Below are 72,089 nucleotides of genomic sequence, written 5' to 3'. Positions count from 1 at the left end.
TATTATTATTATTATTATTATTATTATTATTATTATTATTATTATTATAAGCTTATTAATGTCTAATATTATCATTAAAATTATTTTAAAGTCTAATATCATCATTATTGTTAAGTTCGGTAGTATTCAGTTAAATTCAGTAGCATTCAGTTAAGTTAAGTTCAGTATTCAGTAGCATTCAGTTTAGTAGCATTCAATTCAGTTCAGTTTTTTTTTCAGCGATAAAAAATAGAGACTAAATCATTTATTAGGCCACATCTTTTTACCTAACACATTATTTATCCTCCTAAAAATATATTATGAGGTCTTAACTGTGTATTTATTTTAGATTTTTAACTGTTATATTTGGCATAAACAAACAGATAGAAAATAACATAGTAACATGACCATTTTGTATCGTACTATGGCTATCCTGAAAACTGAGATATATTCAGTTAAAAATTTTAAAAAAATAGACAAAATGATCAATATTGATAAACTTATAATGTGTTTTTCAAAATATGATGATTAAACAGTTTGTCACCTAAACACATGTGGACTAATAAATACCCATTATGTTTACAGTTAGGAGCAATTTTACCCCTAACGTCTAAAATTGTGCATTTTTACTCTTAAAGTTGGCAGCAAGAGCAATTTTACCAATAACGTTGACAAATTGGATCAATTTGAGAAATAATTCATCTAACTGTCTTCTCGATCATGAATTTTCTCATCTATATTTCACAATTTGCGTCATTTTTTTACTCATTAGTAACAGATAACAAACATATGATTAGACATTACAAAATAAAATTAAAAAATATAGTCTTTTGTACGAGTTGGATAAAAAATTAATATATTTCACCGAATTATAAATATTAATCTCCAATTATATTATTAAATTATAAAAAATATGAAATCTTTTTTAGAACCAACGAATATGTAATTGTTGCATAATAAAGAACAAAATGTATGTGTTTTATAATAATGTCTGAAATTAACCCAATTTGTTAATATTAGAGGTAAAATTGCATAATTTTAAACGATAAAGATATTTTTACATATTATCCCTTTCTTTCTGCTGGTGCTGTTGTTGTTTTTCGGCATATTTTGATCTTTCCTGTATACACAGGAAAAAATATCACTTAAAGTATTAAGAAGTTAGAATGATAAATAGATGGACAATGACTATTTTCAATGCAATTGCAATCAAATATAATGTTATTTTCAAGGGTAATTAATTTATTTGTCTCTCACTTTTTACCTAACACATTGTTTAGTTATTTATTTTGAAAAACATATTATAAGATCTTTTGTTTTTTTATCAGTATTAATCATTTGGTATTTCTGTCTGTTTTTTTTTTTTAACCGTTAGATTTGATATAAATAGACAGATATAAAATAATAGAGTAACATAATACTATAGCTGTCTTGAAAGCGAAAATATGTTTGGTTAAAAATCTAAAAGGAAATAGATAAAAGGACTAAAATATTAATATTGATAAAAGATAGGAACCTTATAACGTGTTTTTTAAAATATAGAGACTAAACAAAAAGAATGGAGACTAATAAATTATTTAAAATATTTTCAATATACTGTTTAGTCCCCATATTTTGAAAAACACATTTTAAGGTCACTATCTTTTGTCAATATTAATCTTGTGGTCCTTTTATCTATTTTTTAGATTTTTAACCGAACATATCTTAGCTTTTAGGACAACCACTGTACAATACAAGTTGACCATGTTACGCTATTATTTTATATATATCTGTTTATGTTAAAATATAACGATTACAAGTCTAAAAAAACTAGACAAAAATACCAAAGGGTTAATATTGACAAAAGTTAGAGATCTTATAATGTGTTTTTCAAAATAGGGGGACTAAATAGTGTGTTAGGTAAAAACTAGGGGATTAATAAATTATTTACCCTTTCAACAATAATAAACAAAATCAAATTTGTAAATTCAAATATATATATATATATATATATATATATATATATATATATATATGAGAGGGCTCTTGTGAGAACCCTTTCCTAGGTGAGAACTCACCTTAGGTGAGAACTACCCAAAACTACGTCGTTTTGGGTAGAAAATTAAAAAAAAAACGCTGAAAAACATTGCTGCTTGGTGGGGGGGGGGGGGGTCGAACCTTGGCCTCCTCCCTTACACTCCACACTCCTTACCATTAAGCCATTTGCTTTTCTTGCATATTATGTTGTGCACTGCTTAATAAACCAATGCCCTTTTAGCTTCTATTATTTAATATTTGATGCATTCACTTATTAATATTGATTAAATTTGCATAATAATAAATTATTAATAGAAAAAAAAGAAATTTGCATAATAATGAATTATTAATAGAAAGAAAATGTCCATAATAATGAATTATTAATAGAAAAAAAATTCAAAAACATACTCCAATTTCTTATTTATATTTTTGTAATTTATGTTATATAAGAAAATATATTTTTTAAAACATACGTTAGAACATATATTTTAAACTTTTAAAACACGAACTATGAAGTTTAGAACGTACAACATATTTTTTAGAACATACGTTATGTTTTTTAGAACATGTGTTATGTTTTTTCGAACATGAGTTATAAATTATATTATAGAACAAATGAAAAAACGATCCAGATATCTAATGATTTTTTAGAACATTATACTTAATTTTTACAACACAAACTATATATTTTTTAAAACATACGTTATAACATATATTTTAACTTTTAAAACACGAACTATGAAATTAGAACGTACGACATATTTTTTAGAACATACGTTATGTTTTTTTAGAACACGTGTTATGTTTTTTCGAACATGAGTTATAAATTATATTATAGAACAAGTGAAAAAACGATCCAGATATCTACTGCTTTTTTTAGAAAATTATACTTAATTTTTGGAACACAAACTATAAACTTTAGAACATGTGTTATATTTTTTAGAACATACGTTATATTATTTAGAATGTGAGTTTTTTTTTTTTTTTTAACAAAAAAATGGCCCATATAATTACTATTTTTTTAAGACATTATCTTAATTTTTAAAACACAAATTATAAAGTTTAGAACATATGTAACAATATTTAGAACATCGTCTTTAACAATTTAAAACATAAATTACAAAAATACAGAGGAATTAAATAAATAAGAAATTAGAGCATGTTCTTGGTTTTTTTCTTTTAATAATTAATTATTATGCACATTTGTTTTTTCTATTAATAATTATTATACGAATTTAATCAATATTAATAAGTGTATGCATCAAATATTAAACAATAGAAACTACAAGTGCATTGGTATATTAATTAGCGCGCGGTAAAATATAGAATGGAAAGTAAATGGCTTAGTGGTAAGCAGTGTGGAGTGGAAATCAAGAGACCAGGGTTCGACCCCCTCAAGCAGCAGCGATTTTTTATTAAATTTTACACCCAAAACTACGTAGTTTTGGGTGGTTCTCACCTAAGGTGAGTTCTCACCTAGGGGAGGGTTCTCACCTGATCCCTCCCCTATATATATATATATATATATATTATGGCAAACACCATAAATTCATGAACATGTTTAACAAGCTACTCGTAAACCAAATAAACGAGTTGCTTATGAATAAAAGAAGCGAGATGCACGCAAGCAATCTCATGAACAAAATAAACGAGCAGCTCACGAGCTAAACTCGTGAACAAGATAAACGAGTTGGATTCCTAGTTATAAAAATATATTATAAAGAGGTGTTAAAAATATACACGATCCAAAATCGGCACGTATTTTTAGTGTTTGAGTTAGTAGATAATGTGTCATTTTAGATTGACAAGAAATTAACACGTAAAATTTTAGGTTGAGTTAGGGTTGACATACTAATCCGAAAATGAAAGAAAATAACACAAATATTTAAAATTATTTTTATATTCTCTAATGTTTTTACTTCTCACTTTTATTTAACAAATAATAAAATTACAATTATTACTTGTAAACACGACGTCAACATGTTATATTATAAACACATTACATGACATCCCAACATGATATCAACTATTTTTTGAATGATTAATGTTAACATAATAATAAAAGAATAACATAAAATATTTAAAAATGGTATCGTATCATCTTATATTATACTAAAGTTACACGAGACCCAAAAACATGATACTAACCCGACTAGGTTAACACAATTATGACATGAAAGTTTGTGTTGGATTGGAGTTGATTCATTTTGTCAGTAACCCGAAATTGACATGGTACATGTGAGCACTACTGTTATTTATTTAAGGCTTAATACATCATTTGCCCTCTTAACTTGTCCAAAAAGTTTGATTAGCTCTCTGAACTTTCAAAATGTTATGATAGTCATCTAAACTTGCATAAAATATCCAGTTATCTCCCTGAACTTGCATAAAACATAAATCACTTGGTTGTAAAAAATTAAGTTAAATACGGAATATATGTTGCAAGTACCTTAGAATATTATTACATAATTCACAAAATAGATTAAAACCTATTAAAAAAGAAGTTCTTACTTGTTCAACTATAACTTTTTCTTCTCTAATATTAGAATCACATACTCTGACTTTGGTCGTTTTACTTTTTTAAGATGTGTGCATCATATTTTCCACATTAAACTTACTTTTTTACAATCGAGTGATTCATTGATTACATTTTATGCAAGTTCAAGGGGCTAACTAAACATTTTATATAAGTTTAAGGGGCCAATCAAGCTTTTTGAATAAATTCAGGACAAATAATATAGGCCTAATATATTACCAGCTCCCTGAACTTGTCCAAAATAGTAGATTGACTCCCTAAACTTTGCAAGTGTCTCACCAACTCCCTAAACTTGTCCATGGAAGTAGATTAGCTCCCTGAACTTTGCAAGTGTTTCACCAACTCCCTAAACTTGCTTATTCTGAAACAACCAAATACAAAAACTTATAAAACCTAAATTCTAAAAATACGTCTTCATCTATTTGAGAGGTAATTTTTTCGCTTCTCCTACCTTTCAACCTATTATAAGAGTTAGTGTTGTAGGTTTGAGTGATTGAATGGATAATGATCGAGAGTTAGTATTATGGTTTTTAGATTTAGTTACAGAATAAGCAAGTTTGGGGATGCGACAAACGGTATTTTAGAAAATACGGATCCTATGAAATACTGATTCGGATGCGGACACGGGTGCGGATGCGACAAACGGTATTTTAGAAAATATGAGACACATGTGTGATGGGACACAAATTTTATATAATTAATTATATATATTATATATAAAAATATATAAAAAACTTGATAAATCACAAATAAGCCATTTTATAAAGAGTAGATGAAAAGCAGATGACTTCGCAACAAGAAAAACGCAGAGAAGAGGAGGATTTCAACCGTCAGAAAAACGCACAGACAAACAAGCAGCAAATACAACAAGAAAAACGCACAGACAAACAGCAAATATATCGCACACGAGAAGGAAAAGTCGCGGAAGTTGAGAGAAAGTGACGGTTATATATTAGGTTTTTTATCAAAATTTTATAATTAAACCACCTCTTTTAATAAAATTAAGAAAAAGCCCTAAACTTTTACAATTTTTTCCCTGCACCCGTGTACATGCCGTGTCCCAATAGGTGGGGTCACAATACACGTATCCAAATGTGAATTGGGGGTCCTTCAAGTGATATGGAAGAACGAGTGCTTAATATAAAAACTCAAAGAACACATATCATCTATGACTTTCATATTAAACAATTAAATGACAAGATTTTTGTTGTGATGAAGGAACTTATAAAGCCACTTCAAGCAGTACATAAGATGCTCACAAATTAACGTTTTGCATTTTTTAATAATTTGACAATTTATGAACTAAATGTGATTTAGTGATTTTCACGCCCTAATTAACGTTTTTTTCTACGAATTAGTTCATTTTTTTACCTAATTAATGAATTTCAACCATTAATTTTAGTTTTTGACTTAATTCATGGTTGAAATGTAATGAGCTCACTTTTAGAGCACCCAAATTCACTTAATAATATCCAAAAACCGGAAAAAACTAAAATGTGTATATATTTGGGTACTGGTCAATTTATTCTTTATTGATTAATCCACTAGTAGGATCAATTCTCGAACCAATATCCTCAATTTCAAAAGGAAATCCATCCGGGTGTGGATATTATGTTCTGTTCAAGAACACATATCATCTGTGACTTTCAAATCAAACAATTTTCCATTGACTGGATCAAGATAAACACAAATTACGGTTGATTTCATGTTATGTTCAAGGATCATCGAAAACAAAGTCTCAAGAACTATGTTGTAGAACAAATGGAAACTAAAACTAAAACGGATACTGGAAACGTTATTTTTAAGAAAATTTAGATCAGAAATGGTAATGGAAACCAAAATGGACACGAAACGCGAAAACACTAACCAAGAAGAGTTTCCGTGCAACTCATATATCAATCAGTTTCATATCAATAAAATCCAAAAATCCACAAATTTCAATAGGATCTACAATTAGTAGAAAACGAGATGTCTCGGTAAGTAAAGATTGCAGTAACAACAAAATCCTTTCAATTAGCAAACCAGCAAAGTGACAATTAAAAGAAGCAAAAACCAATGCATTAGCATTTAGCATATATAGGAATTCAAATTCAAGCAGATATGAAGAACTGACACTAGAGGCTTTTTCGGACTTGTAATCGGGATCGATTATGCGAACTAGATCATAGTCCATGGCCATCGAGGATCGCAAAAATGGAAGATATTGACTGGCGTGACCACTCAACTTTAATAAACTCATCAAAATGACCCTTAACGACTTCAAAATGAAAATATTCAAGAATGGAAGTTAATGAAAATATTCGAAAATTAGAGTTGTTTTGGAGGACATTTACCATGAAACCACATTTTGGCCCTGTTTGGCAAATAGCTGTTAGATAGCTGATTATATTAGCAATAAAATAATTGAAAAGGCTCTTGAAACCAGTTTTTTCAAAATTAGCTATATTAACCAAAAAAACTGGCTCAACCCTCTAATCTTACCCCCAAAAACAGCCTCAAACCTCTAATTTCACTCTATCTCCTAACCAAATAACAATTAAAGGACGGCGAAACAAAAAATTTCAAAGAACTAAAGTTGGTTATAATATAAATAACTCTTGTAATTTGTTATTTTTAGACCATCGCGGGTGGCCGGCCGTTTTGAGGCTGTTTGATGTTCGCAAAGTTCAGTGGCCATGGGTATAACCTATATAATACATAAAATCTGTAAAATCCCTAAATTTCAATAGAATCTTCAATTAGCAAACCAGCAAAATGAACAATTAAAAGAAGCAAAAACCAAAGCATATATAGGAAATCGAATTCAAATTCAAGCAGATATGAAGAACTTACACTAGAGGCTTTCTGGGCCTTGTAAGTGGGATCAATTATGCGAACTATGTGACAGTCCATGGCAGTCGAGAATCGCGAAAACGGGAGAAATTGGCTGCCGATCAACTGGCGGTTTCCGACATTAGAGACAGCGGAAATTACTCCGGCTGCTGAGCCGATTTCCAGTGGCAATATGGAAGCAGAGGCTCTGCGAAGAAAGGAATTGAAATTGAAAGCCATTTTTTTTAATCTCCGCAGGGAAGAAGGGATTCACGCGGTAAGGGTTTTTCAGGGTTTGCTTCTTTTTATAGGAGGAGGACGGTGCTCAAAGTTTTGGCCAAAAGCTCATCTGAGTCCTTACACTGTTCCATTGAAGTTAAATTGAGTCCTTTTATATTTTTATGTATATCCAAATGAGTCCTTGTATCTTTACAATCTAGCAATTCAATCCCTATATTATAACTTGAATATTTTATTTTGGGGTTTTAAATTGGGATAAAAGAACAAAATTAGCCCTAACATGCTAAGGAAGCGCAAATTTAACTTTAACCTATGAAATTGTGCAAATTTAGAGCTTATTTGGTTTACTTGTTGTTTGCTGTTGAAAAAATCTGATTTTCAAAAAAGCGGGATTCCTGCTTTTGTAAAAAAACTACTTTCAGGTATAGAATGCAAATAGGAGATGTCTAACCAATCACCTAAAACTCTTCCTTTCAGAGTGAAAAGGAGGAGAAAATTAGGTAACCAAACACTTTATTAATTCTAACGTTTTCAAACAAGATCAATTTAAGCCCACGTTATCGAAAATTATAAAACTTTGACTGGTATTTAACTGTCACTTTAGACCTTCCAAATATGAATTATGTTCATTGCTACAAAAAAAAATTTGGTTAAAATGCTAAAAATTAAATATGCCACATATATTAATCACAATTTTTACTGTTAAACTGTCTAAAATATTTACTGTATTACTAATACAGTTACAAAAATCCAACCAAAAATATACGAAACTACTTCAATTTATCAATAAATTTATTTAGAATGTCTGATGTGACAGTTAAATAACAACAAGACCTTTTTTTCAACTTTTCTATGTCGTATGACTAAAATTAATCTTGTTTGGAAATATTAGGGTTAAATTGCATTTTCATATTCTAACGCCAAATATGCACTTCGCTTGACAATATTTGTATTAAATTATTGTTATTTCCATTTAGTCGATTGACAATATAATATATATGTATATATAATGCGTATATATTATTTGTTTCATATGCGCAAGGTTTTCTTAAACTATGTATAATTGGGACCTAAACCAACTTCTAAAAAAGGGTTGATATGGTTTGGTGCAAAGATACGTACCTACATATATTTATTTGGGGCTTAGAAGTAGTGAATACAATGGTTAACTTTGTAGTGAACTTTTGGTTAGTTGTATTTGTGAGCAAAATGGCTTTGATTTATTGTGGGATTATGAGAAAATGACTTTGATTAGTGTGGGTATATATGTAATTTGTGACTTTGCTCTTAGGAGTTCTTTTCCTATCCTACATGAATTGCTCCTCAGTGCTCAGTGTCATCGGCCAATAAGAACGTTGATTTTTCTACGTTGATCAGTGGTTGATGCTTTTGGTCAGTAAGCGTTAGGTTGTCTCTCCATTTATGGCAAAGTCTCATCGACAGCTTTCTGTTGCGTCTGAACTTTTCCTTAATTAGATTAGCTTTGTCTACAAGTTGGTTGAGTCAACTTCTCCCTGTCTTTTGTCCGTTCAACTCAGCAGCTTCATTGTGAAGCAGTTAGCAAGACTTCTGGATCATTCTTCTTACTTGGCTGAGTTGATCCATAAGCTTGGATCTGTTTGCTTGGGCTTTGACTTGTCTTCATGGACTTTGGGCCTTGGTCTTAATGTCTTTCAATATTTGTGAATTAAATACTCAACATTTGAACAAACACATTAGTAACAAATAAATCAAAGCATTTAAATTTAATATGTTGGAATATTTTATCAATGGGATTTAATAATTTTATCAAATCAAAATCATTGTGGAAATGTGTTTCAACAAACTCCCTCATTTTGATGTTGGCAAAAATATTAAATTAGGAACTTAGCATGAAGCTCCCCCGTGATTGTTGACCTTACTTTTGCTTCTGAATTCTCCCCATAAGGGTTGGCCTACTGACTTAGCTTTGCTTTAAACATTTCAAGGTTTAACTAAGCAAGGCTGAGTTCAAGGTCAGAAGCAGGTCAGGACTAAGAACATATTCATTTCACTCAATTCTGATACTTGTTGGAAATATTATATTAATCATGAGTGCTCAGATATCAGAGTTGAAAGTGATATTGAGTTATCAAGGTTACTGAGTTAGAAATACTCAGTGGCTTACACTTGAATAAATTTTATGTTCTTAAGTTGAGTTATTTGTTCAGTATCTTTTAAGTGTTAGACATTATAAGCAAGTCAAGATGACTTAGACATAGGCAATAAAATTTAAAGACTTAATCAATTGAAAGCATTATAGACAAAATATATAGTCAACACATGATGTAAGAAAGATATGTTTTATATAATTAACACAACAAGCAAGCAACACAGCAGTTTTATACTTAACAAACTAGAAGATCTAAGAAGCTAGACAAGCTAACTAAAGGGTCTATCTATTTTGTGTTGTATTGGACATGTTTAGATTTTCGCGGTTGCTGATGAGTTCCTTGTTGTTGTTGTTATTGTTGCGGTCTTTGGCCAGCGGAAGAGGAGTGAGTTTGTTGTTGAGTTCCTTTCTCAGTGGAATGACTCATTTGTTCTTCCTTAGCTTTTTCCTTGTCTTTCTCCCCCTTTTTACCAGCATCAGAACTAGGTTGGGAAGAGGAAGGGAGAGACTGGCCATGAGCAGCAGCACGAGAAAGTTTGGAGGAATACAATTGTAGTTCACTTGTACTGGCTTTGAGACTGTTAAAAACTGACAATCCAGCTTCCATATTAGATGCTGGCACACCACCAGTTGCACTCAAGTTACTGAGAAGGAATTGGAGTGCTTTTGCATGCCAGGACAAAGTGTCAGTGAGTTTAGCATATGATTGTTGATGAAGTCGCAGCATCATGCTGTTTTGAGTTTGGCGCTGCTGGGTTTGGTGTTTGACATACCCATATGATTCCTTCGTAAATTGAAAGGTGGCAGAGGTCTTCTTCTGTTCAGTCTCCATCGTTGCACGATTGATGTTGAGAAGCCAAATGGCCTTAACAACCTGCTCGATTGTGCATTCGGACGATGAAGTGATCAAATGCTGAGCTTTGGAGATCTCAATAGTCAGCTGCTGAAAGTGTGAGGTGATATCAGCAGAAGTGGAAGCAGTTGTGTTGACTGATGAGATAGCCTTAATATTGCCTTCAAAAGAGAGTCTATATGTTGGATCATCATTAATTGCAAGGCAGCCATTCGATTATTGGAGACTTTGTAACGCTGTTGGGAGACAAGTGCAGTGAGAGCGTTGAGTAAGGTTTTAATACTGTTGATTTCGTTCAACAGCTGCATCGTCTCACTAAGCTGAGTTGGCTCAACGATGGTGGTGGCAAAGTCAGTTGGCTGAGACTTGGCCATATCATTCACTAAGGCCAGGGAAGCTTGAACAAGCTTGTGCCCACTCTCAGTGGCATTGATTACTGATGGGGAATCATTGCCAAGAGTTGTCTCAACAGCTTGATCCTTGTCCTTCCCAGATGATGGATTTGGAGTTGAAGGGTTTTGGACAGGAGTTTGAGAGTCAGTGCAGGCTTGCTCAATGTTGGATGTATCAGTAGTAGTGGCAGTGGACTCAGGAAATGCGTGCTCAAAATTGGAAGTTGGGGGAGCAGCAGTTAAGTCAATCACTTGCTCAGTTGTGGAAGTGTTGGGAGCAGCGGTGTTGGATGTTTAGGGGCCCAGTTTGGGTTCAGATAAGGCTTGTTCCCGAGGTTCATAAACAGAGGCTTGCTTTTGCTGAGCTGAGGGCTCAGTAAGCAGAGTTTGAGGTGTGAAGATGGGAAAGGTGATTTCAATGTTATTGGGGTCAAGAGTTGTTATATCAACGGGCGAGTCGTCATCAATAAAATGAACTTTAGGCTTTTTGCTCGACTTCTTATACCTTTTTTCTTTGCTTGAGTGATGATGGTGTTTGTGTTTAGGAGAGACAATAGGAATAGGAGCTGGTGAGTGTGGAGGATGAGATTTGGGTTGCTGAGTTTGTTCCTCCTCAGAAGGTTGTATTCCTTCACCTTCACCTTCAATCCGCTCTCCAGCAGCCATGGGTTCCTCCTGCTGATCAGTGGTTGATGGAACAGTGAAGACAGCAGGGGTTGTTGGACCCGGAGTAGAGGTTGTAACTGGAGTGACCTCAACAACCATCCTTTGGGATTTGAGGAAGTGAGAATCCTCAGGTACAGCAACAACCAGCAACGGAGGTGTTAATCCCTTGACCCTGAAGGTCGTTTTCTTCTTAAGAGGCTGATCATCCTCATATGGTTCATTAGTGGAAGCTCTCTTCTTTGGATCCTCAGAAGTAGTTGGTGCAGAGTCGATTTTAGTGACTCTGACCTTTTTAGTTACGTCCTTGGGGGACTTGACCTGGGGAGGCTTTGGTTCATCAGCTTTGCGTTTCTTCCCCTTACTGGGCTTGGCAGCTTCAGTGCCCTCAGTAGCCTCAACTTTCTTGCCCTTAGGCACTTGCGGTTTGCTCTGAGCAAGTCCCTGGAGACACTTAGTGGTGATCTCTGTTCCAACCTCACAGTCTTCTTTCTCAAGGTTTATCTTATGGTCCTCAAGAATGGTTGTGAGCATTGAGCGCAGTCTTAGCTGTCCAGAACGGCGTTAAAGCGCTCCGATCAAGAAGATTGGCATGTTCAGTGCTTTCTTCTCCAGCATATGCCATATGAAACACTGCTCAAAGTTTGAGGCAGATGTTATGGAGTTGATTTTTGGAAAAAGAAAGTTGATCAGCATGTAGTGGGCTTGTCGTTGAGCTTGAGAGAGAGAAGTTGCTGAGACTTCATCAGTAAAGCCCTTAGGCTTACAGTATTCTTTATCGTAGTCAATATCTTTTTTGTCTCCCACTCTTCGGAGCTTAGTCCCCTCTTCTTTCAGTTTTAGCAGTCCAGCCAAGTAGGTTGGGGTAATTGTGAGCTCAGTTCCCTTCACCGAGCTGACCATGTAGTCATAGTCATCATTAGCAATCTTCAGGTTGCGGTAGAATTCTATTACAAGTGCTGGGTAGGTAAGTCCAGTTAGTCCAAATAGGGTTTCCCAGCCAAGGTCAGCAATCCACTTATAGAATGGTTGAGCTGACTTAATAAAGTCAGGGAGAAGAATCGAGAGATGTGGACTTTTGGATTCTCGGTTTTCTCCAGTGATTCATAAGCGGTGTAGTACGTCCGTTCTTTGGGTGCTTTTGCTTTCTTAGCGTTCTTTGGCTTAGGCTGTGATGACTCAGCAGGCTGCGCATCTTGGTGCTGAGTTTGATCAGTTTGAACTTGAGGCTCAATGTGCTCAAGTTGTTTTTCAGCCACATGTGGAACGTCAGTGGTGTGCTCAGTCTCAAGGTGTTTGAGGATATTGGCTTCAGTCATGTGTTGGTCGTTTTGTCCATGGATCGACTGATGTTCAGGGGTATCTTCGTAATCCAGTTGTTGTTCTTCGTCCCGAGAAGAAGGATTAATGTCGAAGGCTCTCTCCTCGTATGATTCAGTACCAATGGAAGAGGTTTGATCTGAATGAGAAGACATTGTGTTCTTCGTGTTCTTGCGTTTTTCCAGAAAGAAGATGAGATTTTAGAGAGAAAGAGATAGTGCAAATTTTCAAGCGTAAGGGAAATGGGGCAAATTTCTTCACTATTTATAGCCGAAAGGAGGTGATAGGTCAGAGTTAACGGTTAGATTTTGAACCACTCAAAGCAATTACTCTGACATTAAATGCTAATTATGGCGCACAGTTCCCTAATGATGATTAATGCGTTATCCTAGTCACTAGCTAGTACGCGTGCAAACCATAAAAGATATGTTATCAACTCAGTGTTACCACATAGCATGTAACTCAGTTTATCACTCACCATAGTTTACACTTATTATTGAAGAGGATTGAACATACCTATAGCTTCTCTCAGTACGCAGAATTGCTCACGAGCCAGTGGCTTCGTGAAGATATCAACGAGCTGCTCATCAGTTGGAACATAGGTCAGCTTGATCTCACCCCTGAATACATGATCTCTGATGAAGTGATGCCTTATGCTGACATGCTTCATCCTGTTGTACTGGATTGGATTCTTGGATAGGTCAATGACACTCTTATTGTCATATAAATAGATTTATCAATTGAGTCGGTTTTGTTTTTTTTTTTTTTTACAAGTAATGAATATTAGATAACTGCCTCAATTTTTTTTTTTTTTTGAAGAATTGCCTCATCTTTTTTACTGTTTTTTTAAATTTTCGCAACTTTTATTTATTTTACTTTTTGAATTTTTTCATAAACATATACTAAAAATTGCAAATAATTTTTGTTTTGCCTTTTTATATCTTATTCCATTTTGATTGTTTCATTTAAGTCAAATTGCAAATCTCTTGATTAGTTACCTTAAAAAAATAAAAACTAATTGAATTCAAATATGATACAAAATGAAGAAAAAAATAAAAATGAAGAAAATCAAATTTTCATTTTTACTAATTATTTTGTTACAAATTAAAGGGTCAACTATATGAATATCATAAAAATACAAAATTACAATTAAATCATATCACTAAACTTAATTTTTAATATGTCATTATTCTCTATATATTATGATTTTACACAATAATTTAAAAATTCTATACTCCAATTCATAAACCCTATAAAATATAGAGTAAATTTCAAATAAAACCCCTGTGATTTCACTAATTTTCAGATAAATAACCATGGTTTACTTTTTGTCAAAACGAGGATTCAAGTTTCGTACTTTTAAGAAAACAAAGACCTTTTCGATTAATGCTATTAAAACCATCTTTAACGACCTGAAAATAAAAATTTTCAAGAATTGAAATTGTTCAATGTCATATTTGGTATGGAACTACATTTTCGATTTCCGAAAATCATCTTTTTTGGAACTCTCTCTCTAAACATTAACTTTCTATCTCTTTACCAAACATCATCTAAATAATCTCAAAATAAAAAAGTTGAAGAATTAAAGTTGCTTAGAATATTAGTAGTTCTTAAAATATGTCATTTTTTAAGTCATCAAGGGTGATTTTAATAGTATCAATAAAAAAAAGTCTTTATTTTGCTAAAGTTGAAAAACTCAGTCCTTACTTTAAAAAAAGTAAATCACAGTCCTTTATCTGAAAATTAGTGAAACCATCGGGGTTTATTTGAAATTTACCCTAAAATACATTCTAGAATTCTAATTTATAAATTATAATTCTTAAAATATATTAAAAGTACTGATTTTACTAGTTTTTCAAAATCCAAAATTATGACTTCACATAGTTATAAATAGTTTTCATTAGCTTTTCATTTAAATTAAAATGGAATTTTATTGATAAAAGTCATATTTCAATCCTTGAGGATTCCAAGAATATCAAATCCGATAATCTTTCTATTGGAATATACTCTGACGGTACTTAGGTAATTGTCATAATCTTCTAAGATTTTTACCAGAATAAATGGTATTTCATCGGCAATTATCCCGTCTAATATCGTATTTCCGGAACGAAGTAACAAATGTACAAGGTTCTAGAATATTCTTCATGATACGAGTGTAATTATCTTAAATACTATGTCTTTTGGAATGATATTTCAAAAACTACGTCTTCAACACTTTTTATAAATATTTTACAAATAATTAAGATCATTTTCCCATTGGAGAGTTCTACACCATTTTCCTTATCATTTTATGGAAATATATTTTTAGGTAAATTATGAGTTGTAAATATAGTATATGTATGTCAATAGTCATATTCAACATTCTATAATCAATGGTAAATAGTCAAAGATGTAAATTTATTAGCTTTCCTTATTTAACATTTTACCTTTTTGTATAAATAGGTAGAGCTAATGAGTAATATGTTTAGATCGATCGAGTGATTGAGAATTCGAATCTTGGCAACCTAATTTGTCGATTAAATTCAATACACATCAAAATGCGTATGTTTTGTGGACTCTTTAAGTCTAAGAGGAATTATCGCAAGGAGGTATGTTGTTGATTAAGAATAAAAACTAATAAACTTACACGTATTGATTATTGAATGTGGTAACATTGTTTAGATCCCATCTAAATACTTTTTGACCCCTTTGATTTATTGCTTTGGTTTTTGGTACATGATTTAAGTTTCTCAGTATACAGTTCAGCTCATAGCCTTGATTTAAAATTTTCCCCATTTCAAATTGGCAGAGAACATTCAAGTGGTTCTCAATATAATTGTTCTTCTCCTTGTTCTAGATCAAACGCCTCATCCTTTGATCAGATTTTAGGCTCCCCTACTTTATCATCTTTGCATAATGTTGCCGGTTCATCTAAGGACCTTCTGGAAGGTGAACTAATCAAAATTGATGAACTTAGAGAAGAAGCTATGATGTGGGAACAAAATGCTCGAAAGCTGATGGCTGATGTGGAGCACCAGGCAAGCCTTGAAATGGAGTTCTTAGAATCACGAATTGAATATGAAGGCTTGAAACAGGAGATTGAACGACTAATCATCTTGTTTAGGGGAATCAAATAAGTCTAGAGAGAACCGTGCTAGAGAAATGGGGGATCTTCAGAAAGAACTGAAAAATGAAATAAAGAATTTCAGATAATGTTGCTTCCAAATTGATGATTTCTTCCTCTTTTACTGCTAATTTCATCCTCCATTGTTCTTCAGAATCCAATAAAATGTTTTGTGATTCTTACAACTCCAACGACTGCTGCTCTGTGATCCTGTTGTTTTCACCTTCCAGATCCTCATTGAGCTTCTCTGCATACTTGAAAAACTAGAACATGAAAGCAATGAGGATCTGGAAGGTGAAAACAACAGGATCACAGAGCAGCAGACGTTGGAGTTGTAAGAATCACAAAAGATTTTATTGGATTCTGAAGAACAATGGAGGATGAAATTAGTAGTAAAAGAGGAAGAAATCATCAATTTGGAAGCAACATTATCTGAAATTCTTTATTTCATTTTTCAGTTCTTTCTGAAGATCCTCCATTTCTCTAGCACGGTTCTCTCTAGACTTATTTGACTCCCCTAAACAAGATGATTAGTCGTTCAATCTCCGGTTTCAAGCCTTTATATTCAATTCATGATTCCAAGAGCTCCATTTCAAGGCTTGCCTGGTGCTCCACATCAGCCATTAGCTTTCGAGCATTTTGTTCCCACATCATAGCTTCTTCTCTAAGTTCATCAATTTTGACTAGTGGACCTTCTAGACGGTCCTTAGCTGAACCAGCAACATTCTGCAAAGATGATGAAGCAGGGGAGCCTAAAATCTAATCAAAGGACGAGGTGTTTGATCTAGAACAATGAGAAAAACAATTATATTGAAAACCACTTGAATCTTCTCTGCCAATTTGAATTGGGGGGAAATTTTAAATCAAGGCTATGAGCTGAACTGTATATTGAGAAACTTAAATCCTGTACCAAAAACCAAAACAATAAATCAAAGGGGTCAAAAATATTTAGATGGGAGCTAAACAATGTCACCACATTCAATAATCAATATGTGCAAGTTTATTAGTTTTTATTCTTAATCAACAATATACCTCCTCACGAGAATGCCTCTTAGACTTAAAGAGTCCACAAAACAGACGTATTTTGATGTGTATTGAATTTAATCGACAAATTGGGTTGCAAAGATTCGAATTCTCAATCACTCGATCGATCTAAACATATTACGTACTGATTAGCTTTACCGTTGATTATGGAATGTTGAATATGACTATTGACATACATACACTATATTTACAACTCATAATCTACCTAAAAATATATTTCCATATTCTTAATCAGAAAATGATAAGGAAAACGGTGTAGAACTTTCCAATGGGAAAATGATGTTCTTAATCATTTGTAAAATATTTACAAAAAGTGTTGGAAGACGTAGTTTTTTGGAAAATCATTCCAAAAGACATAGTATTTAAGATAATTACCTCCGTATTATGAAGAATATTTTGGAACCTTGTACATTTGTTACTTCATTACGAAAATGCGATAGTAGACGGGATAATTGTCGATGAAATACCATTTATTCTGGTAAAAATCTTAGAAGATTAAGACAATTACTTAAGTACCGTCAGAGTATATTCCAATAGAAAGATTATCGGATTTGATATTCTTGGAATCCTCAAGGATTGAAATATGACTTTTATTAATAAAATTCCATTTTAATTTAAATGAAAAGCCCCTAAATTTTGATTGTTTCATTTAAGTAAAATTGTATAATGTTTTTTTTTTCAACTTTTCAAGAAAATGGTAACACAAATCTCTTGATTACTTACCTTAAACAATAAAAACTAATTGAATTCAAATATGGAACAAAATTAACAAAGAAATAAAAATGAAGAAAATCAAATTTTCATTTTTACTAATTATTTTGTTACAAATTAAACTATGCCAAAGCCCATATTAGTCATATTCTTTTCAAATTGATTAGCAGAATCATACATTAATGAACCTCTGATTGGCAAACTAATTACTGGTTAATAATATTTAATACAAAGCCTACTGACGGGTGTCGAATCCACCAAAAATAATTATATCTTCACAACTCTCAATAACTACTTTGTAAAAGAGTAAGTAAAGGTCGAACCCAAAGGATTAATACTTTCAATTAGTCTTGATCAATGATAGAAAGGATTATTCTTCTAAATCACATATCAGATTAGTTTGGGTTATTCTTCTGAATTACTGAATTAGTTAAGTAAGACTATAACTAATCTTTATTAACGAATAACCTTATTCTTTTTCTTCTATATTCTTCTCTCTATTCTCCATGTTCTTATTCTTTTTTCTTCCTATTATAAAATTCTAGTTCATCAGAATCCTAGTTCTGACACCATCTCCTTAATTTTCTCTCTATAGTGAAATCTAATTGTTTGCAATTTTAGTTTCAGGTATTGTTTCTCCTATTATTATTTTCTTGGTTGTTGGTTAAATCCTAAATTTTTTGTACATATGACAATCAAAATAGATCAATTAATTTGGTAATGTTTGGCTTTAGTCAAATTTTGATTTCTGTTATTGAATTTTAACTGATTAGAATCTGGTCAAGTTTTTTCTGCTATTGTACTTTAATTTGTTAGTGTTTAGCTTAAGTTGTGCATTTCTTAATATTTGCGTGTGTTAAGAAATGTACAACTTCAGCTAAACACTAACAAATTAAAGTACAACAACGAAAAAAACTTGACCATATTCTATTAAGTTAAAATTCAATAGCATAAATCAAAATTTGACTAAAGCCAAACATTACCAAAATAATTGATCTATTTTGATTGTCATATGTACAAAAATTTTAGGATTTAACCAACAACAAAAAAAAAATAGTAGGAGAAACAGTACCTGAAACTGAAATTGCAAACAATTAGATTTCACTTTAGAGTGAAAATTGAGGAGATGATGTCAGAACTAAGATTCTAATGAACTAGAATTTTAGAATAGGAAGAAAAAAGAATGATAATAGAGAGAATAGAGAGAAGAATATAGAAGAAAGAAAAGGAAAGATTTTATTAATCAATTGCATAATCCATTAGTACAGGTTGATTCTCTTAAATAGAAAACGAGACAAGGAAAGTACAGTTTGACTAACAAATCATCGCCCTAATCATTCTAACATATCTTAATTAAGAATAGGAAATACAACCTACCTTAAATCACTCTAATAATTATAACCTACCTTAAATAAGAATATGAAATACAACCTACCTTAAATGAAAATGGGTTAGTTATATGAATATCATAATTAACTGCAAAATTACAACTAAATCAGATTATTTTCCATATACAACAAATAAAGTATGCTTTTATACCATAATTTAAAATTCATAAATCCTAAACCTTAGACAATATATCCTAGACCCATAATTTATAAACTCCAATTCTAAAAATAGATTAAAAAATAATGATTTTATTAGTTTGACACAAATCAAAATTAGAACTTGATATAATTGTAGATAGTTTCAAATGTGGATTTATATGTAAATTTTCCAAATAAATATAGGAAAACAACAATTCACTAAATAGAAAAAAACAAAACTTCATATATAAAATATAAATTTAATATGATACATCTTCAGTTCTTTCAATCTAGTCCAATCCAATCCAATTCGGTTATTGGTCTAGTTCCAGATAATTTCGATCCAGTTATTTGGAAAAAGTCAATAGTTCGGTCCAATTCTGGATCCTTTTTACCCTAACATCTAAAATGATGTAATTTTACCCCTAACAATTATAACTAAGAGCAATTTTACCCCTAACATTGATAATTTGAGTTAATTTCAAACACTATTAGAAAATATAGATATTTTTGTTCCTTATTTTGCACCAATTGCATATCAATTCGTTGTAAAAAAAGATTTCATTTTTTTGTAATTTAATAATAGAATTAAAGATTAATATTTATAAATTCGGTGAATTTTTTGAATTTTTTTTTGTCTAATTCGTACAAAAGACAGTATATTTTTTTTCACATCCCAACATATGTTTGTGATTTATTACTCATAAAATGACGCACGTGTGAAGTATAGATGACAAGATTCATGATCGAGCAGACAGTTTGATGAATTATTTCTCAAATTGATCCAAATTATCAATGTTAGGAATAAAATTGCTCTTGGCAACAAATGTTAGGGGTAAAATTGTGTCATTTTAGATGTTAGGGTAAAATTACTCATGATCCAGAATGTTAGGAGTATTTTTTGCACCTTAACCCAAAGTAAGAAGTAGGGTGTGAATATTTTTTTTCCCCATATCTGATTGAAAATCTCAATCTCTGTTTGAAAAAAGAAAATTACAGATACTAGTTTGACAAAAAGTGAAAGTACACTAATGTTTTTGTCCTGTTTGGCAATTAACTGTTAACTGATAGCTGATTACCTTTTTGGTTAGTTAATTTGATTAGCGGATTGTGTGAACTTATTTAGCTGATTGTTAATAGTTGTTTAAGGACATGATAAAGCATTTATTTGTGATTAAATAGTATTAATTGGGTGTAAAAATGTCCATAAAAAGAGATGGAACAATAAGCTAATTGAAAAAACTCATCAAATGAGTTTTTTCAAAATTGGGTTGTTGGACTTGTAAGCTCTTTCAAACATCTTTTCACCAAACACTACTATTAGAGGTTTGACTAGTTAAAACCTTTAAAGTGATTCAAACCTAGAGGTGACAAAATGACACACGATCCGATGACACGACACGAACAAGACACGGATTTTTAGTGTTAGTGTTGAGCTTAATAGGTAATGGATCATTTTTTGGTTAACACGAAACTGTCACGCTAATTTTTGGATTGGGTTAGTGTTGATATGTGAACCCGAAAACGACACGAAATGACACGGATATTGAAAATTATTGTTATATTCTCTCGTGTTTTTTTATGTCACTTTATTAATAAAGATAATAAAATTATAATTATTAATTGCAAATTTTGATTTGAATTTCCTAAATTGTTATAAACACATTACATTACCCTCTAACATGATATTATCGAACTTTTCGATACTTATTGTTAATATACTAATCTAAAAATGATATAAAATGTTTAAAAACAGTATCATATCTTCTTATATTTTTAAGAGTTATTATTAATATATATGCATAACAAAATTACATGTAACCCGAAAACACGATACGAAATCGACACTAACCCGAACAGGCTAACACGACTTTTACACAAAAGTTTTTGGGTAGGGTTTGGGTTTACTCTTTTTGACACGAACCCGAAATGACACGACACGAACACACGATAATTGCCATCTACTCAAACCTCTAATTTTATTCCAAAAAGCTCTTTATCAAATAGGTATTTGTTTTACTTTACCCAATATAAAAAAAAAAAAACTCAGCAATTTAAGTTTAAAAAAATAAAAACTCAGGACGAATTTAATAAAAAGTAAAAAGTAGGGTGTGAATATGTATTTTTCCCTATATTTGATACTAAAGTCCACGCTGGCAATCCGTATTTAGGATCTTCAATCAACAGTTAAATAAAACAAATCAAATTCAAGTGATGCGGATCGACACTCCACACCGTTGATGATATTAAATCCAATGGATACAATATACGGCGCCGGTTGATTCAATTCCAGCGCTCAAAAATTAATTTTTTCGAAAGTCGACTTCCGTATAAAAACTCCCCAAACCGGCGTAGATCTGAAGTTAAGTTGTTCTTCTGCTATTTTTTTAGATTGGTCGGACCTATCGGATTGTTAGGTAAAATTGTTCAGTCCAAGTAGGGTTGTTCAAAAATCAAATTGAACCAAAATAACCGACCGAATCAATGAATTTCGGTTTTTTCAGTTCGGTTTTCGGTCTATTAGGTTTGGTTTCGGTTTTAAATATTACAAAAATCGGTAATATCGATCGGTTCGGTTTTTATCATAAAATAACCGAATTAATTTAACCGACCGAAATAGAGATTAATTAGATTTATAATTTAGGTAGAGAGTTTATATGACTGAAACTTTGCATTTTCCTCCGACCATCCAAAGAACGTAACTATTTATAATTTTTTTTATCAATATTAAGTCTAATACATTAATATTGTTCTACTAAGAAAAATACATTAATACTATTCAAACCTTGCACGAATACTGATCAAATCAATAATATTAGTGTAAATTATGGTTGTAATGCGAATTGTGGTCATAGAAGATATTTATATCTTTAAAATTTGAATCACTTTGATTTAATAATTACATTTTAATAAAGTTTAATTTTTAATTTTCAAACTTTGCATAAATTTTATGTTGTATGCTACTCAACTTGCGTAACTATTTTTAAAATTTTGGATTAAACTAAATTAATTAAAACTTATAAAATTAATATTAATTTATTTTTTATTTTAACTAGTTAGTATGTGTTAAAACTGAAAACCGAACCGGCCGAATTAATGAGTTTGTTTCGATTCAGTTTACTAATATTATTCGGTTAGGTTCGGTTCTCACTTTAGATGTTATTCGGTTTTCAGTTATTTCGGTTCGGTTTGGTTTTCAGACCAACCCGATCGATGAACACCCCTAAGTCCAAGTCCAGTTAAGTCCGCTATTAATTTAGACGGACTCAGACCGGGCTCGATTCAGATTAAAAATCAAATCACAAGCCCAATTCATATAAACCCACCTAAATATATATATAATTTTTAATTATAAAAAATGAATATTTAATATATAAATTTATAGGTAAATAATTATAAGGTTCCTGTATTTTTACTTAACTCACTAGTTCCATCATGTTATTATAAGGTCCTTAGGTTTTACCTTAATCAATTCTTTAGTCTATTTGTTTATTTTTATACATGAAAGTAAAAAATTACCCCTAATTATATAAATAAAATAACTTATTTTCTAGTTTTCAAATTTAATCAAAATAGATTTAATAAAGTTTGTTTAGTATATATACATCGAAATTCTTATACTCTGTGTATATTAATTATAAAAAAATTATATTTGTTATTCTTTTAAAAAAATCACTTTTATAATTTTATATAATTTTATTCCTATTTTCATAATTTTTACTATATTTATCATTCATTTTTTTTAATAATGAATAAATTCTATATTACTAAATTAAAATTTATAATCATATGAAAATTAATAAAGCAATTAACTGATATTGGAGAGATTATTATTACCAAGGAAAAGAAACATAAAATAGAAAAAAAATTGATATTTTATTATTAAAACATATAGTAAAGGGTAATTTTGGTATTTTAAATTTTTTATAGCATAATTTGACCGTTCACTCAAATATAAAGACTAAAAAGCTAACGAAAATAAAAACTGGGGGATTATATAATCATTTTTAAAACCACGGGAACTAACTAGTGTATTACGTACAGTGGCGGAGCCAGGACTTATAGGTCGAGGGGGCTAGACCGTGAATAAAAAAATTTAAATACTACGTGTTGGGCTAGATGCTACGAGTCGGATTAGACCGACTCATGTTATTTTTATAAATCCCAAAAAATCTTAAATTATACCCTAAATTAATTATAGGGATAAGGTACCAATTTATGCTCCACGTACAAAATAGCATCAATATAAGCTTAATGTTTAAAAAGGGATACCAATTTAGGACTTGATAACGAAACGAGACATGTCATTGATATTACTCCTTTAAACTCTGTCAATTTTATGTGGAGACAGAAATTAGAACTTAATGAAATAATAGAAATAACATGTCTAATCCGTTCTCGATGCCTAAATTGATACTTTTTTTAAATGTTAAGTCTATATTTATACTATTTTGTACGTGGAACCTAAATTGATACTTCTCCAAAAATCATAAACCTATTTTGGTACCTTATCCCTTAATTATAATCACTAAAAAATCTTTAAGCAAACAATATATTGATAATCCCCAACATAATAAATAAACCATAATGGAAAATGATTGAACAATTGAAATTTTAAAAAAAACTTTGGACCAATTTAGGAAATTTATGAAAATTTGATTTGCTTTTGTGAGGAATAAATAAAAGAGAGATAATAGAAAGAATTTAAAGTTATCAAATTAAAAGATGGAAAGGGCAGGGGCAATTTCGCCCTTTCCATCTTTTAATTTTTTTTAACCTAAACAGCTAAATTACCCCTTATCAAATTGAGACTGTCAGGTTAAAAACAATTAAAAGATGGAAAGGGCGAAATTATCCCTGCCCTTTCCATCTTCTAATTTGAGAAGATGAAGAAGTTCAGCTGCCATGGTTGGACTCCAACCATGGCGGTCCCTGGTGGAGCCGGGGTTGAAACCCTCCTACCGGGGGGTTTCCGGCAGGGCCGGAGGGTCGGTTGACCCTCCCCGCCTCCTCTGGCTCCGCCCCTGATTACGTAAAAACATAGGGACTTTATAATTATTTATCCTAAATTTATTAATTAGTATTAATAGGTGGGCCGAACATAGCCAATCCGTGCTATTTTTATTAATCCCAAACTCGCCCAAAAAATAGACGGGCTTTTGCAGGTTTGGACCAGACTGGGCCTAAATTCAATTTTGGGCTATTTACATAAAATTCACAAATAGTGAAATAAATACAGATTAGTCTTATTTAAAAAAAATATCCACTATTTATCAAATATGATGAATTTATTATGTGAAATGTCAAGTGATCCCTGATTATTAGGAAACGTAATAGAAGGAATTACCATAGTAACTGTCAAGTTGAAAGGAATTATTCTTCATTGATATAATTGAAATAACTACATGACTTAAGTGTAAATAATTTTACAAATTTGAATTTCTGTGTAAATTCCCCTTCAATTTTTAATGTCCAAGTCTGGTCCAAAGGGCACGGGCCTGGGCAGATCGGACGGGTACCCAGATCTGTGGACATGTGTATATCTTTACCTAGTAAATTAAAGGCTCGAATTCTCTTTTTTTCCTGGTTCCTTTTTTATTTTTTTTTTTAAAATTTGCGCAATGCGCTTACATTAAAGAAGAAAGAAAAATCCCCACCAGACCCGGATGTGATTCGAACCTATGACCTCCCAATGCATAGGCAAGCTCTCAACCACTAGGCTCAGAGCTTCACCACCCGGTTTTTTATTTTGCTTTCTTCTCTTAAATTTCAAAGATGCAATCCTGACTTTTGTTCCTGGTTGAAAATAAAAGTCTCTAAAAACTTCTGATAAAGTTGTTCTTATTTCCATTTGAATTTCGGTAAACTGAAATTTTAATGGATGGTTAAATATATTATTAGTCATTGAATTTACATGGTTGTCTCAAAATAGTTATTCAACTTCAATTTGTCTTAATAAAATCATTCAACTTTGTGTTTGATCTCAATTAGGTCACTCTGTTGATTATAGTGGTTAAAGCGCATCGAAATAATGACATAGGTGACACGTTAAGATGAGTTAACTCAAATCTCTAACTGAAACAAAATGTGACAGCCACATGTCGGGTATTTTTGTGACAAAAACTAAATTTTAGTTTTTTTCATAAAAATAATCGACACGTGATAGTCAGGTGGCGCATATATGGATGTCATGTGTCATTTTGTTTAGAAATATGAGTTGTCTTATATTGACGTATCACTAATATCACCGTTCCCATGTTTTTTAATCACTGAAATCGTCACAGTGACCTAATTGAGACAAAACTCAAAGTTGAGTGATTTTATTAAGACTAATTGAAATTGAGTGGCCATGTTGAGATAACCATATAAATTCAGTGACCAATGATGTATTTAACCCGTAAAAAAAAAAAAAAAGTATAATATGCACAAAACTTAAAAACAACAATAGTGAATGTTTATAACAAATTATTATTAGGTCTATGCTTTTGGTTTAACACATACCGAACTACTTGAATTCGGTTATTTTATACTTCGATTCGGTATTGATTTTAATTAGGTGTATTTTGGTATTTGGTTTGGTTTTGTAAAAAATAAAAAACAACCAAACTACACCAAATTCTATATATTCTACATTTAAAAAAAATCTGATTTTTTTTGCTCGTTGAGAAAAAGTCATTAACTATTGTTTATAAAAATAATTAGGATAAATAATTATAAGGTCCCTAGGTTTTTACTTAATACACTAATCAGTCCATCTGTTTTTAGAAATAATTATATAGTCCTTCAGTTTTTGTTTTCATCAACTCCTTAATCTTTATGTTATACCAAATAAATTTTAAAATACCAAAATTACCCTTTACTCTATGTTTTAATAATAAAACATCTATTTTTACTATTTTATGTTTGTTTCTCCTTTTTTCCTACATAATCTCTGCAATATTGAGTAATTAATTTATTAAATTTTATATAATTATAGAAATTTAATTTAGTAGCCTAAATTTTATTAGACCAGTTACATGAAAATCGTAATAAGACTCAATATTTATGCTTGTCAAAAAAAATTCAATAATGTCAAATAGACAATTTTTTATATGGATATACACATCCTTTCAAAAAAAAAGGGGATAAACTAACTATTTGACAAAGTAATAATTAAAAATATGATTTTCTCGTACACTGTGATGATAAAAAAATATAGGATAGTTAATTGTTAAAAAAAAATTCAAACATGATTTTCTATGTAATTTCCTCAATTTTATTAATTAAAAAAATGAATGAAAAATATTTTAAAAATTATTAAAATAAGGAAAAACTATATAAATTATAAAAAGTAATCTTTATTTATCTCTAATAAATTTTATAAATGAAGAAAAAAATATGATTTAAAAAAATTATTAATATTTAATGTTACTTTAAAGATATTATATTAAAAAATAAAAATTTAAGAGAATAAAAATATATTTTTAATGATTAGTGTATACAATTATATAAATTTCGGTGTATATATACTTCATAAACTTTATTAAAACTATTTAGATTAAATTTGAAACTAAAAGATAAGTTTTTTTTTCTTCTTTTTCAAAAAAAGATAAGTTTTTTTTATGTAAATAACTAGGGGCAATTTGGACTTTCATCTACAAAAAAAAATATGGAAGGATTAAAGAATTGATTAAAATAAAACTTAAGGACCTTATAATAATATGATGAATCTACTAGTATGTTAAGCAAAAACATAAGGACTTTATAATTATTTATCCAAATAATTAATAACAACCTTTATATCACGTCCGTGACTATATTTTGATATTAGTATATATGATAATTATTGGGTATGTGAAATTAATTTCGCACTATAGGAAAAGTTTGGAGTTAATTTGATTGTTTTAGGTATAAATTAAAAGTTTAGGATAATTTTCAAAAATTATATAAAGATGGAGGATCAAACAGAATATTCGTCAAGTTTGAGATATATATCTCAATCAAATACAAGGCGGTGATCATTATCAATTTTTTTTCTTTTCCCTTTTCCTTTTCTTTTTAATTTCTATTTATTATCCGTTCTCTGAACCGTTTCTTCACCGTTTCTTTGATTTACGAAGATTCGACTGTCCGAATCACTCGAAATTAAAACCATAGTATCCTTATGCATAGATCTAAGTCCTAGCCGAAAAGTTTTTGAGTTTCGGCAGTGTTTGGACGGAAATGTCTTAGACAAAATTTAGCGGCGAATCGATCGGGTGTATTTTGTCCAATTAATAGCCAAGGTAAGTAACTATCAATTATATTTTGAGTTTTATATATACAGATATATATATATAATCAAAGAAGTTTCAGAAATTGATATTTTAGGGTTATGCAGGAATTTTGTAAAATTGGGGTTTTTCCTAATTTTGTTTTTTATTATGAAATTACGGTTCAAATGAAGCTATTGATTATGCTTCTATGTGAATTTAAGATTTTACTTGATTATGTTGATTTAAGGTTTGATTTGGTTGATTTAAGGCTTGATTTGGTTGATTTACATATATACATATATGTTTTTGGTTTCAATATATATCTATATTGAACAAAATGAATTTGATGATTTCTTACGAATTGTTTTTGGATTGAGAAATCTGTTGCGGTTATTATTGTTATTATTTTGGATTGAAGTCCAAATATGATTTTTATGATACAAAAAGGCTAATTGAAGCCAAATGATTTATGGTTATGAAATAGTTTGGAATTTGATTGTGAAAGGAAATTTGAGCACATTATGATTTTATGATTTTATATCTATCGAGAGTTATCCGGATCGGTGGTTTTATATTTGAAGACCATGTTCAGTGAGGGATATGGCCTGTGTACACAGTCTGAAGACCTATTGGGTATGGCAGAGAAGTGTTGGGTAAGACCATATGGGATAGGCAATGTTAAGAGACGTCTCGACTATATATGTGGTTATGGATTGATACTTAAGGGGAGAAACTCGAGGATGGATACAATGTTTTAAGTTCATTTGGATTACGTTTTCGGTTATGATTGATTTTGATATAAGGTTTTACATTTGATTGAATACGATTTGGTTTGATAAAACACTTATTTGATTACAATATTTTATAAGGTTTTGATTAAATCTCTTTCTAAAGGTATATATGTAGCTATGTTAAGTAAAGTTGGTTTTTATAGCTGATAGTTTCTTACTGAGATTTTTGTCTCACGTTTTTAAATGTTTTAATATTTTTAGGTGAGAAAGTACAAGATATAGAGAAGGTTACCGCCCGATTAGGCGAGGTTTGGAAGTTGGCTGCTTATTGTTAGAATTATGGTTAGAACTTTGGTATTGCAATTGTAATATAATGATATGTGGATAACTTGGAGACTCCTAAGTATTGATTATTATCTTTCTATTTCACGCCCGATGCCGATTGAGGTCATTTAGGGTCGGGTGTGACACTTTAACTAAAAGTTTTGGATACCAAATAAAGAAAGATAAAAAAAAAATAGAGAAAAGTACAAAAATAAACCTTGTGGTTACACCTATTTTCGATTACAGCCTTGTGGTTTAAAAGTTTACAAAATGGTGCATTGAGGTTCATTCCGTTAGCAAACACATAACAAATTGACTAACGGTATTAAAAGTCAAAAGGAAAAGAGTTAATTTAGTCCTTATATTTTATTTATTTTATAAATTAACCCCCTTATTATCTAATTATCACAAACAAACCCTAAAATAAAAAATAAAAATCAATTACACTATCTCTCTTCTCTCTATTTTTTTTTCTTCTTTCTCTCTTCTCTCTCCTCTTTGTTAATTTCTCTCTCTGAAATGAATTGAATTACTCTTTCAAATTAAATCAACAATCAAAACCATGTCTCTCCCCGTAATCATCATTCATCCATTAAAAACACAATCAAAACCATGTATATCCACCACACAATCATCAAAGCAGATACAACGGAGCAAAATCCAATCAGGATAAGAATCAAATCGCTAACAGAACATAGGTACAACCCAAGATCCAAAAGCAAATAAATTGGTTGATGCTGTTCTAATTCAGAATAATAAATAAACGGGGCGTTTGGTATTCTATTGGGATAGGGATAAGGATAAAAGTTGGGATATGGACAATGATAAATAGTTGGGATAAGGATAAAAATATAATTCGAGAATTATTATTCAATGTTTGGTACGTGGGATAGGGATATGGATAAAATAATACATTTTACTATTTTAACCTTATTTAAACTACATAACATTAATTTGAGGGATAAGATGGACTTTTCCATCCTATTAAAATCGCAGGAGCTTATCCCACCTCCTTATACCACCCCCCTTCTGGGTATAGGATTTGAGGGATAAGAGACTTATCCCTCGTCTGTCTCACTCTTCTATCTCACAAACAAACACGGGATAACTTATCTCGTGTTTTTTATCCCTATCCCGCCTCCTATATCCCTCCTAACAAACACCCCGAAAAGAAGTGACAAATAAACTCACTTTGCTTAATTAGGCAGCTACGGATCAAATAATCCAGGCGAGAGAAAACGCTGATTTGAAGAAACTGGAAGACAACGATGATTGTAGAATGGTAAGACTGATTTTGGGGGTCGAAATGCAATGTGTTAGGGCTAGACTTCCATCCGGTTAAATCGAGTATGGCTCTTAGGATGATTTTCCACATCATCTGCTACATTTATTTTAGGTTAATAAATAAATAAACCGGACATAGAGGAGGAGACGGAGGGTGATGGCTGTGGCTTTCAGCTTCCAAATAATGAAATTTCTGTATTTCCAGATATATACGGGTACACGATTATTCTAACAGGATTTCTCATGATAATTGGTTAATTTTTCTGTTCACAATTCTTAGATAAAACCTAATTTTGCAATATGTTGTTTTGAAAATATTCGATATGATAGCAAGTTAGTAATCCAATATTAAATATTCAGCTCTTAGTTGATTATTCTCAAAGATCAAAGTTGATTTTGGCTTAGTTGATTATTCTCAAAGATCAAATATCAGCTCTTAGCAAATGAAATGTTATCATTCTTGTTTCGGTTTGTTGATTTAATTTGAAAGAGTAATTCAATTTATTTTAGAAAGAAATTAATAAAGAGGAGAGAGAAGAGAGAAAAAATAAAAAAAAATAAAAAAGAGAAGAGATGGTGTAATTGATTTTTATTTTTTATTTTGGAGTTTGTTTGTGATAATTAGATAATAAGTGAGTTAATTTATAAAATAAATAAAATATAAGGACTAAATTAACTCTTTTCCCTTTGACTTTTAACACCGTTAGTCAATTTGGTATGTGTTTGTTAACGGAATGAACCTCAAGGTACCATTTTGTAAACTTTTAAACCACAAGGCTGCAATCGAAAACAGGTGTAACCACAAGGTTTATTTTTTTACTTTCCCAAAAAAATATTATAGAAATATTTCCTTAATTTTATTGTTTAAAAAAACACACTAAAATCTGCTCTATCCAACTTTTCTTAAAATAGAATTATGGCATTACACCCATTTCGATCATCCCAAACTAAAGTTACAAAATCAATTAAAATCCTGAATTATCAGGATCATTAATTAGGTCCCTGAACTAAACAAAAATCATCAATTGAGTCCTCATTTTATCCTAAAATCTGAAATTGTGACTATTTGATATAAACTATAATAATCTTTATGTTGGTTCAAAATAAGTTTAAAGAAAATAGTCTGAAACTGTTCAACTGAATGATTTTCGATGAGACCTATTGACGTTTTTGTTTGGAATAGGAACTCAATTGATGATTTTTGGTTAGTTAAAGGACCTGATTAATGAGTTTTGGTTAGTTCAAGGACCTAATTGATGATTTTGATAGTTTAAAATCCTAATTGACTTTGAAGTTTTAGTTTAGAGAGCCAAATAGGTATTATACCTAGAATTATTTATAATAAAATATAATATTTATTTATTAGTAAAATTTTATTTTCAAATATTGAGTTGTTTATTCCTTTATATTTGAATTATTTTATAAATTATTATTTAGAATTTAAATATATTCAAAAAAAATTAATTATTATATAAATTTTAATCAAAAGTTAATACTAATTTTAATATATAATACTCCATCTGTTTTATATCATATGTCTTTTTGAAGAGTCACATAAATTAAGAATATTAGAAGAAAAAAAACTTTGTTGTCTCTTATTCATTGATTCTAATATTTATTTATTATATAATAAATCAATTATTTTAATTAATTTTTATAAACCCACATTTTATAGCACACAGAATGTGATTTGATCATATAATATGAAACAAAAAAATCTTTAAAAAGATATGTAATATAAAACGGAAAGAGTATTACATTATAATTTACAATTTAAATCATAAATATTTATAAATATAATTTACGATAAATTAATAAAAATTAAGATATTAATTTGATTGGTTGACATTTGAACTTGATTAATAAATTATAATTTGAATTTAAGTGAATATCATTTTATTTAGAATAATAGGAATATATCTTGACTAAAATTTATAATAAGTAAAATTCTAAATACAATTTATTAAGTTATATTTTGAATATAGTTAGGGATGTAAATGGAGCGGGATGGAGAATGCGATTTCCATTTCCATCCCGAGTCGGGGATTCCCCGTCCCCGTCACCGTCCCTGCGAGACAGACGGGGACAGATTTGTTCCTGGTCCCCGTTCCAACGGAGATCCTCATCCCTATTTAAAAACACTTTTTTCCTATTCCATATCACCGTCCTCGCAGGGAATTATCATTTATACAACAACAACAATAACAAAGCTTTAATCAAGAAATGACTCGGGATCGGCTAACATGAACTATCATATAAAACCGTGAAATCAAATCGTGTCAGCGACACAAATTCTCTCCCTTCACTATGTCCTATCCACTATCATATTTTCCTCAATCCCTAATAAACTCATATCACTCTCGATCACCCTCCTCTAAGTTTGCTTAGGTCTTCCCCTACCCCTCACCACTACATCCCTTTGCCACTCTTCAGTCCTCCTAACCGGTGCATCAAACGCTCTTTGTCTTACATGGCCAAACCACCTTAGTCAGTTTTCCCCCATTTTATTCTCAATAGATGTAACCTCTACTTTTGTCCTAATTATTTCATTCCTCACCCGATCCTTTCTCGTATGACCACACATCCATCTCAACATACGCATCTCCGCCACCGACATCTTATGAGTGTGACAGTGTTTCATTACCCAACACTCCGTACCATATAACAATGCTGGTCTGATTGCCGTGCGGTAGAATTTTCCCTTCAATCTATTAGCCATGTCGGGGTCACAAAGGAAACCCGTAGCACTCTTCCACTTCGTCCAACCAGATTTAATCCTATGAGCAACATCTTCATATACTTCTCCATCTGTTTGGATAATAGATCCTAAATGCCGAAAGCAATCTGATGCCTGAACCAACTCTCCCATCTAGGGTGATTGTCCATGTCTCCCTACTCCTATCGCCGCTAAACTTACACTCCAAATATTATGTCTTACTTCGGCTCAACTTAAAACCTCTAGATTCTAAAGTTTGTCTCCATAGTTCCAACTTCCTTTCCACGTCTTCTTTCGTCTCATCAACCAACACAATATCATCTGCAAACAATATGCACCATGGTATACCATCTTGAATTGAACTCGTTAGTTCATCCATAACGATGGCAAAAAGAAATGAGCTTAGTGCAGAACCTTGATGCACTCCAATCGTAATAGGGAACTCTTCAGTCTTCCCAACACTGGTACGGGAATCACCATTTATATTTAAAAAAAAAATAATTAGCATATACTAAAACTAAAACTTCTAAGAAATACGAAGTATAAGTAATCATTCTAAATTTTTTAAAATTTTTATTTATCCCATTTAATTTTTTATTTGAAAATAAGTTTATTTAGTTTAACTTTAATGTTATAAATTATAATATTTAAAATATAATTTTAATTATAAAGGTTAATTACAAATAAATACCATGTGGTTTGGCCGATTTGCAGACCGGTACCTGTGATATTTTTTTTTTCAAACACAACTTTGTGGTTGCGAAATTTTACGTGTTTTTTTTTATTTTGCCAAATTTGACCGATAATGACATCAAAATGAAAATTTTCAAGAATTAAACTTATTTAGTATCATATTTACTATGAAACTATATTCTTAATTTTTCAAAATCATCATTTTTAGAGTTTTCTCACTCTAAACATTTTCTTTCTCTCTCATAAAAAACAACACTTAAATGACCTCAAACCTAAAAAGTTGAAGAATTAAAGTTGCTTAAAATATCATATAACTCTTGAAAATTTTCATTTCGAAGTTGTTATCGACCAAATTCTGACAAAGTGAACTCAAAAGCACAATTTTGCAAACCACAGGGCTGCGTTTGCAAAAAAAAAAAAGATACCACAGGTAAAGGTCTGCAAATCGGTCAAACCACAAGGTAGGTATTTGTAATTAACCCTAATTATGATAGAGAATAATTGAAGATCCGTCGGGGATTCTCCATCGGGAATTAACGGGGCAGGGTTGAGGATCCCCACGGGATGGGGCTACATTCTCCATCCCCGATACAGGGTATAAAATTATCCTCATCCCCGTCCTATAAGGATTCTTATCGGTGATTCCCCATCCTTATCGGGACGGGTCACCAACAGGGACGGTAAATACCCGCCCCACTTGCATCCCTAAATATAGTTCAATATTTTTATCGATATAAATCAAAGTACGATAAACCGGTTTTAATGGTCTAATATTTTCTTCTCAATAATTTATCTCTGAAAGAAATCATGCATACTTGTATGAGTACCTGCACAAGAACTAGACTTTAATAATTCACTTTGAGAAACCAAAAACACAATGTGAAAATCCAATCCGCCAACTTCAACCATTTTATTAAACCACCAACATTTAAAATGGAATTACCAATCTAAATACTGTTTAGTTGCTTCAGAAATTGAATTTTTGTCTGACATTATCATCAAACTTTATTTTATTCAAATTGTCAAATTAAATACATATCCAATCATTGCATTCTTTGTGTTTATTTTTACTTTTAATTCGAAGTCTATAATTCAATATGTTCCCTCTAATAGCTTAAGGCGGCCGAAAAATTATGGTCATTGTGATAACATCACAAAACACTGTAACAACCAAAGCTTTTTTAGAATTCTCCACTAGCGTTTTGTGGAATATCAACAAAAAACTTTGCAAAAAAAAAAAAAAAAACTCAATTAATACAATAAAAGTGGTATTTTAAAAAAAAAAAAAAGTCACCAGAAAATGTCATGACATGGTCTTTTAAATCCCAAAATATGAGTCCAAGCAAGTGATATATAATTTATGTTGTCACTTGGTTTCGTTATATATCCTTCTTCTACACCCAGAGCCGTCTCTGGCATTTTGAAGGCTCTAGGCAATCTTTATACTTCTTTCCACGTCTAAATTTAATATTATTTTAAAATAATAAATGCCAAATAATAAAACCAATATTTTATTAATTACAATTCAAATCATATGTTAATCTTGACAATCGAAATCAAATAATACTAATATAAAGTTATGAAATTGTTATTCTTCTTGCTTTTATATATGTAAAATCAAATTTTTTCTCATAGTCATGAGAGAAGCAAGCAGAAGATAAAGTACTAATTCCTACAAATTAATCTTGGACGCTTGAACTCAGACCTAATCGTAAGATTTTGTGGGGAGAAAGAGAATAATTTATCTTGATGTTTAGAGATTGGTTAAGTTGGACGTTTATTATAAATTACAAGGCTTAATATTGTAATTTGATTTGTTTCAAAAAAAATAATATTGTAACTTGATCAGTTGCCCCTCAATCTATTCAAAATATTGTAATTTGACCTATGACTTATCTCAATTGATGAAATTTCACCCCACTTTGAATGAAGACTTAATAGAATTATTATTCTATTGACACTTGGTGATATTTTGACAATTAGACTTGACAAATTTTAGTTGAGGGATTTATTTTTATTTAGATCTGTTTTCTTGTTTTAATCTAATTAATTAATTTTACATAAGAAAATCTATGTGTCAAATAAATTTTAAGACATGCAACGTGTCAAGTCCATATGTCAAAATATGAACATGTATTAGAGGGATAACGATTTTGTCAAGTCGCCATCAAAATAGGGTGAAATCTCAATTGGAATAGTTCAGAAGTCAAATGTGATAAAATAATAGATCAATGACCAGATAACAAAATTTTAAATAGATCATGGAGTAAATAACACTTTACATCAATTACAAATTATAATTAGGGATATGGTACTAAAATAGACCTAGAAGTGTCAATTTAGACAACACGTACAAAATAGCACCAATATAGGCTTAACGTTTAAAAAATGGTATGAATTTAGGCATCGCTAACGGAATGTGACACGTTATTTATATTACTCCATTAAGTCATGTCAATTGTACGTGGAGCGAGAAATTATAATTTAACGAAGTAATGTGAATGACGTGTCACGTTCCATTACCAAGACCTAAATTGGTACTCTTTTTTAAACGTTAAACCCACATTGTTGCTATTTTTTATGTGGAGTCTAAATTGATATTTTTCCAAATACCATAGAATATTTTAGTACCTTATCCCTTATAATTAATTTTATCTTGTTATTTATAAAAATTTAAGAATTTATAAATTATTACAAATTTGATTACAAAATGATACTTAGTCGTAATTTATGTTCAGTGGCGGAGCCAGAGCTTAAAGTCCGGAGGGGCTCCACTACATGAATTTTTTCTTTTCTTAAACTTAAGGTTTTGATTCATAGTAGTCAAATCAAAATTTTCAAATTTTTGATAATGTAAGGGTAAATTTTCTTAATTGGAAACGTTAAGGTGCAAAACAACTAAACTTCAATATAAAGTAAGGATAATGTGTAAATATACCTTAATGTTTACACCTAAGAACAAATTTATCCCTAACGTCTAAAATGGTGTAATTTTACCCTTAACATTGGCAACCAAGAGCAATTTTATCACAAATATATGATTAAACGTGAAATTTTTTAAAAATATACTGTATTTTATCACTAATTAGGGGTAAAATTACTCATATCTGTACGCGTTAGAGGTATTTCATACTTTATCCCTATAAATTAATATTACTAATTAAGAGCTAAGATATAAATAGTCAATTTAAACTAAAAAAAATTACAATTAAAAATAATAAGGGTTAATTATAAATAACTACCCTGTGGTTTGGCCAATTTGCAATGTGGTACCTGTGGTATTTTTTTTACAAACACAACCTTATGGTTGCAAAATTTTACATGTTTTTTTACTTTACCAAATTTGGCCGGTAACGACTTCGAAATGAAAATTTTCAAGAGCTAAATGATATTTTAAGCAATTTTAATTCTTCAACTTTTTAGGTTTGAGGTCATTTAGGTGTTGTTTTTTATTTGTAATTAGCCCAAATAATAAAGAGAATGAGGTTTGAGAGAGAAAATTAAAATGAGATAAAAAATGAAGAGAGGGAGATTCGAACATGGACCAATTGGATGTGGAAATTCATTTACTTACCACTAAAACCAACTATGCAAACTTAATTTTATGTCATACTATCACGTCCTATATTATAAGTACTAATTTTAACTATCTTGGAGGCTACTTGGGGCTAAAGCACTATTCCTCAAGGGTATTCCGGAGGGCCGGAGGGTCGGCCGACCCTCCCCGCCCCCTCTGGATCCGCCCCTGCTAATAGCTACTCCAATTTTGAAAACTTTATACAATTTTTGTGCCACATTATCTTCGTATTCATACTTTTACCTTAACCCTACATTACAACCCGAAACAAGTCCTTTTGATCAAATTTTTATAAAGCAGTATAATGGTGGAAATTGGATAATCATGCAAACCCGCGATAGTTACTTCTTGTGTTGGGAAATCAAGAGAAAAACACTTTACTTGAAACACTTAAGTGAAAAAGCAAAATTCACTCAAGGTGTTTAGATAAGTTCATTAAGCATTGACTATGAGAAAAATGTTTAATTGATGATCAAAGTATGAATCCAAAAATGTCAAATTATTCAAGCTAACATTGTATGAAATTATTGTACTTGTGCATGTTTTTGAAGTTAGTACATTTTCATCTCAGCTTGAATTTTGATTAATGAATTACCAGAAGTATCCTTAAGTATTTCTTAGTATGTGTCTAAGGGGTGACACATCACCAACTTTCTTTCCTGATGTGAGGGTAGTGGGTGAATGTGTGACGTGATGGAAATTGGATGCATGGAATGGTAAGTGATTTGCTTCTGTTGAAGAACTAAGAAAACAAACACAGGTTCGACTGCATGATGATTCAAAATTGCAATCCATTGTTATTCACACGCCTCATACCATCAAAGGAATATCGAGGTTGGTGGAATCACAAATCAGATAGGAAGTTGGCAATGTAGGTTCTACCAATCGCTAGTTGTAAATTAGGGTAGTACCTTAAAAAATATTGATATGGGAGAGACATTTGGTATTAGGGCAGCTATTGAATTGGTATTTGATGTAGTTATAGCTTACTCCCAAAAATCACCTAGTCGATTCTTAAGATTAGACTAGGTGATTTTAAGGAATAAGTTATAACTACATTAAATACCAATTCAGTAGTTGTCCTAATAACAAAGGTCTCTCCCAAATTCATATTTTTTTTAGATACCCAATTTCCACCCCAATCTACATCTAGCGATTGGTAGAACCCACCATGCCAACTTCCTATTTGATGTATGACGTTGCCAATGCCGATATTCCTCGGCATCAGTGTGAATAACAATGGATCACAATTCTGAATAATCATTCAGTCAAACTTGAACCTACTTTTTAGCTTTTCAGCAGAAGCGAATCCCTTACTGTCATATATGTTCAGTCATAGATTAACTTTCCTAATTACCAACTTAAATAGTGAATAACTATTAACTAATTAACTTAGCATGGTAAATTAATTTTAAAGAAAGCTTAATACATTTTTCCCCGTCCAAAACATCAACGACCTTCATAAACTTTCAAAAGTTTCAAATAATCACATATTCTTATCCAATTGCATTCACAACAGAATAATTAATATTTATCTAATTTATCTATTTCCCTTTTCAAAGATTACTCGTTATTTCATATAAAGAGGGATTAAACAAAATACCTATAGTTTGATGAACTATCTATTGTTGCTATTGAAGTGCCCACGTGGATGTCACGTCAATCACGAACACAATCAAGAAACCAAAAACGAAAATTAATAACAACCAAATAGCAACCAAGAGTAGATTGTCTCTAACGGTATCCACACGAACTAAGAAACGAATGGAACGGAAAAATAATTTATCGAATAAGAGACATGAAGAACTTTTCTTCTCTAAGAATGGGATAATAGAAATATGCAACACATGGGTGTATTTATAGTGTTTGATTCTTCTAACTCTTATTCCCATTAAGTTTAATTAATTAGACTTTCAATCCCATTGGTTTTTCTAATAAATAAACATTTATAAAAATAACTTACATCTAATAAGTATAATTAATAGATACAACTCCAATCCCATTAGAGCAATTCAATTAAGTTACGATATTAATTCAGAAATATAATCAAAATTACATTTCCAAACAATATTATTCTTTTATTTAAGTTAGAATAATAATTTAGAGATATAATCGAATTATACTGGACCTAATACGGAAAAGTAAAAGAAAATGCTAAATAGACAAAAAAGAAAATACAATTGAACAAGAATAAGAAGTTATTTGGAACTTTTGAATGTTCATAGATGTATTTGAACTAACAATGACAAATGAAAATACCCCATCTATTTGGTCCAAAAGTTCAATTGTCTCCCTGAACTTTCAAAAGTTTCAAATAATTCTTTATTCTTGTTCAATTGCATTCGTTAACCCCAAAACTTCAACTGCCTCGTGAACTTTCAAAAGTTCCTATTTGTCTGCTTATCGTTTTCTTTTTTACACGTGGCAGAACGTGTCTCCCAATTAAACAAATTCTATGGACAAATAAGGAGATATTGAATGCAATTGAACAAGAATATGTGGTTGTTATTTGATACTTTTGAAAGTTCAAGAGTAGTTAAAGTTTTGGTCCAAGTATAGGAGCTACAAATGTATTAAGCCTTTGAAAAATTTAGGTTTATTACATACTACGCCCTCTGAATTTGTCCCAAAACGCCAACTGACCTCCTAAACTTTAAAAATGTTATATTGACCCCTATAAAACAACGAATAATTAACCCCTAATAAAGACGTGGCGGGGTAAGCAGAGATTTTGGAAAATTTAAAATGTACACATTTTAAGCAAGTTCACGATGCTAATAGATCACTTAAGAAACTTCAGGGGATTAATAGTTCATAAAGTCAACTGGTTATTTTAAGCAAGAAGGTAAATAGAACTTTTTCAAAAATAGAGGAGGCAGTTGACTTTTTGGACAAGTATAAAGGACTAAAGATATATTAAGTCAAGAATCTAAGTTTACTTCAACAATGGAAACAATATATAACAATAAATCTATATAATAATCTGTGTACTTAACAAGAAAAAAGTAATGAAAACAAATAGATGTATTTAAACTAAGGCTTAATACATCACCAATTTTTGAACTTGTCTATTAGCCCCTTAAACTTGATTATTTCGTATCACAAACTCTCTGAACTATTCCATAAAAGTAGATTAGCTTCCTGAACTTTAGTTGTTACAGAATAAGCAAGTTCAGGGAGCTAATCTACTTTTATGGACAAGTTTAGAGAGTTCGTGGTACACAATAATCAAGTTCAAGGAGCTGGTGAGACACTTAGAAAGTTTAGGGAGTCAATCTATTTTTACAGACAAGTTCAGGGAGCTGGTTTAAGCAAGTTCACGATGCTAATAGATCACTTTAAGAAACTTCACAAGGCTTAGGTACCTTTCAGAGAGTCAATTTGTCACTTTAAACAAGTTTAAGGGTAAATAGAACTTTTTCAAAATAGAGACGGCAGTTGACTTTTTTCGACAAGCATAAGAAGCTAAATTGTATTAAGTCAAGAATCTAAGTTTACTTCAGCAATGGAAACAATAAATCTATATAATAATCTGTGGACTCAAAAAGAAAAAAGTAATGAAAATAAATAGATGTATTGAAATTAACAAGGATAAATAATTTATTAGTCCCCATCTTTTTATCTAACACATTGTTTAGTCCTCTTATTTTGAAAAACACATTATAAGATCCCTTTAGTCTTCCTATCTATTTTTTTTTAGATTTTTAACCGTTATATTTGGCATAAACAAGCAGACAGAAAATAATTTAGTAATATTTTCATTTTGTATCGTACTATGGTTTTCCTGAAAGCTAAGAAATATTCGGTTAAAAATCTAAAAAAACTATACAAAATGACCAAATGGTTAATATTGACAAAAAAATATGGACATTTTTTCAAAATAGGCGGACTAAACAGTGTGTTAGGTAAATTGAGGAGAAGTAATAAATTATTTACCGTTTAAACGAACAATGACAAATAAAACCTGTACAGTAATTAATTAAGAGGCCAAAATAAATTAGTTGACCAAATTGACTAAATATAGATGAAACAGAGAGGGAATTTCGGATTTGTGTTTTTCTATATGTAATAATAATCTAAAATATGAGGTTTTTATTTCCAAAAAAACAATTAATTTCATCCATGTAATTAGAATTTCAATTTTGTAGTCTTAAAGCTTCTGTCTTTAATTTTGATTAAAAAAATGAAAAACTATACCTTCTTTAATTTAATTTGTTCATATTTTTTGTTCTTCTGTGTTTTGTAAATTCTGAATTTTTTTGTTATTTTTTGTGAATATATTTTGGATTTTTGTTTTTTTTTTCTTTTTCCTTGAAAGAAAAGGAAAAAGAAATGTGGAATTCAAAGACAAATGGTGGAGGAAAAAAAGCATCAGGAGGATTGGTAGCAGTAGCTATAGACAAAGATAAAGGAAGCCAAAATGCTTTGAGATGGGCACTTGATAATCTCATGTCCAGAGGCCAAACTGTTGTTTTAATTCATGTTGTTCAGAAAACATCTTACGGTATTTTATCGTTATTTTACGTCGTACAAAACAAAATCGAGACGTATAATAGAAGAAGAACGGGATGAAAGACCTTGGGTAATGGAAGAAGATTCAGATGAACTTTTCTATTATTAAGGATCTGTATTCGAGTCTTCTTCCTTTATCTAGAGTTTTTCATCCCGTTCTTCTTCTATTATATATATTATGATGTATAATAGAAGAACCGGATGAAAGACCCTGCATAAAGGAAGAAGACTCGGTCTCAGATGAAGATCTTTATCCAGAGTCTTTCATCCCTTTCTTCCTTTATCTAGAGTCTTTCATCCCGTTCTTCTATTATATATATTATGATGTATAATAGAAGAACGGGATGAAAGACCTGTACAAAGGAAGAAGACTCGTTTATCCAGGGTCTTCATCCTGTTATTCTTCTATTATGGATCATAATCTAAAAAATTCAAAAATTAAAGTTGGTGAAAGACACATGGATAAAGGAAGAAGACTCAGATGAACTTTTCTATTATTAAGTATCTTTATTCGAGTCTTCTTCCTTTATGATGTATAATAGAAGAAGAACGGGATGAAAAAGTCTGGATAAAGGAAGAAGACTTGAATGAAGATCTTTATCTGGAGTCTTTCATCACATTCTTCTTCTATTATACATAATCTAAAAGGTTCAAGAATTAAAGTTGCTTAAAACCGGATGAAAGACCTTGGATAAAGGAAGAAGACTCAGATGAAGATCCTTACCCAGGGTCTTTTATCCCGTTCTACTTCTATTATACAGTAAAACCTCTATATAGGAATACTCTATATAGGAATAACCTCTATTTTGTTATAAAAAAACTCGGTCCCAACTTGGTAAAAACCACTATTACCAAACTGTATTTAGTAATAACCTCTCAATTGTTATACAAATAGTACGGTCCCAAGTGTATTCCTATATAGAGGTTTGACTATACATCATAATCTAAAAAAGTTCAAGAACTAAAGTTATTTAGAACGGGATGAAAGACCATGGATAAAGGAAGAAGACTCAGATGAAGATCCTTATACAGGGTCTTTCTTTCCGTCCACTTTTTGCAACAAAAAAAAAAACAACTTTCAACTTTAATTCCTGAATTTTTTAGATTATGACGTATAATAGAAGAAGAACCGGATGGAAAACCTCAGATAAAGGAAGAAGACTCAGACTTTATCCAGGACCTTTCATCCCGTTCTTCTATTATATATCATAAAATCAAATATTATATTATTATTGAAAAGTAATTATGTTTCTTAATCCTCTAAAAATGCAGGAATTCATTATGGAAATGGTGATTTAAATGCGAAGCAGCAACTAGACAGAATGACGAAAGATCTATTCCTTACATTTCATTGCTATTGTACCCGCAAGGATGTAAGTTTATACATGAACATGCATGATTTATAGGGTTATAAATGAATTGAGACGCTCTCGACCGTGTTCAGGTCACGGTCGAGATGAGTTTGAATACGATTTTGAGGCTCGATTCGTAAATGAGCTGAACTTGAGCACTGAGGAACTTGGCTCGAGCACTAGCGAGCAGGCTCGGTTATAGGTTCGTGAACAAGCTCGGTTATAATGTTTATGAACAAGCTCGATTATAAAGCTCATGAACAAATTTTAGTTTTGTAGCTTTCAAAATCAAAACTACGTAGTTTTGTGTTAGTAATATTATTTATATCAATTAGATATAATTAGATATATTTGAATTTAGTAGTAAGTTCTGATCTAATTTTTTCACAGTCTTTGCTTGTCAGCTCGATTATGAACACAATTAATAAATTGTTCGAGAGCAAAGTTCATGAACAAAATTAACGAGTTGCTCGTGAGCAGCTAACTATATCTTTGAATTTTAGGATCTAATTTGTTCACGATCTTTGCTCATCAACTTAATTATGAACATAATTAATGAATTGTTCGCAAAGCAAAAGTTCATGAACAGAATTAACGATTTGTCTACGTGCAAAGTTAAAGAGTTGCTCGCGAGCAAAACTCGTGAACAAATAAATGAGCAGATATCTTCTGAACCGAGCTTGAACATAATTATGACTTCGAACCAAGCTCATTAGTTTTTTGTCGAGCCGAGCATGAACAGGCCAAAGCTCCACTAGGCTCGGCTTTTGATTACACTCATTGATATATGAATCCAGTTGCTTAATTATTTATATAGATAATGCTTAACTAAATTGATTCTTCTAAATAATTAAATTTCATATAAGGTACAATGCCTTGATATTGTGCTGGAGGATCAAGATATAACAAAAGGAATTACTGAATATGCTTCCTATGCTGCTGTTGAGACTTTGGTCCTAGGTGCTTCACGACACGGATTTATGAGGTTTGTTTGTCGGAAAATATTGTGCAGTAAAATATTTTTCTGATTTTCTGGTGTTTGGTTTTTTGGGGGGCATAGATTCTAATTATATGGATTCTAACTGCAATTTTTTGATAATTAACAAAATAAATGAAGCAGAAAATTCAAGCCAGACATACCGAGCACAGTGTCAAAGACGGCACCGGAATTCTGCAATGTATATGTGATCAACAAAGGAAAGATATCATCAATCCGGCAAGCTTCTCGACCAGTCCCGTATCCTTCTCCCTTGTTGGATCAAATGCAGGAAAAACCGAAGCTCTCGACAGAAAGTATTTCTTACGACGTCCGGTCCATGCACTGCAATAGTATGATGAGAGGTTCAGTGTTTTCTTTTCCTACATTTCTAGCAGTAATCATTTCGTACTAAAATCTTAAGCTGATAGTTAAAGGTCCACTTCATATTAATATCTGACAATAAAGAAAGAATAAAAATTGATGTCTTTTCTGCAACAGATAGGCCATCGGTCGATAGATGTGAAAGGCCATCTATCGATAGGCAATCCATCGATAGTAGGCAATCCGTCGATAGTAGGCAATTTGTCAAACCGCGCATGTCAATAGATGAACCCTTCAGGTAATTAATACCATGATTCAGCTTTGCTATAAATACAAAATATGTCAACTTTACAAAATATCGACATAATCTAGTACAAACTTCTGATGCAAATTAATGGAAACGAAACAGATCGCCGTTTGAAAGAGGAGGCCGAGGTTACAATGTGAAATCATTTGCAGACATGATGGACTCGGAAACAGACATTTCGTTTGTGAGCTCGAGCAGAACAAGCACAGACAGAGCATCTTCTGTGACTTTAGATCTAATGGATTCATGTTTGACATCGTCTCGCCTTTCTACGAGCTCAGAATCCAGCCTTGGATCGATACGCACTGGACCAAAGTTCAATGACTTCAGTTCTATACATGATCAATTCTCACCCTTCTCACATGATAGTGATCGAACTTCGTTTTCGGGTTCATCTGTGATATGTATGGTAAGGATTCTACGTTGCATCGAATTGACCGAGTCGTGTCTTAACCTCGAATCGAATTAATCAATTCTTTGATCTCACAGGATGACGTCGAATGTGAGATGAAGAGGCTAAGACTAGAGCTCAAGCAAACAATGGACTTGTATAGCAATGCTTGCAAAGAAGCTTTAACAGCAAAACAAAAGGTATCGCGTCGTTAATTGCTATATATATGTGCAAAAATGAATAAGGGGTAGTTGTTAACTCGAGATTCGACTCGTGAATCGAAATCCTCATTTTGTGAATCGTGATTTACGAATCGGACTTTGTTTAATAAGTTACTGGATATGAAGAGTTTGAGTTTCTGACTCTGTTTTCTTGCCTTGTTGTCCAGGCAATAACGATGGAATGAAACTGGTTTGAGTTTAACTTGAAAAATAACAATGGAACTAGAGGAGAGTGAGTTTAGTAATTAGTGTTGTTGAAGTTTCTGATAAACCGTGATGAAGATAATTTGCTTCTGATCTGTTGTTACACCACAACAAAGAAAAGTGTCGAAGACGTTTTCTGAATGGGATGAGACGGGACTTGCCTATTGATTTGAAATTGGAAAGTCATATATGTTAATGTGTTTTGATTTGTTAAGGATATGGAATCTACCACAGTAGTTATTACCACTATTTTTTTAGCATATTTCCTGAATCGGTGGAATCGGCCGACTCACCGATACAACGATTCACATCCGATTCTATTATAATTTTAATTTACCCTATAGGTCCAGCTCGAAATAGAGCTGAATTGAATTGTACTATTTGAATTGTGAATCCTAAGATTCTGTTATAATATAGATTCACCCTGTAGATTCAGCTCGAAATAAAGCTGAATCGAATCGAATTTGTAAGATTCGAATCGCGAATTGTAAGATTCTAATAACGATGGGTAATATGTATAGCAATGGTTTTTTTTTAACATGACTCACTTTTATAGGCACTGGAAATGCACCGGATGAGAGAGGAAGAAGAAAGAAGAATGGAGGAGGCGAAAGTTTCGGAAGAAGCTGCATTGTCGGCGATGACGAAAGAGAGAGCGAGGTGCCAGGCAGCGGTGGAAGCTGCAGAAGCAGCAAAGAAGTTAGCAGAACTAGAAGCACAAAAGAGACTTAACATAGAACTAAAAGCCTTAAAAGAACAAGAGGAAATGAAGAAAATGATGGATGCTCTAGCTCAACAAGATATTCGATATAGACGATACAACATCGAGGAGATTGAAGAGGCGACGCAACATTTTGCTGAGAAACATAAAATTGGCGAAGGAGGTTACGGGCCAGTTTACAAGTGTAGTCTTGATCATACAGCAGTTGCAGTCAAGGTGTTGCGGCCAGACGCTGCGCAAGGCAGGTCGCAGTTTCAGCGAGAGGTAATAACACAATCAAGTATTAATCCCATAGTTATTAATGGCAACACCATGGCACACAAGGCCCTAGGCCTAGCACCACAGTACCTCTCATGGCAGGCACTGTCACTCTGGCGCGCGCTAAGTGCGCTTTTGTGCGCCTAGACACGTTGATAAAAGGCGCGCCATGGCATGCCTACGTGGATAGATGGTTTTGTACGCCATGCGGTATGATTTGGTAACATTTGGCCCCTGTGGTATCTTAATTTTTGGCATTTGATCTTGTGGTATGATGTGGTAACATTTGCCCCTGTGATATCCTAATTTGTGACATTTGGCCCGTGTGGCCCCTGTCAGATTCGTTATGTCTCCATCTACCGAGGGCCAAATACCACAAATTACGATACAACAGGGGCCAAAAGTTACCAAATCATATCACAGGGTGAAATGCTATAAATTAGGATACTACAAGGGTCAAATGTTACCGAATCATACCGCATGTGCCAAATGCCAACATTTTGGATATTACAGGGGCCAAATAAAAAAAAAAACGTTGTAACTGCACCTTGTGTCGCTTTGGCGCTAGCTAGCACTTTGCCTTGTGCAACATGCTCCAAGGCTCCAAGACCCCTAGCGCCTTAGTGCGCCATGTGCCTTTAATAACGATGATTAATCCAACGATTTTTGTTATCGAATAATTTGAATGTGATTGAGTTTTTTAATGTTAAAATGCAGGTAGAAGTACTTAGCTTAATAAGGCATCCCAACATGGTACTCCTCCTAGGAGCATGTCCGGAGTACGGTGTTTTAGTGTATGAATACATGGCGAAAGGAAGCTTAGATGATCGGCTATTCAGAAGAGGTAACACCCCAACTCTTCCATGGCAAATCAGGTTCCGTATTGCTGCACAAATCGCAACAGGTTTGCTCTTTCTTCATCAAACCAAGCCCGAACCACTAGTTCACCGTGACTTGAAGCCGGGGAACATATTGTTAGACCACAACTACAACTGTAAGATCGGTGACGTTGGGTTGGCCAGACTTGTTCCAGCAGTAGCAGAAAATGTGACGCAGTATCACATGACATCAACAGCTGGAACATTCTGCTATATTGATCCGGAGTACCAACAAACCGGAATGTTAGGCGTTAAATCCGACCTATATTCCCTAGGAATCATGCTTCTACAACTAATAACAGCAAAGCCACCAATGGGTTTGACTCACATGGTTGAACAAGCGATTGAGATGGGGCGATTTGGAGAGATTCTTGACCAAACGGTGCGCGATTGGCCAATGGAGGAGACATTGAGCTTTATAAATATGTCATTGAAATGTGCTGAACTGAGACGAAAAGACAGGCCCGATCTTGGGAAGGTAGTGTTACCAGAGCTTGATAGATTGAGAAAATACGCAGAAGAGAATATGAACCAGATGTTTACACTGGCCAGTGCAGGCCGCTCTCCCCGCGTCAGCCACTTGTCTAGAACACATGTTAGTAAATTAGTTAATCAACTAACAATTAATTAATGACACCTAAAACCTATGTTGCACGGAAACAGAAATGGAAACTGAAACTGTAATAGAAATGGACACGGAATGTGGACACGCTATTAAAGAAGAGTTTCCGTGCAACATAACCTATAACAAGTATCGATACTTACTTATTTCAGGCTTTTACTTGCAGGATGTGATGCATGATCTTTCGGGTGGACATTCCGATGCAGGCTCAGAGAGCTGTTCAACCCCATCTTCATAAACAGCAACGAACTAAATCTAGTAAAAATTATTGATATATGTTGTATATATTAACGTATTGAGAAATTAACGAAACTTGTACGCATTTTAGTTAGTGTACTGCTTGCATTTCCACCGAGTAGCATATAACAAACAAAGGGATTTACGAGAGAGCTTACAAAGTAACTGATGTTTCATAAAATTATATAAAATAAGCATCCCTACTGTAACTAAATAATACTTTCAATCTTCAGATTGTACAGTCACCTATCTATGAGGGGAATTCTTTCCAAGCTATGTTGCACGGAAACTCTTCTTCATTCGCGTTTCCACATTTTGTTTCCGTTTCCATTACCGTTTCCTAGCTATATTTTGTTAGAAATAAATAATGCTTCCTAGTGTCCATTTCCATTTCCGTTTCAGATTCAGTTTCCGTTTCTGTGCAACATAGTTTCCAAAGGGATGAAAATCCTTGGCAGAAATCATTTTACTAGGGAACTTTAATTCCCTCGCAGATCAAATTCCCTGCCGATGTCATCTTCAATATGTGTTTTGCCAATATATATGAACTTAAAAAAGAATGCTTAACATATATATAAAGATTATTTACTATCTATGTTGCACGGAAAACGGATACAGAAACTGACACCAGGAAACGTAATTTCTAAAAACATAGGAAACAGAAACGTGGAGGAAAGATGTAAATATTAAAAATATAGGGACATATTTATAAATATTAAAAATATAATAATATATTTAAAAGTAATTTTCTTCAACAATACCAACATGCAGACCACCGACCCCATTTTCCGATTCCACCCACCCGATTAAAATCCAATATTTAATTGAGAAGTTAGAGTTTAAATAAGATTCAAGATTTCAGAATAACTAGAAGTAGAAGATGAAATCAGAAACTGTGAAGAACAAGAACGAAGAACAAGATGAAGAAAGTCCAGTTCAATCTAGATTCAAGAGATAAGAATTATAGACGAAAAGAATATAGGCAACATAGTTATTAAAGACGCGCCTGAGGCGCGCCTCGGCTAAGGCTCCAGCCTTAGCGCCTCTGGAGCACAAAGGCGGGCGCGGTCAGTCAGGCGCGCGCCTTAGTGCGCCTTGATGCGCCTTAAGCGAGGCGCAAGGCGCGCGCCTTGGCGCGCCTCAGCTACCTTAGGGTATTTTAGGGTTGAGGGTATTTAGGGTTTTGAGGGTATTTTAGGGTTTTTTAAGTTCAGAAAATAAAAGAAAAGCATGGATAGACAAGGATCCACAGTTTTTACTCCACATATCGCAACAGTTAACTCATGCCTTAGTAGTTAACTAGAACTTAACTCATGCATTTTATGGTTTTATTGTTGTTATTTGACTATTTGTGATTATTTATGACTAGTATTATGAATTTATGATATTTTTTTTTGTGTGCATCTCAGGTCGCTCGGGCGCACGCCTTAAGCTGCGCCTTACGCCAAGGCTCCAGGACCCCTTGCGCCTTAGTGCACCTTGCGCCTTTAATAACTATGATAGGCAAGTTCTTTAAATCCAAGGATACAAGGAAGGAGAGTAAAATAGGAAGTTTCAATTTTCCTAACCTTAGACGGAATAGGAATTGCAAAATAAAAAGTTTGAATTTCCACAATTTTAGTGGAAATCGGCACACGAAACCGTTTAAAGTGTTTCATAGTTTAGTATCAGTTTTCCGAAGTTTCTGTGTATCATAGTTAAAACATTATTATAAAAAAGTTTAAGGGTTCAGCAGTATTCAGTCACTCATTCTTTTTTTCTTCGGTGGAAATCAAGTTAGAAAAATTGTTCAGATATATGGAACAGAGAGCACAGAAGCTTTACCAGCTCTGAAAATCATACATAATTCCATTTTTCTTCTCTAAATAGCTCCCAAAGCATGAACCTATGCATTCATTTCTAACTCCCTTAGAACATTTAGCAAACACCTTGTAGGCATGAATGGCAATAACATAAGCTCTAGATTCAGCTAATATCGATCCAAGTAAGTATTATATAAACTTGTATCACTAAATTCAGAAAAATAAACAAAAATTTCAGACAAGCACAGTTCCGATTCAAATAATTTCTTGCAATTATAAATTAAGAAAAAAGGAAATTACCTTTCGTTCTCGGGATGAACGACGAGATACAGGAGGGAGGAGAGTTAGAAGAACAGCGAAAACGACACCAACGGCAGGAAGGCGAGCTCCGGCGCCTTCAGGTGGTGATTCCGGTTAGAAGAAATGGAAGACAGTTGGCGGCGGGGGAGTAGAATTGACTGGGCGTACTTCAATCCATCTGGAATTCAACGTTGTCTGACTTTTTTTCCCAATAATTTGACCCGAAATTTCAATGGCAAACTGCCTTGCATATTTCACTGAAACTAGGTTGTAAATGAGCCGTGTTCGGTTATAAACCTGATCATATTCAGGTCGAACCGAGTTTTTGGGCACGGTGAAGTTCTGCCCGAAACTTAGGTGATGTTTGATAAAACTGAAAATTAAGTTCTGAAAAAATAAGTGCCGAATATTATAAGTGTTGAAAGTATTGAATGGTTTAACTTTTATAAAAATATTAGTTGATAATGTTTAACTTAAAATGTTAAGTTAAATATTTTGACTTATCAAAATAAGTGATTTTTAACTTAATTAACTAATTTAAGTGGTGGACAAACAATCGTTATCAAACGCACTTAAATTAAATAAGTGTTTAACATTTTAATTTAAGTAATTAAGTGCTTTATCAAACAAGGCCTAAATTAAGAAGTTGACGTTCATGAACTACCTAGTTTCATAGGTTTCAAAATTAAACTATGTATTTTTATGTTAAAAAAATTTCAACAGTTCGGTCCAGTTTGGGGATTCAAGAATCTTTAGAATTGGATTGAACTTCGGGGATTTCTAAAAATGAATCTCCAGAATTGGATTGAAAATTCCGATCTGGTACAATTCGGAGATTCGGAGATTCGGTTCCGTTCCAATCCAGTACAGTTATTTGACGAGTCAAATAATAAAATACCTATACTTTTACCAAAAATAAATTAAAAATATAATTTACAAGATAATAAATATATAAAATTCTTAATCAAAATAAATAACATGTGTTTACAATATCAAATATTAGTTTCAATCTAAATAAAGTAATTAGTGAACCGAATTGCTAAAAAACAAATGGGTAACTAAGTTTCGAGATTAACAATTTTAACATCTTAATACACGCAAATCTTAAGAAATACACAACTTAAACTAAACAGTAACAAATTAAAGTACAATAGCAGAAAAACTTGACCAGATTCTAACGAGTTAAAATTCAATAACAGAAATCAAAATTTGACTAAAGCTAAACACTACCAAATTAGTTTATCTATTTTGATTGTCATATGTACATAAATTTTAGGATTTAACCAACAACCAAAAGAAATAGAAGGAGAAACAATACTTGAAACTGAAATTGCAAACAATTAGATTTCACTTCAGAGATGAAATTGAGAAGATGATGTCAGAACTAGGATTGTGATGAGCTAAAACTAGAATTTTAGAATATGAAGAAAAAGGAATGAGAACAAAAAAATAGAGAGAAGAATATAGAAAAAAAAAGACAAATTTCATTAACCAATTGCAGAATCAATTAGTACAAGCTGATTCTCTTAAATAGAAAACGGGACAAGGAAAGTATAGTTGGCCTAACATATCATCGCCCTAATAATTCTAACATATCTTAAATAAGAATAGGAAATATAACCGGCCTTAAATCACTCTAATAATTCTAACATACCTTAAACAAGAATAGGAAATACAACCTACCTTAAATAAAAAATAGGAAATACAACACTTCACTAAAAAAAAAAGGGGCGGCCCGATCGCACTACGCGTCCCGGCTGAGCGAGAGTCCAGGGAGGGTCCCACCACTTAATTAAAAAAAAGTAAAACTTCATATATAAAATATAAATTTAATATGATAAATCTTCAGTTCTTTCAATCCAATTCGGTCATGTCCAATCCAATTCGGTTATCGGTCCAGTTCTAGATAAGTTTGGTCCAAATTGGTCCAGTTCTTTGACAAAAAGTCAACAATCCAGTTCGGTCCAGTTCTTTGAAAATAGTCAACAGTTCGATCCAATTATGGATCTTTTTACTCGGATATTCGGTCCAATCCAGTTTCTACAAGATCTGTGCCCAGCCCTAGCTGATTATATTAGTTGTTAACTGATTACCTTTTTGGTTAACTATTTTGACTACCCGATTGTGTAAATTTGTTTGGTAAAACTTAGCTGATTGCTAATAGCTGTTTGAGTAAATGACAAATAAGAACATGATAAATCATTTATTTAGAGTTAAAAGGTAATAATTAGGGGTAAAAATGTCATTCAAAAGAGATTGAGTAATAAGCTTTTTCGAAATTAGTTTCTTTGGATCCAATAAGCTCTTTTAAACATCTCTTCACCAAACGTCACTATTAGAGGTTTGACTAGTCAAAACCTCTAAAATGGTTCAAATCTCTAATTTTACTCCAAAAGGCTTTTTACCAAACAAGACCGTAAGATATACTGAAACTAACAAACTGAATTTATCGCTCAATTGAAATTTTTATATTGGGTAAATAATTTATTAGTCCCTAGTTTTTACCTAACATACTGTTTAGTCCCTCTATTTTGAAAAACACATTATAAGGTCTCTAGCTTTTGCCAATATTAACCGTTTGGTCCTTTTGTCTAGTTTTTTTAGACTTGTAATCGTTATATTTTAGCATAAACAGATATATATAAAATAACAGAGTAATATGGTCAACTTGTATTGTACCGTAGTTGTCCTAAAAGCTAAGATATGTTCAGTTAAAAATCTAAAAAAAATAGATAAAAAGACCACAAGGTTAATATTGGCAAAAGATATGGATCTTAAAATGTACTTTTCAAAATAGGAGGACTAAACAGTGTGTTAGGTAAAAACTAGGGGACTAATAAATTATTTACCCTTTTATATTTTTCAATTTGGTTTTTATCTATATTTTGTAAAAAAAATTACTTTTGATTATTATTTGAGTTCTTCTAAACGAAATTTGGAGCTAAACTGTCACACCCGACCCTAAACGACCTCAATCGGCATCGGGCGTGAAATAGAAAGATCATAATCAATACTTAGGAGTCTCTAATTTATCCAAATATCATTTAATTACAATTGCAATACCAAAGTTCTAACCATAATGCTACAATAAGCAGCCAACTTCCAAATCTCGCATAATCGGTCAGTAACCTTCTCTATATCCTGTACTGTCTCACCTAAAAACATTAAAACATTTAAAAACATGAGACAAAAATCTCAATAAGAAACTATCAGCTATAAAAACCAACTTTACTTAACATAGCTACATATATACATTTATAAAGGGATTTAATCAAAACCTTATAAAATATACTCAAAACTTAAGTTCATAATATAGTCAAAGTACTAAACCAAAAACAAAAAATATATAATCTTGTATTCATTCTTGAGTTCAAAACCTTATATCAAAATCAATCATAACCGAAAACATAATCCAAATGAACTTAAAACATTGTATCCATCCTCAAGTTTCTCCCCTTAAGTATCAATCCATAACCACATATATAGTCGAAACGTCTCTTAACATTGCCTATCCCATATGGTCTTACCCAACACTTCGCTGCCATACCCAATAGGTCTTCAGACTGTGTACACAGGCCATATTTCTCACTAAATATGGTCTTTAAAATTAAATCCACCAGACCGGACTACTCTCAATGGATACCAAACATTTTATTCCATATATATATATATATAGATTGAAACCAAAAACATATATGTATATATGTATATACTTCACTTGATCATAATCAAGTTCACAAGTGTTCAATTCTCCAAAATATCAATCCTTAATCAAATAAAATTCCAAAGTTAATCAACCAACGAAACCTCAAATCAACATAACCAAATAAAATCTGTAATTCACATATAAACATAGTCAATAGTTCATTTAAACTATAATTTCACAATAAAAAGCAAGATCATGAAAAACCCCAATTTTAAAAACCCTAAGATGTCAATAAATGAAAATTCTTTGATTATATATATATATATCTATATCCATAAAACACAAAATATAGTTGATAGTTACTTACCTTGGTCACTAATTGAAGAAAACACAACCGATCGATTCGCCTCTAAATTCTGTCTAAGACATTTCCCTCCAAACACTGTCGAAACTCAAAAACTCTTCGGATAGGACTTAGATCTATGCATAAGGATGCTATGTTTCTAATTTCGAGTGATTCGAACGGTCGAATATCCGTAAATCAAAGAAACGGTGGAGAAACGGTCGAAGAACGGCGAAGAAAAGAAAACAGGAAAGAAAATAAAAGAAAATGGTGATCATATCACCTCTTCCAAATTTGGATATATATCCAAATTTGTAAAATATCCGATTTGGTCCTTCATCTTTATAGAATCTTTTAAACATTACCCTAAACTTTTAATTTACACATAAAACCCTCAAATTAACTTCAAACTTTTTCTATAACACCAAATAAAAATCATACCCCTAATAATTATAATATATTTTACTATCAAGGTATAAATTCTAGAAATTTAGACACGGACGTGACATAGACTCTCTATTAGCGGTCGAACTGGTTCTGAGTAATGAAGTCTCCTATCACAGGTACTATTGGCTTATTGACAAGTGTAAATCTCTTGTGAATCAAAACTGGGACGTCAGAGTGGTTCATACCTTTCGTGAAGGTAACAAAGCCGCTGACTGGATAGCGAAATCCGCAGGAACTATTCCCCTGGATATCACGAGTGGAGTGTGATAGGCTGCCTGCAGGCCTCCAAGATATCATTCTAGAAGATCAGATTGGAATGCTCGTGAGAAGGACCGAGCTTGAGACTAGTTGAAATGACTGTAATTCTCTTTTATCCTTTGTTCCTCCTTTCTGTTTGCTACTCGGGGTGATCCACCCTTCCTCTGTCACCAAAAAAAATAATCAAAATAAAGATTATATATAAATATATTATTTTCATTAGGTTTATTTATTTGTAATATTAAAATTTAGCCAATAATCAAAATAAAAAAATATTATCAAATAATGATAAAACAGAATCGAAATTTAATTTTAATTGAGAAAGAGATTCAATTGACATATTTAAAATATCCTGGGATCTAATTGATAGTTTAAAAAAATAGGGAGTCTAATTACTTTCGGAATAAAGGTTAAATATCTAATTAGTAACTTTAGAAAATTTAAGACCTAAAACCTTTATTTAAAGTTTTTTTATATAGTTTATCTGATTTCTCGATTTGAGGCTCGTCAGACACCTTTTAGGTGGATCCTCTCCCAATTAAAGCTTTCTGCATATGCTAGAATTCGAACTCGAGATCTAGATCTAGCTTAAGCGATTTGAGACTCTTAACCACTCAAAACCAACTTTAATAGGTAAAAAAAACTTTTATCTAAAGTTTATAATAGCTACCGAGTATTTTTATTAAATTATAGCAAGCCCTAATGTATGAGCCTCCTCCTCTGAACCCTAATGTTATGATGTCGCTCATTGGCATGCCCCTAGAGCCACCTGAACGTGGCAGAATGGACTCTCTTCAGTAAGATTGCTCGTCTCGTTCTTTTTGAGTTACTGTGATTGGTGATTTTGAGATGGGTTAATATAGAACTCGTATTGATTTGCATGCTAACATACCGAACTTTGTGCATATCGTTGAAGAAAATAGACTTAGGCCAAGGCTTTCAATTGCTCTGCAATTTAATAGAAGCTTGCCTAACACTAACAATCCCTTATTGTGAAACTTTTAATTAGTAATATCAGCTATATATCCCTGCAAAAATGTGCTCTTAAACTATGGAAACCAAAGGGAAATGTTGATTTGATGGATTTATGGCTTCCATCTTGTGCAATTCAGAACCAATAGGAGACAGAACGTGTCATAAGAGAGCGAGACTGATAAGTGCAAATTATACCTATTTATTTAGGGTGTTTAGATGTATTTTGGAGCCTAATTGTAGCTTTGATTAGCCTTAGTATCCACAATTTACCTTAATATTATAGACTTCCTGCTTTACTCGTGCATGTTTTCTGATTAAAGGAAAACAACCAAGAAGGAGGGCGAAAGGAGTGGGAGATGAAGTCACAAGAAGATCATCATGTTGGAAATCAAAATTTGTGTTTTCTAAGTTTCTATCATGCATGGGAACTCTGAAAGTTAGAATTTGTAACTAGCATTGAAACTAGTATTTTCAGTTGTTTTATCTATTTTTGACTGTTTTGTCTATTTGTGGTAGACTGTTTTGTCTGTTTATGCAGACTATTCTCAGCTGCTAATTTCCATGTACTTTTTTTGTTTGCTTTAGTATTTTATCATTTTCTTTATGTTTTTAAACCAAGCTTGGGGTGTTGTATGGATATCAAATTTTAGGGTCTAAGTCCAAACCAAACTTGAATTTTATTTTCCATTTTTAGCAAGTTGTTCTCTATGTTTTCTTTGAATTTCATTATGAATATGAGTGAGTAGTCAGCCATTCTGTGGGTTGAAGTCAGCCTTAAGCTGACGGTTGTAAGTTGATTTTCTCTTATTATGTGAATGAAAATATCATTTGATGATTGTTTAATGGGTTCTTTATACGTTATAGGAATAGCTAACCTATATTTCAACTGAATAATTGCAAGGAGACTCGGGTTATAAAATGGAAACACCATTAAACACGTGTTGTTAGGAATGGAGACATGAATAACCACATGGTTAGGGTTTTTGGCACTTAAACTCTTATAAAATGCTTTCCTTCTCTTAATGCTTAAGAATTATGTGAACATAATGAGACTTAGTTTGCATGTTTCTAAAGAATCTTTGGAACAAGAGACACCTGACTCAAGTAAGATTCATGAAAGATACATTAAATCTATGCTTTAATCTTATTCACATGCCTTAAAGAGAAATATGCTTGTCCACCGTCAGTTCTAGTTGTGCTTCTAGTCTATTCTTTATTATATTTTAGAAAACCCATCGAATTTGCATACTACAAGATATTGTCTCTCCACCACAACAACCTTTCAGGTCTCATATCGGGCCTAGTAACCATGCTGAGTATTTCGAGGAGAACCATGCTCGCTATCTAGTGGGGTGTTAGGCATGAAATTGACTACGTTTAACCTGATATTTTTAAGGGATTTGGGTGTTATTTATGCTATATGGCAAAGAATAAGGACTGATTTGTGTCTTTATGCAGATTAGTGAAGATAAATGCTAAACTCGCTGGAAACAACTTGTTTCGCTACGGCCAAAGAGGAGTGGAGCCTCTATTATGTCCAGCGGTCAAACACCGGATTATCCAATGACGGACAGCGACAGATCAGAGGTGGCAGAGGCAGAGATAGAGCAGCAGGTGGAGAAGTGCAGAGGCGACATTACCGAAAGAAGCATGATGACATGAAATATCAACCCCTTGAGTGTTCAAGGGTCAAACGATCTTTAATCATTTTAGTTATTTTGTCTTAGTTTTTAGTTGACTTATTTTCTGGAAAGGTACGAAGGTTGTACCATTTTTGCCCCTGTCTTTCTCCTTTAAGTAGACGTAGCAAAGGAGAGATAGGGAGTTCGGAACTTTTATTAATTTTTAGAAGTAGAATAGTTGTCTGTAAAAAGAAAGGAAGAGAGCTCTAATGGAGTCTATTAACGTTTCAAGAACTACCGATTACTCACTGCTCAATATGAGTGAGTAGTCTATTTTGAATAGGCACGGCCAGGCCGAGCCGGTAATGTAATTTTTACATCGTTTTAATGAATATTAGTATTTTGTCAATGCTGTGATTGATGAGGATTTAACTTTCATGCCTCGACATTTATGCATGTGTTAGATGGATGTTAGGACACTTCTTACATCTTCACTGATATCTCTATTAATCTCCCAACCTCGAAGCTGACCAGTTAGATGGTTGTGTCAAGGGTTTTCTTAATCAGAAATGCAGTTTTGTTCTTAATGTAAGAAAGAACGTATCTTTAGGACGCTAAAGGTTCTAGTAATTCTTAGGAGCTTGAGAACACACGAAAGGATTGAGTAAGGGGGAGAAATCGGGTTCTCCTCGGTTTTAATTCAAAGTTTGAACAATTTAATTATGCATTCCCTTTTTCTTTTGTTTTTGTTTTCTTTTATTATTTTGGTTAAATTGAATTCTAATCTCGTTTGTTTATTTGCGTTGTCAAACTTTGTTCCCCCACGCTTTATAAAAAAAAAACGAATTTCGCCCAACCCGGGCGAGTTAGGCAATGCCCAGCTCGCCGGGCTGGTCGGCCGAGTCAGCCGGCTCGACCGACACGGGCTGTTCGGGATTTTAGAAATCCCGAATCAAAAAAAAGAAAGAAAGAAGAAAGAATAAATAAAAGAAAAAGAAAAGAGAAAAGAATAAGAAAAAGAGGGGGGTGACTCATCATCCCCTTCCCCACCTTCTTCTTCCCTTCTCTCTTCTTTCTTTTATTCCATTCTTTCTTTCTTCCCTTCTCCTTCTCCTTTTGCTTCTTCAAAAACCTAACCCCCCAATTCCACCATTCTAACCCGAATTCAAGATATAAGGTATGAATCTTTACCTATTTTTGATTTCTAACATGTTTCTAGGCTTAGATTTTAGCTTAGGGTGATAATTTTTTAGATTTAAGAAAAACCTAAGTTTTAGGTTTCTCTCTCTTTTCTCAAATAAATCTCTTGTTTGCTTTTAAATTCTTGATTTCCTTGCAATTTATGTTGACATAATGATTAATTTATAGTTTGGGTGTGATTTCTATTCTCAATTTGTGGATATTTGGAGAAATTGCTCAATTTGGGCAAAATCCCCATTTTAGCTCAAAGTTCAACTATTCAAATTATAGTTAGAAACTTGTCAATAGAGTTATGAATTGCATTCTTACCATGTTTTAGTCATTGGGTATCTCCAATTTTGCATGAATTTGTAGATTACGGGTAAAACACTTAGGGACCAAATACTTATGGTTTTAGTCCCTAAAGTTCCTAAAGCTATGGTTTATGCCTATGAATGGTTTATTTGGGGGTTTATGTTAAAAATTGTAAATATGTCCTAACTTTCCCATTTTTGGTCTATTCCTCAGGAACTATGGGTAGGAAAGGCAAAGCCAATGTCGTCATCGAGAATGAAGCCGAATCTGAGGTCGAGTTCGACGAAAGCCTCCAAGCTAAGTATGATCCACCCTTTGGTCTTATTGATGAACGTGAGGGGATATTGTACGATAGATTTTCCAAGCAAGATCTTGCTACACACATAGTTGTTGATCAAACTTATTTATCGAGTATAGGTTTAAAAAAGGATTTCAATGAAATCCTCAAATTCCACGGCTGGTATAGACTAGCCACAAAACAGACTCCAGTTTATCACAACTTTACTATGGAATTTTTGACCACTTGGAAAAAAGAGCTACCCTTGGGCGGTGGGAAGCATTCTTTTAGACTAAACGGTAAACCTTACCGTCTCGATGATACCACACTAGCAGCCCTAATGGGAGTCTATAACAACCCAGAGGCAATCTCAGACTTTGAGAAACCTATAACAAAAGATATGGCTTGGGAACAATTGACAGGCATATCAGACTTTGACTCCCAGACTGCTAGCCCAGTCGCTCTCCTAGACCCACTTCTCAACCTTGTTCACAAATTTGTGGCCCACAACTTATTGGGCAAAAACGAGAGCAATAAAATCTCAAAGACAGAATTGCTCATACTATGGTGTGTGGCCAACCACAAACACGTGAATAATGTCAATACCATATTTGAAGGCTTCTCAAGCCAAACGAGTAGGAAACGCGGTTCCCTGGGTCTTGGGCACTTAGTTACCAACCTACTTGAGAGCCAATTCAAAAATTTGGACAATCCCGAAATTGCTGTTTACCCTACTTTGCTTAACTCCAAGTTTTTGGGGAAATCTACTTTTCATGAAGTCTTAAACAGGAACCCAACCGGAGGAGCAAGCTCTAGCAGAGGGGGACGGAAAAGAGCACGAATTCCACCACAGCATAGGGACGAGGGACCTGAGGAAGAAGAACCTGTGACAGCAGGAGACCAAAGGGAACACCAAGCGCCGGGGACGGAGGCCCAATTCCAAGCCATCAACACCATGATGGCAGAAATGCGAGATCTTAACCTACGGACCTTTAACACTGTTCAACAGATGGACCAACGGTTCACCAACTTTGAGCAGAATATGGACCGAAGGCTTTCGGGTCTTGAATACATAGCGGCAGATTACTGCGAGCGCTACAACATGCCTTGGCCATACCCCCCGGCCGATCAGTAAGTTGTCTTCTCCACCCTAACTCTTTACACTCGTACTTCATGATTTGTGATGCAATGTTGGAACTTATTGCATATTTTTAGTGTGAGGAGGAGGGGTAGACAAACTTACAAAAATTGTATAAATTTTTAATTTTTGTTGCGTCGTGTCTAGTTTAGTTTAGCATTTTTGGGTTTTATTTATGTTTTTGCATGTTTAGGACCTAAAACCGTGAACCTCCTTCGAATCTAAACTTCGTTATTTGTCTTTGAGGGCTGAGAACCGAATCTAAAATTGCATGACAACTAGTTTAGGTGTAGGACACAACTCTTGTATCTGTAAAAGCATGAGCTAAAGTTTGCAATTAGACCCTACTTTTGAAGAAATGCTAAAATCATTACTTAGGTAGATAACTTAAGAATTGAAGGCATGTGACATTAAACTTGAGTTTGGGGAAAACTAGTAAACACAAAATTGAAACCCAAAGAATTGTGAGTTGAATTTGAGCCTAAGAGCGAACATCAAAAAGCTCTTTTTCTTGACATTTTTGTGTGAATGCTTTGACTTGTGGAAGATTACAGATTTTGCACCTAATACTGTGTTGAACCTACATGCAATGGTTTGAGATGATAAACGATGAATCAGCCTCATTAGAATTAACCCTTTTCTTTACCTTATTTTTTCTTTTTCATCCACTCTAGGAAGCCCCTTTGAGCCTACATTTTTGTAGTTTATAGATTTTTCTTTCGTTCTAACCTATTTTTGCAAACCACAACTTGGTTTGCTATTTAACCCAATTTATTTTGCAAAGCTCAATTAGAGCCTTTGTTTTCTAGCGCTTTATCTTTGTTTATGGCATTACAGTAGCAAGCCAAAAGGCTAAGAAGTGAATGAGCATCAGTATCCCAAAAATCAAAAAAAAAGAAGAGAAAAACAGAAAAAGAAAAAAGAAAAGAAAAGGGACGAACAAAAGGGAAGAACTTCATTCCCCAGTTCTTAAAAAAATCAAAAACGTCTCAAGGAAACATCCCAAAAAGAAAATAATAAGGGATGAATAAAAAGCTCAGTCACTTTATATTTGCTAAAGCCATTTAAACTTTGTTTTTGTAGCGCTAGAACTAATAACCCTTGTTGTACCTTTAACCCTCTAACCACATTACAACCCCGATTAGAGGCTGTTTTTGATATCATCGGAATCATATAGCATAGTAGAGGAACGCGGATGAACGTGCAAAATCAACGTAATCCTAAGCAATAACATAAGCCGAGAGTAAACACATTAGCCACCAAAAATTGTGTGAAATGAGTGAACTACCTATGGTGAGGTGTTTTACTTAGCGATCCCCTCAAGCTCGTTTAATTGAACATGACCCATGATAATTGAAATGCGGCTTTTGGATATCGTGTCTCTACTTTGTATTTCCGAATGCATGTATTTACAGATGCTCGAAATTGTGTCAAGCACCTAGTCAAACCGGGAGGTTTTCTGGCTTGCTTGTGATGGCGGGTTTAGTTTTTTAGTTTACTTAGGGACAAGTAAAGTTTTAAGTGCGAGGAGGTTTGATAGGGGTCAAAAACCCCTATCTTTGGGTACGGTTTTAGGACGGGTTTTAGAGTTATTTAGTTAATAAGCGAGCAATTCTCGCATTTAAATGCTTTTGTGTGAGTTAGTTAGAAATTGGGAACGTTCTATTTACTTTTCGTCGTTTGGGCTCATTTTATGATCAATTTAAGCAAATACGGCCGAAATAGCATGCATAGTATAATTCTGTTATCTTTTGAAGCTAATTGGTCCGTCAAAAGACGCACCAAACGAAGCGTTTGCTCAAAATAAGCGATTGACGGATCAATTTAGCTTTCGGACTAATGTTATCTGGAGTTTCTATACGTGCGCAGGTGTAAGTTCGGGCGAAAAAGGACATAAAGGATACTCGGCAAGAATCGGGCGCGTTCCGGGCGAAAACGCTCGGCGAGCAGGGCCCCGTGGGCCATTTCTGCTCGCCGAGCAGGCCACCAGGCGCCTGCTCGGCGAGCAGCCCTGCGGGAATTGGTCAAAAAGACCAATTCCGCCCCCACGAAGCCACGATTGGCCCCACGTCTTCCTACACCAATAAGGACACGAAAATAGGTCAACACGAGGCCCGAGCCGCGTCTATAAATAGGATTTTTCTATTGTAATTTAGACATCTTTCGTTTTTGTAAATTATCTTAGCTTTCCCCTTGTAATTCCTCTCCATCTCCTCCATCTTCTCCAACTTCCATTGAAGCTCCTTCAAAGCTTTTTTTCGAGGAATTATCAAGGTCCGTCCTTAAGATTAAGTCGCCGGCTGCAGAGTAAACAGGTTCCCTGAAAGGGATTTTTGTATCTCCTTTTATCTTTCCTTGTTTGTACTCTTTGATACAGTTGCCGAACTTGACTTATTGTATCTTGTGAAAATTATCTTCGCCTTTAATAATAATTTAGCTCTTGTTTTGTTCTATGATTATTTGTTTAATCTCTGTCTTACGCTTTATTCAATTGGTTTAACTCATTCAAAAGCCCCAAAATCTAATAGGCACATATTGCGAGCTGAATCTGACCTAGTCAGAGCCTAGGAGATTGACGACCTCTTAGTTGATTAAGCGCCAATTTACTGAGCCTTAGACCTAGTTTCGGCCTTAGGGAATCACGCGTTAGGAACCTCAGGAGGGTAAGTAGGGTTAATCGCCTTGAATACAAGTGACTCAGATTAGGTTTTTATTCAATGGACTTGATAATCTATCTTCATTATTATCGTTCATACCATGTTCCTTCGGATAATTGCATTAATGAAAGATCAATTAGGGGTAGAGTAACTTAGTTAGGCGTAGAATAACTTAGCTAGAATTAGATAACTTAGTTAGAATCAGATAACTTAGCTAGGATTAGTATAATTCAACCTAGGAGTAGATTAATTCAAACAAACCAACTCAAAACCCCCTAAGCCTAGATAACATCCGAGATCGAGTAGCTCGGTACTTGCAGAAATAAATCCTGTGGACGATAACCTGGACTTAAACCAGAAATTTATTACTTGATAACGACGGGGTACACTTATCCCTTAGTGAGTTCTCATCTAACCTTAGGTGAGGGCGCATCAAACGCCTACTAGCGCTCATGTTAATACTAATGCTGGTACGCCCTCGAAAGAGGATGGCATTCCTGCCACTGTGGATAGAGAGGTTAACTCCTCTCTTTCCCAACCCGCCTGATCTGTCCAAATTGTCACTGTCCTAGCATCTGGTAACCTCTAACACCCTTACTCTATCATGTTTTGCTCTGCATGAATATTTATGCTTTCACTTATCTACAATCTACTGTCGTGTTAATAACATTGAGGACAATGTTTGGTTTTCATTTGGGGGTGGGGATTGTGTATCACAATTTATGCGGGCATGACATGATAAATGCTTTAAATTTTGTTTGTTTAATTAGTAATTTGATGTAGAACAAATATCCCTTGAGAATCTCTGTTGCATATATCCTCGGTAATTATTGTGATAATTGTGTTCATTTTCTCTTCTGCCTATTTATTCACCATCTAGTAAATTGTTTTGTGTTCAGCGGGAATCAAAGAACGGACTGTGCATGTTTTGATGTAGTAGTTTAGTGTTACTTGCTTGTTTGCATTTTGTGTCCCCAAATCAGGAAGTTCCAAAAAATTTTAAATTTTTAATTCCTCTTTCAAAATTAGTAACCCTTGCCTTACTGCATTTCCCCAAATATAGTGAGAACTTGAGCTTAAGAATGCATCTATGGTATGCATTGTTTCTTTTCTGAGTGGGCCAGCGCTCACTATATTTAGGGAGAATTTGCCTTGGTGTCCTGTTGATATGGTGATTGGTTCTGACTCTCATAGGAGGAAAAAGGCATTTAGTTACCCTCTCCACTACACAAAAGACACTTGTGCTTTGCACTCCAATGATTAGGATAACCAAGTCGAGCCATGACCTGATTTTTCTGAAGAACCACGAATGATAGCCCTCTCCCTTCACTTAAAACTCTAAAACACCCCGAATTCTGTCTTATGCTTCGAAAAGCCAATCGTTTAAAATAGAGAGTTCGGAACTTTTATTAATTTTTAGAAGTAGAATAGTTGTCTGTAAAAAGAAAGGAATAGAGCTCTAATGGAGTCTCTTAACGTTTCAAGAACTACCGATTACTCACTGCTCAATATGAGTGAGTAGTCTATTATGAATGGGCATGGCCAGGCCGAGCCGGTAATGTAAGTTTTACATCGTTTTAATGAATATTAGTATTTTGTCAATTTTGTGATTGATGAGGATTTAACTTTCATGCCTCGGCATTTATGCATGTGTTAGATGGATGTTAGGACACTGCTTACATCTTCACTGATATCTCTATTATTCTCCCAACCTCGAAGCTGACCAGTTAGATGGTTGTGTCAAGGGTTTTCTTAATCAGAAATGCAGTTTTGTTCTTAATGCAAGAAAGAACGTATCTTTAGGACGCTAAAGGTTCTAGTAATTCTTAGGAGCTTGAGAACACACGAAAGTTGACTCAAGCTCATGTCAAAACTGATACTTTGGCTTCATTGGCATTATCTTGTATTCATTGGAATGTTGTAAGGCTTAGCACAACCTGTTCGGCAGTGTCGAGCCTGTTTTATTTTCTAAATCATTACCAAGTTATCTTATTTCTCACTGCATCAGCCCTCTTACATCTTACGAAACCAACATCACACAATCAAATCAAAAAGGAGAAAACTTGTTTGACACACACACGTTGTTTAGCAACAATTTCTGATATACATTTGAATCTCAATCCCTATGGAGACGATACTTAACTTATCACTTTATTACTTGTATCTAGTGCACTTGCTAGAGTCTCATCTTAGGACAACATGGGGCAATAGGAAAGGGGTGGTTTTAACATTCCTCGGATGCCAAATGCATGAGCAGGCTCGATGCCTGACGTTGGTGACACACAACAAATAAGAAACATGGTGTAGAAGATTTATGCACTAGTCAGGAAAGTGTACCGTCCTAAATTTCAGAAGGTGTATCCTCGGAAGTATGATCATCAGTACCTTTTATCCTATAATTTTAGGATTCCTAACTTCACTTTGTGTTTAGGAGAAGAAAGTCAATCTACCGTGGAACACAATGCATATTTTACCTTTCAGTGTAGTAAGTTAGAAACTAACTTTGGCATGCTGCGTTTTTGCTTGTTTTATGGTTCACTTACAAGTCCTGCATTTTCTTGGTACACCACACTGCCAGGGGAGTCAAATCATGAATGGGAGAAAATGAGAAAGCTTTTCCATGCCCAAGTTTATCGCATGAAGCTTGAGGTATGTGTTGCTAAACTATCTCGTATGATGCAATGCCAAGGTGAGCAGGTTGAAAATTTTATTAGTAGATTTAAGAAAATGAGGCATCATTGGCGAATTAATATTCCTGAAATTGAGTTTGTGAAAATTGCACAAAGAGGTTTAGAATTTGAAAAACGTAAAAATTTCAAGGGATTGATTTTCATGACTATTATGAGCTTGTTGCAGAAGTTTTTGAATATGAGAAGCTTATGAGAGAACATCATCGCTGAAAGAAGAATACCATAGGGATTTACCATGGTGACGTGCAAACTCACGAGATCGCCATTGTTGATTTAACCAACACTGAATCTCAAATTTGTGCAATTTTGGTGAAAAATCCTAAAGCTTTGGAGGTGGTCAAAAGGTGTTCAGTGACCTAATATACCTTTGACGTATCAAAGACGGAAGAAATTTTTTATTACCTATTAAATGAGGAATTCATCACCTTGCCATACGGACACTTTATCCCATCAAAGGAAGAAATATAAGGAAAAGACTACTGTAAGTACCATGATAGTTGGAATCATAATACTCGAGTATGTTTTGGTTTTAGAAATATTGTGCATGATAGGATAAGTAGAGGGGTGCTTCAATTCCCCGGGAAAAAGGAAAGTATGTTGATAGATGATGACCTTTTTCCCAACAGTTAGTATGATCCACGCCACTTCATTAGAGTGGGGGCAAGGAAAAATATTTTCCTAGCCCAAGAACTCGACAGGTCTGGAAGGCCGAGGAAAGTTGAATCAATAGCAAAGCCAGAGGGAAGGCCGAGGAAACAACAGAACACGAAGAAGAAAACCACACCACAATAACGACCGCGTTTGGATTCAATGTCGATTATTTGTGTAATTTTGGTATTTGGTTCGGTGAACTGATGCAAATCAAAACTTTTGAGAGTGGACATTGAATATATAATATAAATGTAATAAAATAGGAAAAATAACGCTGTTTGTGGGAATCGAACCCACGACCACATGGTTAAAAGCCATGCGCTCTACCAGCTGAGCTAAGACGGCAACACATTATAAGATTATTCAAACATAACACGAAGAAGAAAACCATGCCATAACAGCGACCGTGTTTTGTGACACTTATCGGTATTTGTGTATTCGATTCGGTTTTGAATCGATGCACATCAAAGCTTTTAAGAGTGGACAATGAATATAATATATAAATATAATAAAATAGGAAAAATAACGCCGTCTGTGGGAATCGAACCCACGACCACATGGTTAAAAGCCATGCGCTCTACCAGCTGAGCTAAGACGGCAACACATTATAAGATTATTTAAACATAACACGAAGAAGAAAACCACGCCATAACAACGACCGTGTTTTGTGACACTTATCTTATTTGTGTATTTGATTCGGTTTTGAACCGATGCACATCAAAGCTTTTAAGAGTGGACAATGAATATAATATATAAATATAATAAAATAGGAAAAATAACGCCGTTTGTGAGAATCGAACCCACAACCACATGGTTAAAAGCCATGCGCTCTACCAACTGAGCTAAGACAGCAACATATCATATGATTATTCAAAATCTATACAGCAAACAACAATAACAACAAAGCCTTAGTCCCAAAATGATTCAGGGTTGGCTAACATGAATCGTCATACGGAATCGTGAAATCAAGTCGTGTCAGCAACATAAATTCTCTCCTTCCACTCCGTCCTATTCACTGTCATATTTTCCTCAATCCCCAATAAACTTATATCTCCCTTAATCACCCTCTTCCAAGTTTGCTTAGGACTTCCCTTACCCTTCACCATTGCATTCCTTTTCCACTCTTTAATCCTCCTAACTGGCGCATCAAATGCTCTTCGTCTTACATGGCCAAACCACCTTAGTCAATTTTTCCTCATTTTATACTCAATAGATGTAACCCCTACTTTCGTCCTAATTATTTCATTCCTCACCCAATCCTTTCTCGTTTGGCCACACATCCACCACAAAATATGCATCTCTTCCACTAACATCTTATGAATGTGATAGTGTTTCACTGCCCAACATTCTGTACCATATAATAACGAGGTCTAATTATCGTTTGATAGAATTTTCCCTTCAATCTATTAGGCATCTTAGGATCGGAAAGGAAACTTGTAGCACTCTTCCACTCCAACCAACCATATTTAATCCTATGAGCAACATCTCCATCCAATTCTCCATTCGTTTGCATAATAGACGCTAAATAACAGAAGCAATATGAGCCCTGTTATTCATTTTCTTATACATCTCCTACTTCGAAAATCAAGCACCAATACTTTATGTTGATTTATCGTACTCTCACCAGGGATCACCTTACAATCAATATAATTTTTTCTTCAAGCACTCCTTACTATGAAGATTCAATTTGGCTCGCATTAACGTCACTCCGATAAGTCACTAAATGGGAGGTTCTTTTCATAAACCAAATGTTTATGATACTCAAGTCATAGGCTAATGCGGATTCCAGAATATCATTTTTTGCTTCATTCCTATCTCTAAAACCAAAACATCCATTGACACTATCAAACCCATCTCACCTAAAACCCACATCTCCATTGAGGTCACCACCCAGTATCATCTTCTCATCCCTACGAACATGTTGCACCACTTCCTCCAAGTCTTCCCAAAAAGCTTGTCTTATAGAGGCATCCAATCCTATTTGTGGTGTATATGTACTTATGATATTCACAATCGCATTCCTATCACAAGATTAATACCCATAATTCGATCGCTCTTTCTAGACACCACTACTACATCATCAATATACTCTTGATCAATGAGAATACTATTGAAACACCTTTCCACGAGATTTTGATTTGACAAAATTATTTAAGTTAATCCATGATTAAGGGACAATTAAATTTAAGTGCTTTGATTTAATTGTACTAATATGTTTGTCCAATGTTGAGTATAAATATAAATACAAATGGAAATAAAAAGTAATACAGGACGAAGTCAGCATGAGAATACAGCACAAGCTGAGTGGAGTGTAACTCGGCATGATAGAAGATCTTCAGAATAAAAGCCTAAAGATCAAACAAATCAACGAAGCTGAGTGGAACGCAACTCAGTATCAAAAGTAGAAAAGTCTTCTTGAGAACTGTCTTGCAGAACGAAGCTGACCATGGAAGCTAAGTAAAAGAGAACTCAGTATTTATTTTAGCAACAAATCCGACAACTGTCTGCACCAATAATAGAAACCTTGGAATTACGCAAAATCCAATTTCAAGATGCATGGGTCAATTGTTCTTTTGCTAAAAGACAAACTGGCACAAAAAGACGAAACCTGCGAGAAGAAGACAAACCTGACGACTGCTGAATTCAGACGACAAGATTGGCCTGCAAAACTGAAGCTGACCAGAACTTGTCTTAAAAAGGAGCCGTTTGGATCAACGGACAAATCCAAGATTCAAATCATTTCTGCTTCAGACCTCAACTATAAAAGGACATGATCATTCTTGGATCAGTAGCTGAATACAACAAGAGAGACAAATATACAAACAAAGCACATCAAAACAAAAAGAGATCTTACACCAATTTTCTATACTTGTGTAAAAGCTAGATTGATTTTTGTAATCATCTAAGGTGTTCTTCATCTGAAAAGAACAAACTTGTATCAATTGTAAATTGAGAGTGTTGTGCTGAGTGTTTGGTTTTAAATACTCAGTGGTAGAGAAATATAAGTGTTCGGTTATAGCACTTAGTAGGAGTTGAATAGACGAATAGAGGAAGGTACTCTTGCATATTCAACTGCCTTATAAACGGTTTGTGCTCTGCCTTTAAAGAGCTCAGTATTGGATTTAGAAAGCCCAGAGGGACTCTGGGGACTGGATGTAGGCAGAGAGGCCGAATCAGGATAAGTCGTGCTGAGTAATCTCTAACTCTCTCTCAATATATATATATATATATATATATATATATATCTGTATGTGTTGCTTGTTATATTTACTCGACATATAAATTGTTTAAACTAACACTGAGTAAATAAGAGTGCTGAGTTGGAAGCTGACCACAAAAGTGTCAATTTTCAACTCATATGTAAAACAGTTATAGTCAACATCTGACTAAAGCTGTCTTACGCTACAATTGGCCGTGCTGACCAAAGCTGAGTTAATAAACTCAAGAAATTATATTAAGTTAGCAAAATTAAATTTGGAAAAAGTTAGATTAGTTCCTAACCCCCCCCCCCTTGGAACTAATCACACGGGACCAACAAGTGGTATCAGAGCTTAATAGCTCACTATTCAAAGATTTAACAATCTTGAGCTGATCCCGATAAATGGCTGAGAACAGCACTCGTTTCCTTCCAGGGAACCAAACAACACAGATACTCCCAAAGGGATTATCAATTAGTCAGTCTCCCCGATTCTTTGGATCTAATTATACATTCTGGAAGAATAGGATGAAGAACTTTATTCAAGCCACAAATATGAGTGCATGGCTTGCAATAGTTCAAGGCCCATATGTGCCTTATAAAACTGTTGACAATGAGAAAATTGTTAAGAGTGAAACTGAGTGGTCAGAAGATGACCTAAAAAAATTACAAAACAATGCTTCGGCTATCAATATGTTTCACTGTGCGTTAGATGCTGCAGAATACAATAAGATTTCAGGTTGCGAGTCAGCACATTAGATTTGGAAAAAGCTTGAAGTCACCTATGAAGGTACAAGAAAGGTCAAGGAATCAAAGGTGAACCAACATATGAGATTATACGAGCTATTCGAGATGAACGACAATGAGGACATCTCTGGAATGAACGCTAGATTCACCAACATCATAAATGAGCTAAAGAGGCTCGGCAAGAACTTCACTGAAGAAGAGCAGGTGAAGAAAATCCTGAGAAGCTTATGATGCGTGTCACCTAGTAGTGTTCTTTTTTAACGACGAAATGTATATTACGATGATTGCGCTATGACTATGAATGTGGTCTTTCTAAGTGCTTTGTATCTACTAGATATCACTACTTAGGGGTAAGTGTACCCCGTCGTATCAAGTAATAATCTGGTTAAGACCGGGTATCGAATCCATGGGATTTATAACTGCAAGTATTAAACGACTCAGTTTTATACGTTATTTAAGCGGTGAATACTTTGGGGTTGATGTGGTAACCAACTACAAACTATTCCTAACTACGTGTGAGGCGAATTTATGTAACGAAACTCTATGAAGCGAGATGGATGCGATAAGTTATAATTATGATAAATAATGACTTCTAATGTTTATACGGTTAATGGTTTGTTCTTGCAAAGACGACTACGTGTAGAGTAACCGACCCGTGAAGTACTTAGACTACGTGGTTCCTAGTCAAGGCGTGTCTAATGCTTGGGACCAGAAATTAGGGCCCGTAAGTTCCGTGGCTTGTCAATTCCTACAGTTTCCAGTTTGTCACTTCCGGTAAGGCAACACCCATATGAATCCCTAAAAATAGCCCGAATGGCGTCCGTAGTCGCGTTCTCCTACACAACAATCAATTATAAATATCAAAACAAGTAACAAACATCAACACATATATAGAAAATAAAATTATGAATCATAAATTATAAATATGGAAAGTGTAAATATGGATTACAAACAAGCCTAGTACATAGGATGAGATCAAGCTAATTAGCAAGTGTAAAGGGAAGAATCCACCCTCGGAACTAGCTAACCGGACTCAAAAGCCGTCTCTAAGGACTTGAATGGTGGAGCTCTCGAGTTTGGTGTGCGGAGATGGAGCGGGACTTTGATGAAATGTCGGGAGCAACGGACAAGCTCTCGAGATGGAAGAGTTTAGTTACACAAAGCCTAAACACAAATCTAAACTACAACACTCAAAACAAGTATAGTTTTTGCTCTCTCTACAATATGGTATCCCAAATAAGTGCTTAGACACTCTTATTTATAGATTAAGCTAGGGGCAAGATTGTAATTCCATAAGGTGCAAGCATGGAGGAACATTATTTTGTGCAGAAATCCCATGATACGCCCCGCGTATGGTGGTGTACGCCCTGCGTGTATGCCCATTCCGTCAGAAATCTCCTGCATGTGGACCAATTCGGATCTTGTTGTCTCAAACACGCCCCGCGTTGATTGGGATACGCCTCGCGTGTTTGAGTCTCTGAGATTTTATTGCTTGAATTGAGCCTTTTATGCCGCGCGTAGCTTGAGGCACACCCTGCGTAAATGAGTCTCTGAACTTTTTGTATTGACGAACTCCCTTACACGCCCCGCGTGTAAGGTGGTACGCCTCGCGTATGGATCGTTGACTCAGGAGACAATGCAGTCTGACTTTCAGGATTAGGCAATCATTTCTGACATATGTTTATACGCCTCGCGTAAGTTGGCGTACGATACCATGCGGCGTCTGTGGATAGGGCAATCATTTCTGACTTTATGTTTCACGCCCCGCATATGGGATGATGCGCCTCGCGTATTTGAGTAGATTTTCACTCCTTTCTCGTACCTGAAATACAAATCTCGGGGCCGAGTTAGCTTGATGTTTTTATTTCCTAAATATATCAAAAACAATGGAATTTATCCGCAAATACGGAATTTATTATTATTTCGTTATTTTATTCAAAATACTCTATTTTTGTAATT

The 72,089-nt window shown here is 33.3% G+C and overlaps 1 protein-coding gene, 1 long non-coding RNA gene and 3 other non-coding genes across 6 annotated transcripts; 1 reads left to right on the top strand and 4 right to left on the bottom strand.

The window, feature by feature from the left end:
- Positions 1 to 38,270: 38,270 nt before the first annotated feature.
- On the bottom strand, positions 38,271 to 50,228 carry LOC136220114 (uncharacterized). The gene is made up of 5 exons (XR_010684397.1): positions 49,990 to 50,228; positions 47,794 to 47,880; positions 47,357 to 47,612; positions 42,196 to 44,069; positions 38,271 to 42,163 (listed from the first exon to the last, which is right to left on the bottom strand). It is a non-coding gene; the product is annotated as an uncharacterized lncRNA (long non-coding RNA).
- LOC136220100 (U-box domain-containing protein 52-like) lies at positions 41,274 to 49,427 on the top strand. Of its 2 annotated transcripts, XM_066007808.1 has the most exons (11): positions 41,274 to 41,388; positions 42,669 to 42,769; positions 43,615 to 43,733; positions 43,869 to 44,089; positions 44,226 to 44,346; positions 44,458 to 44,764; positions 44,845 to 44,946; positions 45,728 to 46,156; positions 46,868 to 47,623; positions 47,817 to 47,908; positions 49,297 to 49,427. In XM_066007808.1, the coding sequence occupies exons 1-10, from the start codon at positions 41,334 to 41,336 to the stop codon at positions 47,886 to 47,888; spliced, it is 2,283 nt and encodes a 760-aa protein (XP_065863880.1). In that variant the 5' UTR covers positions 41,274 to 41,333; the 3' UTR covers positions 47,889 to 47,908; positions 49,297 to 49,427. The 2 variants fall into 2 exon arrangements, with proteins under 2 accessions (XP_065863880.1, XP_065863871.1); XM_066007799.1 differs by lacking the exon at positions 49,297 to 49,427 and having other exon boundaries at positions 47,817 to 48,001.
- Positions 50,229 to 66,459: 16,231 nt separating the features above from the next.
- TRNAK-UUU (transfer RNA lysine (anticodon UUU)) lies at positions 66,460 to 66,532 on the bottom strand. The gene has a single exon. It is a non-coding gene; the product is annotated as a tRNA-Lys (tRNA).
- A 181-nt stretch (positions 66,533 to 66,713) lies between these two features.
- Positions 66,714 to 66,786, bottom strand: TRNAK-UUU (transfer RNA lysine (anticodon UUU)). Its single transcript has one exon. It is a non-coding gene; the product is annotated as a tRNA-Lys (tRNA).
- Positions 66,787 to 66,966: 180 nt separating this feature from the next.
- TRNAK-UUU (transfer RNA lysine (anticodon UUU)) lies at positions 66,967 to 67,039 on the bottom strand. Its single transcript has one exon. It is a non-coding gene; the product is annotated as a tRNA-Lys (tRNA).
- Between the last annotated feature and the right edge of the window lie 5,050 nt (positions 67,040 to 72,089).

The sequence above is a fragment of the Euphorbia lathyris genome, chromosome 1, assembly GCF_963576675.1.
Source record: "Euphorbia lathyris chromosome 1, ddEupLath1.1, whole genome shotgun sequence".
In the NCBI taxonomy this organism is placed as follows: Eukaryota; Viridiplantae; Streptophyta; class Magnoliopsida; order Malpighiales; family Euphorbiaceae; genus Euphorbia; species Euphorbia lathyris.
Note: the sequence above shows the minus strand (reverse complement) of the source record. Positions and strands in the feature narration are given on the sequence as shown.

Excerpts from the sequence above, each read along its gene's own strand:
- LOC136220100 (XM_066007808.1), top strand. The coding sequence starts at position 41,334 with ATGTCCAGAGGCCAAACTGTTGTTTTAATTCATGTTGTTCAGAAAACA. Across the intron at positions 44,765-44,844 it reads GTTCATCTGTGATATGTATG|GATGACGTCGAATGTGAGAT; the intron begins GTAAGGATTCTA and ends TTGATCTCACAG. Across the intron at positions 47,624-47,816 it reads GCCACTTGTCTAGAACACAT|GATGTGATGCATGATCTTTC; the intron begins GTTAGTAAATTA and ends TTTTACTTGCAG.